The sequence below is a fragment of the Phaenicophaeus curvirostris genome, chromosome 24, assembly GCF_032191515.1.
Source record: "Phaenicophaeus curvirostris isolate KB17595 chromosome 24, BPBGC_Pcur_1.0, whole genome shotgun sequence".
NCBI lineage: Eukaryota > Metazoa > Chordata > Aves > Cuculiformes > Cuculidae > Phaenicophaeus > Phaenicophaeus curvirostris.
The window spans coordinates 7090119-7162207 of NC_091415.1; the positions used below are offsets into that span (position 1 = coordinate 7090119).

The following is a 72089-nucleotide window of genomic DNA, read 5'->3' on the forward strand; positions in this document are numbered from 1 at the left end:
GGCTGGAGCCTCATGGGTCCACAGTGGCAGTCCTGGATGCCCCACTCTCCTGGGAGATGGTTTCTGTAACAAGACTGGGGGGGGGTGGGTTGAGCAGCCCCTAGGGTGGGAGCTCCAACCAGAGGTGCCCACATGTGCGTGAAAAGGAAGATCAGACCGCTGTGCCCCTGATGGAAGAGAAACTTAGAGAGGAGCAGACCTGGACTTCCCTTCCCTCTAACAGATGCAATGTAGTCAGTCTTCATCTGGTGATCCACAAGAGCCTGAGACAGGGGTCACAATGCAGCAGAGGTTATCATGGTGTAAATAAAATGGTCCTTGCTTAAGATTAGCATGAACATAAATATTCCCAGCAGTAGCTGGTATCGATAGCTTCAAGGAAGGAGGTGTGAGATCACTTCCCATGGGCACATCCAGGTCAGTAAGGGGCTGGCTTATGTTGCCATGCATATTATTATATTTTTTTGAACCTAATTTGCATGATTAGAGACTGTACTGCTCTGCCATGCTTGCATGCTCAGGTATTAGTGAGAAATAAACTTAACAAAAGCCTTGTACCTGTTGTTCTTCTGCTTCTCCAAGGTTAAACAAGAACTTCTATACAGTGAGGGGTCTACTTATGCAGCCACGACATGCAAGAACGCTGCTGCAACAGACATGGATTGGCATTCAGCAACTGGCTGGGTTTCCTTCTCCAAAATAAACTCTTATTCACAGTAGATTTTGCTGAATTATGGCTTAATTTAATAATTTACTCCTTCTACATCTATACAACTTCGTACAAAATATAATATAATTTAAAACAGCATTTCAGCCCCACATAAATGTTTCACTGGCTGTCTGAGGATCCAGTGGCTCCAAGTCTTCGATCAGAACTCTCCTGTCTTTGAGACGCCATCATCCAGCCATCTTTGGTGGTTAGGCTTTCCATTCATACAGTCATCATTTCCAGTCTCCTTCTCTGCTTGGTGATGGAATCTGCCAGCCATGGCAGAGGATCTCTGGTGGTACCTCTTATTTCTGGTCAAACACACAAGATTTTTTAACCTCTTTTTGCATTAGGCAAAACCATTGTAGCAATGTCATGAGGTAGGGGCAGCTGTGGTTCAGAGATGATACTGATGTGGTAGTTTACACCCTTTCATACAGCACTTGCTCTGGCAGGCATGTTTAAGTACAGCATGGATCTGCTCATGCTGATTGTAAACTGCCATTCATTCCCATCAATACATTTCCACTGTGAGGAGCGTCACCCTATCTTGATCTAGTCCAACAATTTATCTCTTGCCCAGATGAAACTATCAGGCAGGTACTCTTTTCAACTTAGAGATTAAGGGAAACAATATACTTAGCTGCGACTGGTAGCAGAATACATGCAGAAGTTCTTCTACCAGAAGTAGAAAACCTGCTGAGAATTACATGGGATCTAAAATAATTGCTTCAGATTAGAAAACCACATGCTAAATGGCCAGCTTCATAGATCTCTGGTGTCAACAAATATTCTTGTTGCAGCCTGACAGCGGGTGAGCAGCGTGGCAGAATGATCTCTTGCTCCTGTACTCTCCATCAAAAGTTTCATCTTGGCCAATTATTTTTTCTCTCATCTTCAGTGTTCCTGAAGCTTCTCATCTTTGTTTTAAAGGACTAGTGGAAAGCCATGATCATTACCAAAAGACAGAACTCTCTGAAAGCTTTTTTCCTGATTTTGACTACAATGCAGCATCATGTTTGAAATGCAGCTACTGATTCTGATAAATAAAACACTCAGACTAGAATGCACATCTGAGAATAAATACATAGTAAAGAGCCAGTTCTCAACAAAAGCCTTCTCCTTCACGTGGTAGTGCAGAGATGTTCTCCTGAAGGTCATACTACAGGGTAGAGTCTGAAAATAACAGAGAGATAAGTAGTTCAATATTGTGATGAGGGAAACTGTAAGGTACATTGGAAGAGGAACTGAAATGTTACAGGGCCAAGACGACCAACGTCTGCAGAAGGATTACAGGGATTTAAATTGACTCATTTCTACACTCATAGAATCCCACTGAGGTATTCTGAATTGCATTAAAAGGAAAATATTTAACTCAAAGTAAAGGATATTCCTTAACCAACTGAGTAAAATTGCGAACAATATTTATCCATAAGGATACCCACCACGAGTCTATCCTCAATTACATTGATTCTGTATTCACATCAGGATCCCCAACCACCATTTAACTTACACCATGTCCCTCTCTTCCCTGACTTCTCATTGCCTTTGGCCAGCTAACACCAGCTTTTCCCTCACTGCTTCACCTAGCCCTACGCGTCTAGCAGGATTCGGCAGCTCCTGCACTGTAGAAAAATCCAACCTACATATTCTTTTATTAAACATAGATGTGATGTTTCTTCCTAAAAAGATTTGCTCTAAGTCAACCAAAACCTCTGGCTCATGTCGAAATCAAGCATTTTACTCACATCTGCCTTTTCATTTCTATTTCTATTTCATACATGATCACCCACAGGTTAATTTAAAGTTCAATAAAGCAGTCCAGATATCCACTGCCTTATAGAAGAGTGCTCTTATCAGTAAATACAGCTGCATGGCTACTATTTTTAAGGCATCTTGACAGCAGTGACATCTTGACATCACCCGAAGACGGAAGATAAGTATTAAAGATGGTTACCTTTAATAGTGAGGAAGGCTTTGCTGAACGCACGGCCCATTTCATTGCTGGCTTCTACCATATATTCTCCTTCATCCTGCGCTGTGACACCCAGGATGACCAGGGAGCAGACACCAAAGTCATTTGTGCAAAGATAGGCAGGGTCACTGGAGAGGTCTCTACTGTCCTTGTACCAGGTGATCTTTGGAGACGGATGGCCTGCCACCGCGCAGCTCATATGGCACTCGCTCCCAGTAGTCACGACATGAGGCTTCAACGGGACAAGAATTCTTGGGGGCTGGCTTTGATTAACCCCCCTGTATTGCTGTGGTTTGACTTTAGATTCAGCTGTGAAAAGAGAAAAAAACCAGCAACACACACTTGGATGCTGCTCCACAGTGACAGAGTTCAGGGTTAAAAGGACTGGGTTTCAACCACGACACTCGGCTGTACAGTATGTCTGGCATTGCCACAGAAGCCACACACCCACCGACTGTAACGTGTGTTTCTTCCCAAATGAGCTAGAATTTAACTTTGAAGTCAGAAACTTTGGGGTTTGCAACACTTAAGCCTTAGATTTTGCTGGGAATTAATGTTGTGACAAGTTATATGGCATAACAGCTGGGAAAAAACTCAGTACAGGGACAAGGGAGCAGAACAGAGCTAGCAAATATTCAGAGATGCTTTCTATGAGGCACAAGAGCGCTCAGTCCCCAGATGTAGGAAATCAGTCAGGGAAGGGAAGAGACCAATGTGGCTGAGTTGAGACCTGCTGGTCAAACTCAAGAAGAAGAAGGAACTGCACAGGCAGCGCAAGCAGGGACAGGGAACTGGGAAATGTATAGGGACACTGCCCGATTGTGTAGGGTTGGGGTCAGGAAGGCCAAAGTGCAGCTGGAGTAGAACTTGGCAAGGGACGGGAAGACCAACAAGAAGGGCTTCTGCAGGTATGTCAGTCGGAAGAGGAAGGTCAAAAAGAATGTGCACCCACTGATGGTTGAAAATGGTGACCACGTATCAACAGATGAGGAGAAGGCTGAGGTACTTAACTTTTTTGCCTCAGTTTTCATGCCAATTGCTCTCCTCACTCCTCCTGGGCCATGAGACAACAAGTTGGTCACCAGCGGGTTAAACCTCCCCCCACTGTAGAGGAGGATCAGGTTCGTGAACACCTGAGGAACCTGAATAAGTCTGGGACCTGATGAGATGCATCCCAAAGTCCTGAGGGAACGGATCTATGTGGAGGCCAAGCCACTCTCCATGATGTTCGAAAAGTCACGGCAATCAAGAGAAGTCCCTGGTGACTGGAAGAAGGGTAACGTTGTGCCCATTTTCAAAAAGGGTAGGAAAGACGACCCTGAGAACTACTGACCTGTCAGCCTCAACTCTGTGCCTGGGAAGATCATGGAACAGATCCTCCCAGAAGCTCTGCTAAAGCATGTGGAGGATGGGGAGGTGATTAATGGCAGTCAGCACGGCTTCACCAGGGGCAAGTCCTGTACGGCCAACTTAGTGGCTTTCCACGATGAGGTAATCACAGCAGTGGATACGGGAAAACCAACGGATTTGATCTATCTGGACTTCTGTAAAGCCTTTGACACAGTCCCCCACAACCTTCTCTCTAAATTGGAGAGATATGGATTTGATGGGTGGACTATTTGGTGGATAAGAAACTGGTTGGATGGTCATATTCAGGGACTAGTGGTCAATGGCTCGAAGTCCAGATGGAAATCCATGGGAAGTGGTGTCCCTCAGGGGTCTGTAGTGGGACCAGTGCTGTTTAATATCTTCATCAATGATATTGACAGCAAGACTGAGTGCACCCTCAGCAAGTTTGCAGTTGACACCAAGCTGAGTGGTGCAGCTGCCACACTGGAAGGATGAGATGTCATCCAGAGGGACCTGGACAGGCTGGAGAAGTGGGGCTGTAAGAACCTCATGAGGTTCAACAAGGTGAAGTGCAAGGTCCTACATAAGGGTCAGGACAATCCCCAATTTCAATACAGGATGGGGGATGATGTGATTGAGAGCTGCCCTGCAGAGAAGGACTTGAACATGCTGGTTGATGAGAAGCTCAACATGAGCTGGCAATGTGCGCTCGCAGCCCAGAAGGACAACCGTATCCTGGGCTGCATTGAAAGCAGTGTGGCCAGCAGGACAAGGGAGGTGATTCTGCCCCTTTATTCCTCTCTTGTGAGACCTCATCTGGAGTATTGTGTCCAGTTCTGGAATCCTCAACATAAGAAGGACACGGAACTGTTGGAACGGGTCCAGAGGAGGCTACAAAGATGATCAGTGGGCTGGAGCACCTCCCATATGCAGACAGGCCGAGAGAGATGGTGTTGTTCAGCCTGAAGAAGAGAAGGCTCCAAGGAGGCCTTATAGTGACTTTCCAGTACCTGAAAGGGGCCACAATAAAGCTGGGGAGGGACTGTTCACAAAGGCTTGTAGTGATAGGACGAGGAGCAATGTGTATAAACTGGAAAGGGGCAGATTTAGTCTAGACATAAGGAAGAATTTCTTCATGATGAGAGTGGTGAGGCACTGGAACAGGTTGCCCAGAGCAGTGGTGGCTGCCCCACCCCTGGAGGTGTTCAGGGCCAGGTTGGACGGGCCTTGGGCAGCCTGATGTAGTGGACCGTGTCCCTGCCCACGGCAGGGGCTTAGAACTAGGTGATCTTTAAGGTCCCTTCCAACTCAAACTATTCTATGATTCTATCTGCACTTTTTCCATGCAGAAAGGAGAAGTCCTCCCTGCCAAATAGGAATTTCTTAGGGCATCTCTATACATCCTAGTTCTGGGCGACTAGAAGTTCGCAGGAGGAGAGAACCATTTCAGGGAAAAATGTTAGAAACAAGAAAAGAAACAAAACATGACAACATATGGATAACTATTTGTAAAAATAGTTTTACCTTTTGTCTTTTGAATTCTCCAAGGCTTCACAGTTTCAGATGGACTGCTGGCTCCCAAGCAATTTTTTGCCACAACCTTGAAGTAGTAGTCCCGGCCTGGGATCAGTTGGGTAAATGTGAACTTGTTGTTGTAGATCAGGTCTCCCACCACGTGCCACAAGCCCTTCTCTGATTCACGTTTCAGGACGGTGTAGTAGAGATGACTTTCCCACCTCTCAGATGCCGATGGCTCCCAGGTGACCGTCACTGTATTGGGCACATTCTCTTCCAGATGGATAGGTCCAGGTGGCTGTGGGATATCTGTCAGATGAAGACAAATAACATTAAAGGTGTAGGGAATGTGGCATAGTACAGAACCCTAAAAACTTCGAGTTCATTCAACATCTGGAGGTTGAGTAAACATCCTGGTCATGAGAAGGGATACAATTTGATTCCTTCTCCAGTCACAAACACTCGTTCACTGTTAGCTGAACTTCTGCTGCACTACATCTGCATTGCTGGGTCTCCTTCCCTTCTTACAGGGAGGAGATGAGGGCTGGTACAGCTCAACTCTTTCACCTCTTGAAGAGAGAGCATCTAGAGTTGTAACTATAAGTAAATGTCCTCCAGCCTGCTGCTGACCAACCTTGGGCTGTTCCAGAGTACGAACTGCTCTCCTGGGGTTTGCACTATCCCTCTGTGGGACCTTGTTAAGCAGAGCCACTCTAGAAGCTGGATGTAATTTTAACGAGTAGGTCGCTCTGTACTGCAGACACAGCCAAGTGTAGCACAAAGTGGCCAGACGATCTCATGGGAAATTGTACTCTAGGCGTCCCTGTCCCCGCACACCTTAACTGCATCAGAGCTCACCGTACAGAGCTCGGTTTGATGTCTGCTGCCTATGCACAGGAAATCTGAATGCGAGTTGTGAGTGAGTTACCTGTAACTTGAACTTGGAAGCTGAAAGTTTCTCTTTTCCCTAACCCGTTCTGGAGCTTAATGGTGTAGGTGCCCGTGTCAGTGAACTCAGCTGCTCCGATCAGCAGCTGGGTGGTACCATCTTTGGTGGTTATTGCAGCCTGGTTTGGAAGAAGCTGCCCATCCTTTAACCAGGTCACCACTGGGTCTGGAGATGCCTGTAAATAACAACATGAGTTACAACCCACTTTTTTTTGCCTCTGGATTCCATCTTTATATCTTTAGCTTTGTTATTTTGTTGCAAATATAATTGACACAGGAAAGTAATATTAACAAATATGGATCTGAGATGGTTCTAGGAGCCCTGGATAAAGGGCTGCTTTAAAGTCTCTTTGTAACTTTTCTCTTTCTCTTTGTCTTTTAAGAATGTTATCACAGTAAGATGTTCAGGTTAACTGTGTCAGGTGTGCTAGAACAAGAACAACAGATGGCCTCAGTAGTTAATATTCTCTATGTTTAAAAAGATCTGCTGGTTTTGGAAAGAAAAAACAGCCACAAATTCTTTATTTGCATTGTGGCATCATTGGTCTCTGTTCTCCAAGAGATTAGGAGAAAGGTAAACATATATGTACACTTTGCCTTCATCAAACCTTCTTGATATTCCAGACTGTACCCGCGTTGTTCCAAGCTCACATCAAAGCACACGGGATTCTGGGGAGCCAGAGGGAAATCAACTGGTTTTTAAGCTCTAAGTATGACAGACAAGTACCAGATGATGATAATGTCGTTGTGGTTGGATGGAGACCACTGTGTCATAGAACAATAAAGTAAAGAGTGACAGCTGAGTCCTTGTTCATGTTTTCCTCATGCAGAGGCAGGTTAAAGGATTTACCCAGTGTCTTGTGAACAAAATTCCATGCCAAGGCAACAATAGCTCAGTTTTCACGTCCACTGTTGACCACAACAGAGTCACAGAGGGGGAGTTCATAAACACGTGGGAATACTTACTTCAAAGGGAATATTCACTCGAATGGTATCTCCTGCTTTTACAAGCAGGAAGCTTTTCACCGTGTCATCTATTAGAAACCTGGGGGAAACTGAAAAAGAAAGGGATTACAATAAACAGCTGCCCATTATTACAGCTGGCTGACAAACTTATCTGCGTGTGTTTGATGGCCCTCACGCCTTTCCAGCAGCGACTCTGCTGGCTGTCGATAAATTCACTGATATTGGGAAAAAAAATGCTCCCTGACACACAACCAGAGACCACACCTTTCAAATGTTATTAGTATTTACTTATCACCATGACTAAACAAAGGGAAATGATATAAAAAACCAGTCACAGCCACAGTTTTAGAGATGTGATGTCTCAGTCATAGAGAAGTTGGCTCTTTGACACACTTCACCCCATCACATGGATGACCTTTTGTGTAATCTAATATCTGAGGAAAATGGAATTGCAAATGGAATCATGAAACATGGGTGCAATACAGAGCACAGAACACCCGCAGGAAATCTGAGTTTACTAAAAATCCTATTTTTTTAGTACTTAAAATATTTTTTTCTTTCTTTTCTCTTTTCATCAATACACTATCCTGATGCATTTGGCATTTTCCTAAAAATACCAGACCAAATAGTCCTAAATCGCACTTAGCATTTCCAGTTTGAGACTGAAGAAAATGCTCCCCAGATGGATTATATTTATCTTTTTACTGATTGATTATAAAAGCAGTGTCCAGTGTCCAGGCACAGGCCAGAAGTAGACATTTTCACTTAGGACTCAAGTTAAGGGAGAAGAATCCCTGACAGAACCATCTTTTACTGCTGTATTTCTTCAATGCTCCCTAGCAGCAGGGGGGGAAAAACAGAGCTACAGATTGTAACTAAAGATGAAAAACTGAAAACTGTCAAACTAGAAAATTAGAACAGGTAAGTAAGCGTTACAAAAACCAACATGACGTTTGCAATTTGAAAGAAAGAGAATGAAATAAGATGTTTAATTCCACAAGACCGTATAAAAATAGACTGAAAGGTCTATTTTTCCCTTAAAAGAGCATGGCTAGGAGGAAGGGTTGTGCAGTTTCCAGTTTCTATCTTACCATGACTGTGGTTTAGCTCCACACAGGGGGCAAAATTTAATTCAAGGAGAAAATACAGCTTTGAGGGTTCTTTGATGATGGTAAGTCTTTAACGTGAGCTGAATGCTGTGCATTGTGCTTTTATTACCAGTAAATCTTCAGAATTTCCAGATGTGGTGACCAATAAGACCATACTCTAGAGGAGCAATGCAGCTTGTCTTTCTGCTACAGCCTAGGACTTGAAAGTGGGACTTTATGAGGGAAAGGCTGTGGATGTACCTTCTTGGACTTCAGTAAAGCCTTTGACACAGTTTCTCACAACATTCAGCTTAGGAAACTGTCACCTCTGGCCTGGACAGGCGCACACTCTCCTGGGTGGAAAACTGGTTAAATGGAGGGCCCAGAGAGTGGTGGGAAATGGTGTGAAATCCAGCTGGAGGCCAGTGACAAGTGGCGTCCCCAGGGCTCAGGGCTGGGTCCAGCCCTGTTCAATGTCTTCATCAATGACCTGGATGAAGGCAGCGAGGGCACCCTTAGCAAGTTTGCAGACGACACTAAGCTGGGTGGAAGTGTGGATCTGCTGGAGGGTAGGGAGGCTCCAAAGGGATCTGAACAGGCTGGATCCATGGGCTGAGACCAACAGCATGAGGTTTAACAAGGCCAAATGCCGGGTCCTGCACTTGGGGCACAACAACCCTGAGCAGCTCCAGACTAGGAGAAGTCTGGCTGGAAACTGCCTGGAGGAGAGGGACCTGGGGGTGTTGGTTGACAGTGACTGAACATGGGCCAGCAATGGCATCTTGGCTTGGATCAGAAACGGCGTGACCAGCAGATCCAGGGAGGTTCTTCTCCCTCTGGACTCGGCACTGGTGAGACCGCTCCTCGAATCCTGTGTTCAGTTCTGGGCCCCTCACCACAAGAAGGATGTTGGGGCTCTGGAGCGAGTCCAGAGAAGAGCAACAAAGCTGGTGAGGGGCCTGGAGAACAAGTCTTACGAGATGCAGCTGAGAGAGCTGGGGGTGTTTAGCCTGGAGAAGAGGAAGCTGAGGGGAGGCCTTATTGCTCTCTATAACTCCCTGAAAGGAGGTTGTGGAGAGGAGGGAGCTGGCCTCCTTCTCCCAAGTGACAGGGGACAGGACGAGAGGGAATGGCCTCAAGCTCTGCCAGAGGAGGTTTGGGCTGGACATCAGAAGAAAAATAATTTCATGGAAATGGTCAGTGGGCACTGGAATAGGCTGCCCAGGGAGATGGTTGAGCCACCATCCCTGGAGGTATTTAAAAGATGGATGGATGAGGTGCTGAGGGGCATGGTTTAGTGGTTTATAGGAATGGATAGACTTGATGATCCTGGAGGTCTTCTCCAACCTGGTGATTCTGTGAAAGGAGCTCATCACAGTGACCTACAGACCTTGCCCACATCCTGTTACCTATAGAACCACCTTGTCCCATTTCGAAAGCAGCCCACTTTGGCTCACCTACAGGGGGAGCAGCTTCCATGTGGGCTTCAACCTCTGTGGCTTCTCCTGGGCCGCTGTCATTGAGGGCTCTCACCCGGAGGAAGTACTTCTCCTTGGCTTGGAGGCCTTTAACTGTGTAAGTGGTCATCTCTAGGGGAAGAGTAGTGCATTTGGTCCAGTTAAGGCTGGTAGAAGGTCGCAGCTCCACCTCGTAGCCTTTCACATCACTCCCATTTTTTGTTTCAGGTGTCTTCCAGGTCAAGGTGACACTACTGCTGTCACTGCTGCTCACTTTAAGGTCCTGCACTGGACCTAGAGTTTCTGAAAAGAGAAATTTTATTTATACTATTTTTCTAGGATTTCTGTCCCCTGTTTTCAGGCACTTCCTGAGATTCCCTGACATTCTTGAAGCACACTGGATATCCACCCTGCTGTCTTGCCGCCCCTTTGTCCCAGTTCTTCAAAGCTGGATGCAGGTGCCTTCTCCCGCCAGCCACGCAACACAACCTGCAACACCCCCGAAGGGTCTGCACCCCATCCTGAACACTTCACACTGCACGGAACTCCCACACAGAAAGGCTGCCACGTCTTGGCTTAGACATCACACAGGAAATCCTTCCTTGCCTTCTTCACACTGATAGCAGATTCTCAGCCACAAAACATTCCCAATTATTTGATCTTTGTCTTCACAAAGCTTTACAAAGCATTTGTATACATCACCTCTCCACTCACATCACCAGCTTTACACATCCCTGAGTGAGAAGGATTGTGGCAGTGCTGCACTTACTGGTGCAATCCCGTGCAAAGGCAGGTTGGGAAGGTCCACTGGCATCTCCTATGCCAGCACCATTGACAGCTGCTACACGGAATTCATACTGCAGACCTTTCTTGAGATTGGTAATCTTCAGCTTCTTGTCTGCAGAAAGAAAAGGAGCATGTTGGCTCAGGTGAGCTGTTATCCACATAGCAAAGAGGGAGATGACAATTTTGTACTTCATACAGGACTGCAGACTGAATAATTCTTGGGAGCTGCACCATTTCCCCTGCCCTTCCCTATCCAAGATCACAACTGACAGAATTGGCAGCTACAGTCAAAAAACATTTTGGAGCCCATACACATCACTAGGGGTTTTTTATCTTCCTTGTATTTATAACTTCTTCTCTGCCAGGTTCCTAGCATGAGGACTAAGGACAGCAAACAGTTCTGCATGTGAAGGGAAGACTTTAGTTCCAGAAATCGAACTGTTTCTCTACAAAGGAGCTATGTCCCAGAATGCAGCAGTGAGATTCCCTGCACTCTACTCCGGCCATATGCACACAATCTAGAAAAAAAAAATCAGTCCTCCTTCCATGCACGCAGCTGCGCAATGGCCTGGGTTGCCCAGGAATGTGGTGGTTGCCTCATCCCTGGAGGGGTTCAAGGCCAGGTTGGATGGAGCTTGGAGCCCCTGATCCAGTGGGAGGTGTCCCTGCCCATGGCAGGGGGTGGAACTGGATGGGCTTTGAGGACCCTTCCAACCCCAACCATGATTCCATGATTCCATGATAAAAACAAAGCCTGGCTTGGCTATGGCACAGCTGTGTAAACTTGTGAAAAAAAACCCACGTACACTAGAGCTGTGAAAGATAAGAAAGTAAAACTTCAGACGCAGTTAATGTGGTTGTTACAGGGACAGTCAGCAGCTCAGGAATTTAAGAGGAAAAACACTGACATGAAAAGGTAGAAGATTCTAAGCAGAAAGCAAGGAGTTAGAAGGCAGTAACTCCACCAAGATCAGTGCGTTACCTCCTAAACCCAGATGACCTTCTTGTCTTTTTCAAGCTTTCCAGGATTAAAAATCCTTACCTGATACAGGTGCATTGTTGACTGGCAGCCAGGTCATGGTACCCTTCTTGCGTTTTTGGACAATGTATCCCACAATTCGGGAGCTGCCTGTTTTACGAGGTGCTTTCCAGGATATTGTGATGGAGTCTTTGCTGGTACTGACAATCTCAGGGGCATCTGGGGCACCAGGTGAAGCTAAAAAGAGATCAACATTTCATTATTAGCAGGTATACTTTATTGCAGGATAAAAAGGCATTCTGTGTTTTTCCTTCTTCCACTGTCCCCAAGATATTCATATGGATGTGTTTTGAAAACCTGACTGAGACCTGACGCTGTGTATCCTATTCCCCACACAGACAGGACCCAGCATGTTCCTGAATTTTGTTTTCATGAACGACCTACTGTCAGCCTAGTGAGTGGGACATGTACATTCTTACACACTAGGAACAGTCAGTGTTGTTGCTTTTACTGTCAGAAACTGGAAGCAGGATAGATTTACTTATCCCTCTGCACAAAATACAGGGTTTCTCATCATCGTGAGGAGAATGCAGAAAGAACATCAGAAACAGAGTAGAGTGACTACACATGCTCAGTGCAAAACTGTTCCAGGATTTAAACTCATTGAAGGACAAAGAATATTGTCCTGGTTAATATTCAGAAATCACCTCCTCCAGGCTCAGGAGCGATGCATCCTGACAAAGAGAAAGCCAGGCAAAACCTCCAGATGCCTGCATGGATGAACACTGAGCTCTTGAACAAATTTAAACTCAAAAAGGAAGCCTACAGAGGGTGGAAGTAAGGACAAGCAGCCTGGGAGGAACACAGATATAGTCCAAGCAGCAAGGGATCAGGTTAGGAAAGCTGAAGCCTTGACAGAATTAAATCTTGCCAGGTCAACAAGAAAAGCTTCTCTCAGTACGCTGGGGATAAAAGGAAGACTAGGGAGAATGTAGGCCCACTCCAGAAGGAAATGGGAGACCTGGTTATAGATATGGAGATGACTGATCTTGTCACATATTGCATTTTCCCCATGAAACTTATTTTCCAGTTAAGAATGGAACATAACTGAGAACTTAACACCACCTCACTCTGCTTCATCAAAGACTACAATAAAATTCTAGTCTCAACCTGTAATCTCCACAGATGTGCGAAGATCTCACAGCCATGATTCAAGTTTAGATCTGTAGCAACATCCAAAATCCAGTGAATTTTCTTTGATGCCACATTCGATAATGGATTTCGCAGTCTGCCAAACACAATTATGAAAAGTTCTTCCTTACCTTTCCCAACAGCCTTCACTTCATCGGATTCCAGTGGGTCGCTGGTCCCCTCAGCATTCACAGCTCTCACCCTGAAGTAGTAGCTCATGTCTTGTTCCACTTTGTTAGTAGTGAAGGTAGTGCAGGTCTTGGGGGTTTCTCCCAAAGTCACCCAGTCGCTCTTGCCTACCTGCTGTCTCTCGACAATGTATCTTTGCAGTGGTTTGCCTCCATCATCCTTTGGGGGCTTCCACTGAATAGTGATGTCATTTATAGAGCTTTGTACAATTTTGATGGGCCCTGCAGGTGGCTGTGGCTTGTCTGAAAAGATAAACACAGAGAGACAGTGAGTTGGCTCCTGATCCAGAAAGGCTCTGGGGTTTGAGGCAGACACTGTCTCTTTCTCACCGGCTGAGAGACTCAGTTTCTGATGGAATTCATGCATCGGTGCAGAATGAGGGGTGGGCACTTAAATTGCCTCTTCTCACTTTGCTAAGTGTGGGGGAAGCCAGGCCCTTGCTCCATGAGAGAATTGTGCTCAGCAGCACTGCACCAATTCAGCTTGCTTATAAGGAGGAAATACCATTTCTGGTCTTCCAGAAGAGCACAGACATTCGCAGCAGAGCGGAATTTGGCCTTGATAATCTATTTTAGATTTTGCCTCTTGCACACTGTTCCATCTCCCACGGTCCCCCAACATTCAAAACTCAGCTGCTGAGGCCATGCAAAACCAAACTAGATTTGTGTCACCTTGTACTAAAGAGCAAGAAACGCCAGCAATCTTTGCTTGCATCCTGACTTAGTGGAAAATTATACAGTTTTGTTCATCTTGGAATACGCAGTAGCTCTAAATAAGGTTGTCACCAGCATTAATGGGTTCTCTGGCAAAGCATTACATGAAAGACAGTGGGGATGTTATGGGGCTCTTACCTAATACCAAAAGCTTTAAGTTGATCTCCAGGACCCCACTGTCATTCTTCAACCTGACTTTGTAATCCCCACAGTCCTTTCTCTCACTGCTGGCGATGGACAGCATGGTAAAGGTCTCTGTGTTATCAACACGAATCCTTGTGTCATCTATGAGCTCCATTTTGTCCTTCAACCACATTGCTCGGACTGGCAGCCGGCCCTCAAAAGGGATCTTGATCTGCACTTTCTGCCCTGCCTTGGCCACAGTAGGAACGCTCGTTAAGTTTTTGAGGAGAACTTTGTCAACCTGTGGAGGATCTAAGGAGAAGATACAATGACATCAGAAACTGTAAGTCAAAGAGGATAAGGCTCACCTTGGAGGAAAGGGCTTCCCTCATGCTGCTGCCAATAATGCTTAGAGGGTCACAACATCTAATTCAACTGTACTCATCTAGTACTAAACAATATCCCTAGGCACCTCATCCACACTCAGAGGTATTGTTTAGTACTAGATGAGTACAGTTGAACTTGATGATCTCAAAGGTCTTTTCCAACCAAGCAATTCTATGAAAGTACGTGTATGTATGTGAAGCACTGTGCATGCAACTAAAAGTCATGGTCTAGATGTTGTGTAATAAAGTTGTCTCAATAACCAACAACGGGTCTCTGAGAAAACGTGTTATGTATTTAACGACAGATAGGTATGGTTGGACTCGATTTCAGAGGTCTTTTACAACTTAATGATTCCATGTTTCTATGTTTTGAGCACAGCAAGGCTAAAACGCTGCCCCGGGACTTTGAATAGACTCACCTTCAACAAAAATTGAAGCTTCAGTTTTTATATCTCCACCTTCAAACCTGTACTTCCCAGCATGAATATCTTCCACTTTGTTAATGATTAGTTTGTGCACCAGACCTTCCTTTTCAAAAACCACTCCATCCATGCTCTTTAACTACAGGGGAAAGCACAGAGACCCAGTCTTATAGGAATAGGGGGGGAAAAAAAGGCAATCCAAACTTAAACTGAACAGATTTGAAAAGTAATTGAAAAGACTTACGAAGAACAGGCATGTTTAATTGCAATAATATTCTGGGCACTTATGTGGTAACGTTGCAGGTAAGCACTGTCAACCCACTTCCCCCAAAAAAATCTAATTAAAATCTACTCAAATATGTTCTAGTAAAACCTCCAAGCTCTCTTCTTTCTGTTCTTAACAACAAAAACATTGGCCCATGCTTGAGTGTGACACCTCAGAGCTCCTACAGTGTCATTTGGATCCCACAACTGGAAATACTCTTCAGGGCTGTTTTGGAACACAGAATATTTTGTCTGTGCTTGATCTTATGCACTAATTTAACGGAGTACTCCTCCTGTTACGCCTGCCTGAAGGATACTTTGAAGACTTTTTCTCACTTTTCACATGTATCTTCCATTCACCAAGGAAAAGACAAAGTATGCATCGCAGAGAAGAGACCCACACCACCTCACCCATGAGGAAGGAAAAACACAAAGCCTCCTTTTGTCAGCAAGAATGGAAACATGAACAATGCTGGGTTTCTATCAGGATGTTTATTTATCAACACGTTCCTGCAGCATCCTTCCACAGGCACACTAACTACAGAAAGGTAGGGGGAGCACACCTTGACACGACACTTGAGGAGAGGCAGAGCCAGAGAGCAGAGCATTGCTAACCAAAGAAAAACAGCAGCTAGAGGACACCTACCTTTAATCCATCTTTAAACCAGGTGCCCATCACATCTTCTTTACTGACAGTGCAAGACAGCTCAGCTGGTTCCCCTTTCAGGACTCTGACACCAAGTAACTGTTTGTTGAGGTGACAGCGTGGGGCTGAAGGTCCAGAAAAGAAAAGGTTGAAAAGCCAGTGTTACACTGATAGAAATGCCTGGATGAAAATTCATGTGCACACAAGGAGAGAAGAGAGGTTTTTAAAAAACATATACTGCAGTCACAACAGACTTTTGTTCCACCGTACTGGGACCAGCTGGCAGGACCCCAAGGCATGGAGGGGACAGGCAGCTGCCCTGTGTGCAGTATAGAATCACCAGGTTGGAAAAAAGCTTTGAGATCATCGACTCCAACCATACCTGTCCACTACTAAATCAGATCCCTGAGCACCTCATCCACACATCTTTTAAACACCTCCAGGGATGAGGACTCCACCACCTCCCTGGGCAGCCTCTGCCAGTGCCTGAGAACCCTTTCAGTGAAGACATTTTTCCTGATGTCCAATCTGAACCTGCCCTGGTGCAACTTGAGGCCCTTCCCTCTCTCCTATCACCTCACACTTGGGAGAAGAGACCAACACCCACCTCTCTACAACCTCCTTTCAGGCAGCTGTAGACAGTGATGAGGTCTCCCTTTAGCCTCCTTTTCTCCAGGCTAAACAACCCCAGGTACCTCAGCTGCTCCTCATAAGATTTGTTCTCCAGCCTCTTCACAAATCACATTATCAGTCCACACATTTACTATTTTAAATCTGTGTTAATTGTCTTGGCTCCCACTACAGTCAGTGGGAAAAAATATGAACATATTAATACTGCTCCTATTGTGCTTTTCCTCCATGTTGTCCAGATACAGGGCTGCCCAACCACCTCCCCCTGAACCATCTCAAGTCACACTCTTCCCCATCTCTGTATTTCTTTTTCCAAGTTCTTCTCCATTAACATCCTCATCCTGTCTAGGAAACATCCACCTCCTTCCCCATTAATGCCAAGTTTGATTTTACTTCCTTATTTATAACTTACAAGTTTTGTTTGCCTTAATCATTTCTAACTTGTCAGCATTTCCACCACGAGACTACTCTTCAGGGGTTCTACAGCTGAACTTTGTCAGTTCTACAGTTCCCACATGACCATCTTACTAACGTAGCCCCGGCCTCAGTCAAAAGGCTGCATACATGTTACTCTCCTTTTACTATAGGCAAAACCTTATTAATTCTAGTGTTACAGGGGAAAGGAGCTCTCCATATTAAGCCAAACTTATTTATCCAATAATGCAGGCAAAGATTTGTTCCCAGAACTTGGAATAACACAGATCTTTGCACTAGATGTTAGAACAAATAAGGCAAAAACTGGTGAAGGGTCTGGAGAACAAGTCTTATGAGGAGTGGCTGGGGGAACTGGGGTTGTTTAGTCTGGAGAAGAGGAGGCTGAGGGGAGACCTTATCGCGCTCTGCAGCTGCCGGAAAGGAGGTTGTGGTGAGGTGGGTGCTGGCCTCTTCTCCCAAGTGACAAGGGATGGGATGAGAAGGAATGGCCTCATGTTGTGCCAGAGGAGGTTTAGGCTGGATATTCGGGAAAATTCTTTAATGAAAGAGTGGTGAAGCCCTTGCAGAGGCTGCCCAGGGCAGTGGTGGAATCTCCTTCTCTGGAGTCATTAAGAAACCATGTGGCCGTGGCTCTTTGGGACATGGTTTAGTGGGCACGGTGGGGTTGGGCTGGTGGTTGCACTGGATGAGCTTAGAGGTCTTTTTCAACCTTAATGATTCTATGATTTTAATAAGTTTTAAATTGGAACAATATCAAAGAGCGTGGCCATATTCCTTGAAACTACATCAGAATGAGTGCATTTGGGAACTGAAGTCCATGTGGATCTGAATTGTTGATTTGAATGGACAGATGATGCCTGGTTTAGACAACTGAAGCAAAGCTCATTGAGATTTTTAAGGTGGTTTGATCCAAGCGAATTGTGTCAGGTCAAAGAGCAAATCAGTGGTAGAATACGGAATGGGTCACGGTATGCCTAAACCATCAGATTTGTCTAAACCATCAGCTCCAATTTCTCTCCAGGATTAGGAACGTGAGTATCAAAATGCAAAGACCAGCAATACAGAAGTCACTAATTAAACACGTACCTTTCAGGTCATCCAGGCAATAACGTCGTTTGTTTCCCAAACTTTCTGTATTCTTCAAGAAATCATTTTCTTTAAGATCAAGCTCGAGTTCTGGTTTTCTGTGGTTTATCGAAGGAGGCCCACCATAAAGATCTGCCATCTGACCATAACGCAATGAACCTTGACCGAAAGCACTTGAACTCCCAGTGACAGAGCTGTCATGGGAAGTACTCCCTGCCCCTCCGAGGGCAGAATTTTTGCCATAATGGGAGCCCAACTGTCCTAAATCTCCGCCCTTCCCCCCGGCATCTCTTTGACCTGAAAGTGAATCTCTGTCGTGAGGTGAACCGCTGATCCCTGATCCTCTGAAAGCACTGGCAGTGCCCTTTGCAGTTTCACCTCCCACAGAAGATTTGCCAGGATGTGAATCCAGCCCATATTCCCCACCTCGTCCCACGGCACCCAACACAACCTCTCCACCATGGATTGAAAGCAACTCCCTTCCATCACCATCCACACCAGCCCTGGCTCCAGCTGACCCGCTGTCCTTGCTGTAGGGAGACCTAACACTCCGTGCAGCAGAGCCACCCATGCCACTGACTTCTGAGGAAGAGTCACCTCCTCCTGCCCCGCCTAAATAACCTTGAGCTCTGCTCAGCATAGCATTCCTGCCATGATGAGACCCCATACCTTCTTTACCTACAAAAGGAAATTGAACAGCTCCTGCCACAACCCCAGCAGGGAGGACACCTTCTCCATAGGGAGATGCAGCACCTCCATAACCACCAACTGCAGCCCCACCAACACTTGCTCCAGCTGGGAGACCATCCTTTCCATATGGAGACCGAACTCCTGTACCACCTACACCAGCACCACCAACTCCTGCTCCAGCGGGAAGACCATCCCTTCCACATGGAGACCCAGCTCCCACTAAGCCAGCACCAGCCCCAGCTGGGAGACCATCCTTTCCATATGGAGACCCAAATCCCCCTGCACCACCTACACCAGCAACTACTGTTCCAGTTGGGAGACCATCCTTTCCATAGGGAGATCCAACTCCCCCTGAACCTCCTACACCAGCACCAGCAACTCCTGCTCCAGCTGGGAGACCATCCTTTCCATATGGAGACCCAAATCCCCCTGCACCACCTACACCAGCAACTACTGTTCCAGTTGGGAGACCATCCTTTCCATAGGGAGATCCAACTCCCCCTGAACCTCCTACACCAGCACCAGCAACTCCTGCTCCAGCTGGGAGACCATCCTTTCCATATGGAGACCCAAATCCCCCTGCACCACCTACACCAGCAACTACTGTTCCAGTTGGGAGACCATCCTTTCCATAGGGAGATCCAACTCCCCCTGAACCTCCTACACCAGCACCAGCAACTCCTGCTCCAGCTGGGAGACCATCCTTTCCATATGGAGACCCAAATCCCCCTGCACCACCTACACCAGCAACTACTGTTCCAGCTGGGAGACCATCCTTTCCATAGGGAGATCCAACTCCCCCTGAACCTCCTACACCAGCACCAGCAACTCCTGCTCCAGCTGGGAGACCATCCTTTCCATATGGAGACCCAAATCCCCCTGCACCACCTACACCAGCAACTACTGTTCCAGCTGGGAGACCATCCTTTCCATATGGAGACCCAACTCCCCCTGCACCACCTACACCAGCAGCACCAACTCCTGCGCCAGCAGGGAGACCATCCTTTCCAGAAGGAGACCCAAATCCCCCTGCACCACCTACACCAGCACCAGCAACTCCTGCTCCAGCAGGGAGACCATCCTTTCCATAGGGAGATCCAACTCCCCCTGCACCACCCACACCAGCACCACAAACTCCTGCTCCAGCTGGGAGACCATCCTTTCCATATGGAGACCCAACTCCCCCTGCACCACCTACACCAGCAGCACCAACTCCTGCGCCAGCAGGGAGACCATCCTTTCCAGAAGGAGACCCAAATCCCCCTGCACCACCTACACCAGCACCAGCAACTCCTGCTCCAGCTGGGAGACCATCCTTTCCATAGGGAGATCCAACTCCCCCTGCACCACCCACACCAGCACCACAAACTCCTGCTCCAGCTGGGAGACCATCCTTTCCATAGGGAGATCCAACTCCCCCTGCACCACCCACACCAGCACCACCAACTCCTGCTCTAGCTGGAAGACCATCCCTTCCATATGGAGACCCAACTCCCGCTAAGCCAGCACCGGCCCCAGCTGGGAGACCATCCTTTCCATATGGAGACCCAACTCCCCCTGCACCACCTACACCAGCAACTACTGTTCCAGCTGGGAGACCATCCTTTCCATAAGGAGACCCAACTCCCCCTGCACCACCTACACCAGCACCAGCAACTCCTGCTCCAGCTGGGAGGCCATCCTTTCCATACAGAGACCCAACTCCCCCTGCACCACCTACACCAGCACCACCAACTACTGTTCCAGCTGGGAGACTATCCTTTCCATAGGGAGATCCAACTCCCCCTGCACCACCTACACCAGCACCAACTCCTGCGCCAGCAGGGAGACCATCCTTTCCATACGGAGACCAAACTCCCCCTGCACCACCTACACCAGCACCACCAATGCCTGCTCCGGCTGGAAGACCATCCTTTCCGTAGGGAGATCCAACTCCCCCTGCACCACCTACTCCAGCACCAATTCCTGCTCCAACTGGGAGACCATCCTTTCCATATGGAGACCCAACTCCCCCTGCACCACCTACACCAGCATCAGCAACTACTGTTCCAGCTGGGACACCATCCTTTCCATACGGAGACCAAACTCCCCCTGCACCACCTACACCAGCACCACCAACTCCTGCTCCAGCTGGGAGACCATCCTTTCCATAGGGAGATCCAACTCCCCCTGAACCTCCTACACCAGCATCACCAATGCCTGCTCCAGCTGGGAGACCATCCTTTCCATAGGGAGATCCAACTCCCCTTGCACCTCCTACACCAGCACCACCAATGCCTGCTCCAGCTGAGAGACCATCCTTCCCAAGTTGAAACCCAACTCCCCCTGCACTAGCAACTCCAGCAGCACCAACTCCTGCTCCAGCAGGAAGACCATCCTTTCCATAAAGAGAGTCTAGTGCCCCTGCATGAGCTCCACCAACTCCTGCCCCTGGTGGGAGACCATCCTTTCCATAGAAAGACCCAACTCCCCCTGCACCACCTACACCAGCACCACCAATGCCTGCTCCAGCTGGGATACCACTCTTTCCATAGGGAGATCCAATTCCCCGTGCTCCTCCTACACCAGCACCACCAATGCCTGTTCCAGCAAGAAGGCCATCCTTTCCATATTGAGACCCAACGCCCCCTGCACCACCTACACCAGCACCACCAATGCCTGCTCCAGCAAGGAGGCCATCCTTTCCATATGGAGACCCGACGCCCCCTGCACGTCCTACACCAGTAGCACCAACTCCTGCTCCAAAAGGGAGACCATCCTTTCCATAGGGAGAGCCTAGTGCCCCTGCACCAGCACCACCAATGCCTGCTCCTGCTGGGAGGCCATCCTTCCCACAGGGAGAGCCAACTCCTGCTGCAGCACCTACACCAAAACCAACAACTCCTGCTCCAGCAGGGAGACCATCCTTTCCATACAGAGAACCATCACCCCATGCACCAGCATTGCCAATGCCAGCTCCACCTAGAGGCAGTCCATCCTTCCCATATGGAGACTCAACTCTGCCTTCTCCAGCTACACCAGCACCACCAACTCCTGCTCCAGCTGGGAGACCATCCTTTCCATATGGAGACCCAACTCCCCCTGCACCAGCTACATGAGCCCCACTAATGCCTGCACCAAGAGGGTGTCCATCCTTCCCATATGGAGACCCAACTCCCCCTTCTCCAACTACACCAGCACCACCAACTCCTGCTCTAGCTGGAAGACCATCCTTTCCGTAGGGAGACCCCACTCCCACTATGCCAGGCCCAGCCCTAGCTAGGAGACTATCATTTCCATAAGGAGACCCAACTCCCCCTGCACCAGCTACACCAGCACCACCAGCTGTGGCTCCATCTGGGAGTCCATCCGTTCCATAGGGAGAACCAAGTCCTACTGCATCACCTATACCAGCACCAGCAATGCCTGTTCCAACAGGAAGACCATCCTTTCCAAAGGGAGACCCAACACTCCCTGTATTAGTTGCACCAGCACCGTCAATGTCTGCTCCAGCAGGAAAGCCATCCTTTCTGTATTGGGTCCCAAGACCTTCAAAACTACCAGCTGTAGCACCACCATTGCCTGTCCCAGCTGGCAAGCCATCCTTTCCATAGGGAGTTCCAATGCCTCCAAAGCCACCAAAAGTATCTCCACCAACACCCACACCAGCTGGGATACCATCCTTTCCATATGGAGAACCAACTCCCCCTGCACCAGCCCCAGCAGGGAGGCCATCCTTTCCATAGGGAGATCCAAATCCCCCTGTACCACCAGCACCTGCTCCAGCTAGGAGGCCATCCTTCCCATAGGCAAATCCAGCACCTCCAAAACCAACTGTAGCACCACCAACACCTCCTCCAGCTGGAAGACCATCCTGTCCATAGGAAGACCCAATTCCTCCTGCACCAGCTATGCCAGCGCCACCAAGACCACTCCCAGCTAGGAAACCATCCTTTCCACATGGAGACCCAAATGCTCCTGCACCAGCTACTCCAGTATCATAGATACCTGCTCCAACTGGCTGACCATCTGGACCATACAAAGCTGCCATTTTCCCTATAGAACTGCCACCTTCACCACATATAGCCCCATCTCCAGCTGGAAGATGACCTGGGCCATACAGCAAACCAGATCTTCCTGCCTGGTCTAAATGGCCACTAGCATGAAGTGCCAGGCTATCCTTGCCATAGGGACTCCCCGTTTGTCCTTCTCTGTTTATGCTCGCTCCATTCATATCAACTGCAGTCGGCGGACCATCCTTGCCATGGGGGGACCTCATTCCCCCTGCAGTCTTGGTACCTGCAGCGTTCTTTCTAGTTCCAGTCCCCAGACTATTCCTACTAAACAGATCACCCTTACCACCTCCCACCCTGGTTGAATCAGGATTGAGCCCATCTAACCTAGAACTTCCATCAGTAGCATCTAATCTCCCACCACCCCCAAAGCCAGCTCTGTAACTATCACCCAATCTACCATCCTTGTCAAGCTGACCGCCCACACCTTCTCCACCATCCACAACAGCACCTAGCATGTCATCATCTCTACCATCCACAGGATACCCTTCACCTGCCCGTCCGAATTCATGACCAGTGTCTGCTCTGCCTGCCGGAGAATCCTTGCCTTGGATAGGCCTCAATCTACTTTTGCTTCCTAAGATACTTAATTCAAAGCTACTATCATCATTTGTCATTGAGTCTCCATCTAGGCCTGCTCTGGAAAACTGCCCAGAGCCCATCCTTTCATTTTTGTGGACTTCGCGTAGCCCATCTTTTCCCAGAAATCTATGGTGGCTTCCATCAACATCAACAGAGTGTCCTTGACTGCCGTCTTGACCATTTCTGTACCAGCCATTTTTTTCCATGCCAGTGTCTATCAGGTGATCTTCATTGTCGACATATTCTCTGTGTCGAGGTTTCTTAGCTCTCTCTTTATCTGGCAATGTTTCTTTCAGCTGCTCAGGCTTTTCTCTCTCACCTCCTTCTCCCTGTCTCCTCTTTCCTTTGGCATCTGTAATGAAGATGCAGTTTGATGGGAGGACAGGAAAAATAGGGGAAATAAAAGAATGGACCTTCAATAGGTCATGTACTGCATCAACAACCAAGCAAAACATGTTAGCATTTGTAATTTCATTCTAGGACACAGAAATGTAATATGCAAATAAATTTGACTTCAGCTCAAATCCTGAATGTTTTCAATGTCACATTCAGACATAATTTTACATTTCTCTGTTAAAAAGACAATTGGTTTTCGTGGAAACAGAATTATTAAACAAAGAAACCAAAACAAGCAGAAAAACAAAGTGAATTTCCAGCACTACAGATCTAATTTAGAGGGGCTCAGATTGTGTTTGAGACTCCTTGGTTCATCCTGCCCCCAGCCCTGGCAGAGTTACAGAACATCCCACACACAGAGTGGCCGTCAGTGCCCACCCTTGTGTTAGGATCTCACTGCTCCTGAGGCAGCTTGCACATTTGGCATCCTCGTGTTGGAGATGGCCAACTCAAAGACTATAGAGTCAAGTTCTGTGAGCAGCTTTGCATTGGTCCAAAATCCAGGCTTTTCCAAGCTCAAATCCAGACCTATCAGGGCAGGGGCTGCTTTGATTTCCAGGCTGGACATTATTTCTGTAGAGCGTTATAAGCTCAATGGACTCAGCTGGCAGTTCCTTTGTGCATCACACTCAACCTACACTGTCTCTGAAAGGCCATCAAAGGGTCTTTATGAGAGAGACCTGCTGCTGCTGCTGCAGGAGCCCAAAAGAAATCAAAACAACTGCCTTTCAGAAACAAAAAAAACATAAGGCAGCTAACAATCTGCTTGCACTGAAAGGAGTGTTTCCCATCTCCCCAGCTTCCCTTCAGCTTCTTCTAGCATGTTTAACTTCTCATTTGGAAAGGAAAACACTCCCTAGCAGAACAGCATTGAATAGTTTTGATTACATAGAACCGATAGTTCTGAAAGCACGCGGGACAGGAGTAGGCACAGCTTCATCACACACGGTGAGATATGGAGTATGTTTTGATAACTGATGGAAAACCTGCTGCTTCCAAGTAGCTTTGGAGTAAATAATCCAATAGGATTTGCCAGGACTAATAAAAAGGGAAAATGTCTCACCTGAAGAGGAAATATCTAACCAGATCTCGGCTTTTCAAAAAAATAATTAGGAATTAGAAGCTCTGCAATTCATTTCTCAGCAACGAATCATCTCTGAGCAGTTAGGCAGTGAGAGAGACATTATTTGGTTGACACACCTCAAGCCAACACCATGGCAGTAACACATTGTCACTTACACTCTACAATGAGCCAGGCATTTGAAGAGCAGAGCCCAGTGTCCAGCGTGTACATGCCGTTATCAGAGGGCACAACATTCTTGATCACCAGCCGGTGGGTCAAGCCGTCAGGTGTTACAGAGATCTGGTGCTTCTCGCTTGCCTCAAGGAGGTGGGTTTTGTGCAGCCACACAGCATCGTAGCAGGGTGTGCGTAGGACACACTCAAAGACAGCATTTTCTTCCTCGGGACAACGTATATCACTGAGAGGCTGCTCAAACCTCACAGGGATGGCTGCAATGGAAACATCAAAAGCTATAGGAAGGAAATAGAGCTATTTCTGTCTTCCAAGAAAGACTTACTGCAGCTGAAGGAAGACATACAGGAACTTGCTGTACATGTGAGCATTGGTTTAAGCAGAAAAATGAAAAACTTAGATCATAGAATCTTAGAAAAATTTGAGTTGGAAAGGACTTTAAAGTCCACCCAATTCCAACCCCCTGCCACGGGCAGGGACATCTCCCACTGTGCCAGGCTGCTCAAGGACCATCCAACCTGGCCTTGAACAACTCCAGGAGGACGAGATGTGCTCCTGTGCCCAGTTCTACAGGACAGAAAAGCAGAAAAGTAGATTTTTGTCTTTATTATCTTCCAAGTATTTTCTACTACACATCACTGATGTGCTGATTCTGTAGTCATTAATGTAATTCAGCAGCCTGATACCCGTGTGGAGTTGGTAGTTATTATTCTGAGCTTACAAAAGGCAACTACAGCATGGGGTAGGGTAAGGAATTTGCTCATTGTCTTCTGGAAGTCAGAACCAAACTGGTACTTGAGCACAGTGCTTTGGACTACAAACACAACGCCCGTATCACACCCTCACCCCCCTGCTCTTTTTCACCTGGGTCACATAAGAAGACCATTCTTGGCAACACAAAACCAATATGCTCTGTTTAACGGGTTTTACCGGGGAGCTTTGCATATGATCCCAGATAAAATTTTCCTGCAAAAAATAATTTCATGTTACAATCGCCCGTCACCTGCATCTGTCTCAATTCCTTACATTCAGCTTCCAGTTCAGTTGAGAAAACAGGTACATCCTCCACTCTGACCTGATACACGCCTGCATCTTCCGGCTGCACATCGTTGACAATGAAATTGTACCTTTTCCCAATCCGCCTCAGGCAGTGCTTTCTGTATTCATCCCCTGTTCCATACCTGAGTTTCTCACCATCCTGGGAAGAGAAAGAATATCTCGTTGGGCATTGCAGAATTTCTGCAGCCTGAAAGACACTGTTAGAGGTTCCTCTTGCCAGAAGGTTGTCAGTAGCTGTTTCCTCTGTACTTGAATCCACAAATCCCAAGTGATATCCACCCCCAAAGACTCCCTGAACTCCCACACCAACACTTATCCCTAAACAGTCAAGGATTCTGTGATGGATGGACAACTTTAAGAAACTTCTTTGTTCTCAGCCATGGGCCAGCAGATCATGCATTTTATGTAGAAGACTTCAGTTGTTGCTATGAGCTGAACAACACATCTCACCTCCTCACCTTAAGCAAATAAACTTTGCTTTTACTGTTTTTCAGGTCCATCTCCAGACTGAAGGAAGCTTTTCCATCCTTGTTGACTTTAATGTGTTCAAAATTTTTGATGCTGTGTATTAACTGCAAAGAAAGACACAAGAACTTTGTAAATGATAAGGCTGCCATGACAGAAGTTCTTAAGCTGTTGAACTAGCGTGAAATTTACTTTTTATTTGCATAATAAAGAGCTACTTCTGACTTTACATGTCTAGAAGAGGCACCAGCAAGTTTCCTGTTTCCTCCAGTAGCAAATTATATTTTACGTTCTGCCTCCTGGTCCTTCACGCACTGCACAACCTCTGCCCGCCCAGCTGTCTGCACACCCCTGTGTGTGAACGCCAATTTGACTGTTGAGCATATATAACTTCTCAACTGGGGATCTGAATTTTCATCAGAGACAATTAAATACAGATTTTAGCCTTGTGGCTTAATGAAAGGACTACCCTGCATTCAGTAGTTCCTAAAACGTATAAAGTGAACTTAAAAAACAAATCAATAGCATTTTTACCTGTGCAAGCGGGACTTCTTTAAAACATTGTCATTAATCACGCTCTGTCATACAATAAAATTTTCATCTACAAAGCAATTTGGGAAGGTTTAGCCCATTTTCAGAAGCTCCCGAGGAACTGTCAGACTCTGCAGTGTGTTAAAAATCAGTGCTTTTGGTTTCAGTTTATTTTACCTCTCCTTGTTCACTCTCTGTGTCCTTCTTTATCTCCTGCAGCTTTCTCAGCATCCCACGGAAGTCAACAATTCCATATTTGATACAGATTTTCTCATAATCTCTTCTATCTGCATGCAGCAACAATTGCCAGACAGCTTCCATGTCCAGGGGTTTTGGTTTTTGCACTGGGGCCCTTAGAACCAGGGAGAAGAAAATATTTAAACATTTCGACAAGACAACAAGGTCTCTCAGTTTTCTACACTTAATCCTCTCTCATTTCCCTCTCCACCATTTCTTTAGCTCACTCAACGCTGCAGATGTAAAACAAGAAAGAATGGGAAATCCACGAGAACAGGTTCTCTGCATCTACTCTACAAATTAAATGCTGCCAGGGAACAACTGTGCCCACAGCAGCCACGATTAATGCCATTGTTCACACTGTTAAATTATCGGCAGTCACTGAACCAGTGTGGCCCAGGCCAACTTGAACTTTGCCACATACTTGCTCAGCACAGTTCAGGATTTTGCACAGGCCAGAGATCATTCCCCCCATCTTTGGAGGTTCCTGCCTGGGAAGTGAAGGGATTTCCACGCTGTGCACACGGCAGTCTGGGCAGCTGCCCTGCACGCCAGAGCTCAGCTTCTGAGCACAGAATCATCGAATGACCCGAGTTGGAAGGGACCTCAAGGATCATTGAGTTCAACCCCTGCTCAGGACACCCCAACATTCACACCATGGGGCTGAGGGCATTGGCCAAATGCTTCTGGAATATTGTCACACTCGGCACCATAACTGCTTCCCTGGGAACTGTTCCAGTGCTGCACCACCCTCTGGGAGAAGAACTTTTTCCTCATGTCCAACCTAACCCTCCCCTGGCACATCTTCCTGCCATTCCCTCAAGTCCTGTTGTCGATCACCAGAGAGAAGAGCTCAGCACTTGCTCCTCCTCCTCCCCTTGTGAGGAAGCTGTAAATGGCTATGAGGTCTACCCTCAGTCTCCTCCAGGCTGAAAAAGTGAGTTCAGCAACTCCTCATACAACTTCCCCTCTAGACCCTTCACCAACTTTGTGACCTCCTTTGGACATTCTCCAGTAGCTTTTGATCCTTTTTATATTGCAATGCCCAAAACTGCACCCAGTGCTCAAGGTGAGGTGGCACCAGCATGGAATAGATTAGTCAGAAATGTCACTACATGAAGACTGGTCACTTAGCCAGGAAGGTACTTGTGAGCTAAAAACAGGAAAGCAGAGAATCGAATCTTTCAAGTCAAAATCTTGTGGTGCAAAGGAGCGTACACCTCAAAACGAGGGTGGTACCTTGTGTTTATCTCAGCCTTACAGACAGTGGCCAACTGTTCTGCTACATCTCTCCACACTGAGCCTCATGACTTTGGGTACAAGAAGCGTGGCCTTGAAGATCTATGAAGCTGTTCCGTATTATCAAGAAACACCCATGAAGTGTAACAATGGTCTTTGTCACGGAGCCTTACCGCTTTCTCAGCAGCTTCCTGAAGTCCTGAAGGTTCTTCTTCAACTCTATCAAACAAGGAAGGACACAACAACAAACATTCAGATAATCATCAACACTGCAAAATATATTCCCAAAGAGAACATAACACAAAACAGCCACTGCCAATGGGGCATCCTCTGTGCTGTTTGCCTCTGGTGGATTTTCACACTTTACCAAAAAGCTGTCATGAAAGACAGGGTGAGTTTTCTCTGCCGTATTCGCATCCTTGAGTGCTGGTGAAGTGCATCACTTCCTAGTGCGTTTTCTTCTCTTTCTAGAAAGGGCACTCTAGAAACCCACTGTTTCCCAGCCGTGTTAATGTGTATGATCCAGCTGTATTTGACATCACAAAATGCTTTTCTAGCACTAACTATTCCCGAATTAATTTGAACAGCTCAAAGCCACTTCTAAGAGTGTCACTTTACCCAAAGTTAAACAGCAACCAGAAAGAGATGACAGAAAATTAGAGATTCGTTAACCCTTCTCTTACTTTATTTTTTACATCTTTAGGGTAGTAATAATGTAGTAGACAGAAGAGTACTGACTATTCCCACCCCAAATACACATACAGAACTCTAACTCACCTTCAGCAGGATGAACAGGAACATATTTTGTCTTCCTCTTAAAGCCAACTGATAGTTTATAAGAGAAAACAGATGGAAAACAAGCCATAAGATGACCAAGGTAAGACTAACATCAGCAAACCCACGAAGTATAAAACCTCTCCATCCGTTACCAATGCAAGAGGAAATCCTAGTCTGGGTTTCCTTGTAATCGCCATCTATAAAGGCAACATTTCTACTGCAATTGACTCTGCTTACTGGATACTCCACACAGTGGAGTAGATAGTTTCTGCCCCATGAAGCTCACGGTTTCAGCATTGCTAGGAAACACAAACTTCCTGGTTTAGAGATGGGGAGCGAAGGTGCAAGGGTTACCTGGCCAAATACAGGTAGTTGCCTTCTGAACTTACTTCACAGGCACACGGGTTATATGGATGGTTCGAACACAGTCCACCAACTGCCCAAGTAGATTCCAAGAACAAGTCAGCTCTCTTACACCCAAAAAGGGCCATTTCTCTCCACTGATTATAAGGGGAAGCAGGGGACTGGGTCAGGTGGACACCATAGACATCTGAAATGTTGTGGGATGGATCCCTCCCAAAAGACTGATTCCCTCAACAACATAAAGAAAGGACCAAGCCAATTCAACACTAAACCCAGAGCTCTTGATTGTGCTCTAATGCAGTGACACCACCATCACTTTCTTCTCCTTTGCCTTAAGGCTCATACTATCATGGGGCCACCAAAGTTGGGGGAGTCACAGAACACCTCTGGTCCTCAGTGACTGGGAAAAATAGATCTCCACACCAAGGATACTTAGAAAATAAATACTCTGGGCACCCATCCCCAGAGGATAGCAAAGCCAGCTACTTGGGATCACAGGAACTTTGGAACACAGAACTGGTCAGTCCTACCTTGTATGATCCTGAGGCCAGCAGAGCACGCAGCTTCCCCGTACTCATTCACAGCAAGGCAACGATACAAATCGCTGTCATTCACAGTAGGCTTGTTTATCTTAAAATAAAGAACATCATAAGAGCTCACAGCGATGTACTGTAGTTCAGTTTACACACCTTCAGCTTCTAATAAAATAGCTACTCAAGGACAGCCGAGACCTTTCTTCTGTTCTATGCATTGTTTGCTTATACTTGCTTTATCTCAGATCTAATGATGTCTACATCTACAAAAAAAACAAGACTAACCCTATAGCTCAGAAACCAATAATGGGAAGGCAGAGACAGAAATGGGTATAGAACATGTTCTGACCTGTCATGGTGAGACAAGGCTGTACTCAATCACTTCACTCAGGACAAGTGGATGTGTGATCAAACAAAGACACTGAGTCAGAAAATGTCAGTGGGCAAGAGTGAACAGCAAGTGAACATCAAGATTCTTGTGAAATGAAGAAATTAATAACCAAAAATTTCCAATTATTGACTGAGGGTGATGGTGAAGAGATCGAGAAGACCCAATCAGTGCTCAGAGGGGCCCATTTTTTGTTGGCAGAAGATGTGAAAGCCGAATTGACAGAGATCCTCAACAGCCTTTCAGAAAAGGGTTTGTGGGATTGCTTTGGACATTGGCAGCATCAGGTGCAGCCCTGTGTCAGCTCAGAAGGGAACGGCTGTGAAGGTGATCATAGCTGATTTTCTTAATTTGTTATATAAAAAGAGTTACAGACAAGTCACAGGGGTTTTTGTGCCAGACCTCTACCTGCCCACTGCAGGTTTTTCCTTTCTGTTGCCCTCTCTGTTTAACGATTCATGGCTGAAATATCTGATCTTTACCTGCAGAATGAATTCATTTGTGGCGTTATTGAAGAATGCTTGGTATTTGTCAGGATCATCCATTCCACCTTGTGTTCGTGTCCATTTCACTTCAGGGGTTGGCACACCTTTGACCACAGCTCGGAAAATGGCATTTTTACCTTTGAAAAGAGGCAAGAAATGAGTCATCTAAGACAGGCTGAACACGTGAACTCTCAAGCCAGGCTCACTATGTTATCAGTAGACTTATCCCCAGAGTCAGCCATCTGTTGTAGGCAGAAAAGTTGTTTAATTTTATCCTTTGGTTTTCTCTGTAAGACATGCCTAAATTACCAGTTTAAGTCACAGTAAATCCTCCCATTCCTGCAAGACATTTGCTGTAGTCTCCACTCAAACTCCCTGGCTTTCCAAGAGATTATTTGAAACCTAACTTTACAATTCACCACTGGCACACATGGTCCCCGTATTTTATTGCACAGCTATGCAGACAGAGAAATTACGTACTCAAGAGAACTATTTTTTGGTCTCTTGGTCAGATTTTGAAGTCCTTCAATATGTGGGCAGGGCCAAAGAGCAGATGTGAGCTCTAGTCCAGGCTGGGCTACCTTTCCCCACATCACCAATGTCAGGATATTTAATCAGAAAAGCCCTTTAAAATGTGGTATCACCCAGCCAGACGTCACTGCCAACATCCTCTGATCATCTCCAAAATCAATGGTGCTACAGCAAATTCCACCTAGAATTGCTTCTGGCATCATGAAATGCCCAAATCTATCCTCATCTCACACAATTTCCCACGCTCCTCCATTCTGGGTCCAGTCCTGTTCAACATCTTTATTAACGACTTGGATGAGGGGATCGAATGCACCCTCAGCCAGTTTGTGGATGACACTAAACTGAGGGGAAGGGTCGATCTGTTGGAGAGCAGGGAGGTTCTGCAAAGGGGTCTGGACAGGCTGGATCAATGGGCTGAGGCCAATGTGGTGAGGTTTAACAAGGCCAAGTGCAGACTCCTGCGCTTGGGATACAAAACCCCCATGCAGCTCCAGGCTTGGGGGAAAGCAGCTGGAAAGCTGCCTGGCAGAGAAAGATCTGGGGGTGCTGGTTGACAGTGGCTCAAGATGAGTTAACAATGGCCCAGGTGGCCAAGAAAGCCAACAGTGTCTGAAACAGCATGTCCAGCAGGTCCAGGGAAGTGATTCTCCCCTTGTACTCTGCCCTGGTGAGGCTGCATCTTGAATCCTGTGTTCAGTTTTGGGCCCCTTGCCACAAGAAAGACATTGAGGTCCTGGAGTGTGTCCAGAGAAGAGCAACAAAACTGGCGAAGGGGCTGGAAAACAAGCCTTTCAAGGAGTGGCTGAGGCAACTGGGATTGTTTAGCCTGGAGAAAAGTAGGCTAAAGAGAGACCTGATTGCTCTCTACAACTACCTAAAAGGAAGTTGCAGAGAGGTAAGTGTTGGTCTCATCTCCCAAGTGACAGGCGATAGGACAAGAGGGAATGGCCTCAGGTTGCATCAGGGGAGGTTTAGATTGGATATCAGGAAAAATTTCTTCAGTGAAAGGGTTCTCAGGCACCTGCAGAGACTGCCCAGGGAGGTGGTGGAGTCCCCATCCCTGGAGGGGTTTAAAAGGCTGATAGATGAGGTGCCTGGAGACATGATTTAGTACTAGACAGGTACGGTTGGCGCTGATGATCTCTAAGGTCTTTTCCAATCTAACAAGTCTATGATTCTTACAGATCCCCTTTGTTGTGACCATGCCGGGCAGGTGGTTAAATGACACAAGACTCTGTGCTGGAGCCCACTGTCTCTAGACATTCGTAACGTTCATGTGTGAATAGTTGCAGCTCCTGGTCTCCTTTTCCCTCAGATAAATTTGGATTCATTATGAGGTGGAAACAAGAAGATTCCCCTTCTGCACACTGAAGGCACCACCCTCAGTTTCCCCAGGTACTCCCTACATGTCCTCTTTCTCCAATACCTTCCCTGTCTGCTCTCCTGGCACCACCATGCACTCCAAACTCAGCAGGCTCTGCTTTTCAAAGAGGCAAGGATGGGGTTTACCTGTGACCTTTCTCCTTCATCGCTGCTTCCCTACAAATCTGAGCACACTGCAGCTGACCCCAGAAATCTGCAATAGCTCTACCACTGCCTGGATACAAACCTTCTCTTTTTCTTCCAAAAGGCTTCAAAGACCTTGGAAACACTATGAGACCAACAGACCAAGAAGTGACTCCTGGGTCAGTAAGTGGGACTGTCACAGAGGACTAGAATCATAAAATGGTTTGGGTTGGAAGGGACATCAAAGCCCATCCAGTTCCACTCCGTGCCATGGACAAGGACATCTCCCACTGGATCAGGGGCTCCAACCCCCATCCAACCTGGCCCTGAACACCTCCAGGGATGGAGCAACCACCACTGCTCTGGGCAACTTGGGTCAGGGCCTCCCCACCCTCATCGAAAAGAATTTCTTCCTGATGTCTAATCTAAATTTCCCCCCCCTTCCAATTTAGAGCCTTTCCCCCTCATCCTATCACTTGTGACAGGCCCCTCCCCAGCTTTCCTGGAGCACCTTTCAGTACTGGAAGTCTCTCCAGAGTCTTCTCCAGGCTGAACAACCCCAACTCTTTCAGCCCAGCCTCATAACAGAGGGGTTTCTGCCATCAGATCATCTCTGTGACCTCCTCTGGACTCATTCCAACAGTTCCATGTCCTACTTACGATGCGGGACAATGCTCCAGGTGGGGTCTCATGAGAACAGAGTAGAGGAGAATAGAAATGGAGTGGTGCATGGATGTAGCTCAGGGCAGAAATTATTACAGTTTTTCTTTCCCCACAGTTTTGTCCTCCAGCTTAAAAAATGTTAAAAACTCTCCTCAGAAAGTCTTGCAATATTTCCCACACCCTTCCACAGTCACCACCACCAAACTTTCGTGACAGCAAGCTCCTGCCAACAGATTCTTACCCAAAGGCATCTCCCCCTTTCTCCGAGATGGCAGCACTGAAGGCTGTTTCAAATCAATTTTACCTTTAGTCATTCTGGCTGCAGTTGCCCACGTTAGCTGCCTGTCACAGGACACAACCCCACAGTTAGAAGTACCAGCTGATCCATGCAATGGGACAATGATGATGTAATTAAAGATGTACACACTGTGCATCTGCATGAACACTGAATTCATTTCACACAGTGAGCAGCCTGACTGCCCCAACGTTTTGTATGTGAATGTACTGCAAATGAAATCACTCAGAAAATGTAGACAAGGAGACGAGCACCACCACGGCTCATGCCTGAACCTCGCAGGTGGAAGGGAGGAGGAGGGTGGCTGAACCGCTAGAGGCCACTGTGTTCTTGCACAAAACATCAGTGGTGGGTGAACATCAACAGCCAGATGTGACAGCAAAACCTCCCAGCCTTGGGAGGGAAGAGGAGCTACACCATCTCCTCAGGTGGTCCCACTCCAAAAAAATAGGAATCACAGAATCATAGAATGGTTTTGGTTGGAAGGGACCTCAAAGCCCATGGAGTCTCACCCCCTGCCATGGGCAGGGACACCTCCCCCTGGATCAGGTTGCTCCAAGCCCCCTCCAACCTGGCCTTGAACCCCTCCAGGGATGGGGCAGCCACTCCTGCTCTGGGCAACCTGGGCCAGGGCTTCCCCACCCTCATCGGGAAGAATTTCTTCCTAATGTCTAATTTAAGTGTCCCCCTTTCCAATTTAAAGCCATGCATGACCCTCTGCAAGTGCAGAGAGATGACTGGAAGGCTTCCATTGATTTTAGGTCTCCGTTCATAAGCCGCCTTCTCTGTACACTATGCAAGATTGATATTGCTCCTTGAAGAAGCACAGCCTAAATATTGCCTGCAGTCAGTACATCTTTCTTTAAAAAGCAGTTCATTTTAGTGCTGAACACTCCTAATAAAAGTGAGTTCAACAGGAAAAAAACTTTTTTCTATGTGTTTAACCTTTTGCTGCAAAATACTCACTTAGAGAACTTCCTGCAGAACTCACACGATTTGCTGTACACTTCAGGAGCTAGATTTTGACCTTGCACAGCTGCAAAAATGCAGGAGTATTTCAACAGTACTCATGGAATTTTCATCAGTACGACAAAGATTTTGTCCACGCAACAGTTTTTTCTGGTCTACACAAATCCCTTTAGAAACCAGCTTGATTTAGTTACGATCATTGTTTCACGGTGGTGTGATGTGGAGTCAAGCCTCTAGACTGCTTTTCAATAATCTCACCTTCCTGCAATGTCAGAGTGATAGGTTTCTTCTCAAAGTCAGGTGTACTGCATCCTTTTGGAATTTCATCCACAAACTGGGTGATAACAACTCCTGGGACAGAAGATTTCTTGAAGGATTTCACTAAAAAAGGCAAGGAAAAATACATTCACTTAAAATAAGGTGTTTGTCCTTCAGAAAGGACCTCTCAGTGTGCGTTCCCTCTCTGCAGAACAGTAAAAGTTCCTGCTCAACTCCCCCAGGGCAGTAAAGGACCTGTCCATCCTGCACTGCAGGCTGCAAGCACATCCAAAGGCTGGAGCATTAAGACCTGTGATTTTGTGCTGACTTACAGCAAAGCCAGGGCCAAGTGGGAAAACACACAATCAAGATCATAATCCAGTGCCACAGGTCTAGTGATGATTTGGATGGAGAATACTTTACACTTGCTATTGTTCCAAATAAAAATTCAATCTGGCTTGAGAAAGACACTATTTCAAAGGTCAACAGAGCATGATGGGCCAGTTACTGGTGTCTCTCCTTGTGGTGGTGGCATACAACCTCACTGCTGAACAAGAAAAGCACGTTGGGGTCATTCTCAGGGGCACCCCAAACAGGTTTCATGGCTGTGTCCATTCTCTCACCTGTCTGGTGGCCTGTCATGATGATCTGCTCAGCTGCCTAGGGTCAGCACCAACAGCCTACAGGTTCTCCTGTGAAAAAGACAAATCATTTCATTATTTACAGTCCGCAAGGGAAATGGCAGACCTTAATACTGTTCACTTCGATGATGCAGCTTGCCCTTCCTCACTTGCTGCCAAGCCTAGAAGCCAAGTTGAGAAGGGCCTGACAATCACTGCATCATGATGCATCTTCCCAAAACACATCCTGACACAGGCTTCAACCCATAAACAACAGGTATGAAAATGGCTAGTGGGGTTAAATGCAAAATGTACGCATCTGACAGCATCCCTCTGTCACCTCTTCCTTTTCCATGTCATCTGGCTTTCCTCCAAAGACGTCCTCTCGTGTTTCAGGCAAATATTACACCACATGGCACTCACATGGTGACTTCTGATGGATGGCAAGAGCAGTTGCTGAGAAGAAAGCCACAGAGATGGATGACTAAACTGGGGCATGAAGCAGAAGCACATCCCGATCTAAATCAGCTCGTCTAAATTAGCAACTAGACCGGAGAGTAAAGTATAAGCTAATACTTTAGAAGGAATTGGTGAACTGTGAATTTGGCATTAACAAGTTATTGTTACAGATCTCTCCTGTCACCTTCTGCCAAAGGTGCCTCTTTCCCTGTAGTTATAAATCAGACAACGCGTTATGGAACACATCGCTATCCTGCAAGCAAACTGCAAAGGCAGGCTCCTCGTCATATGAGAGATGCTCAGAAACTATAGAGTTACTAAAGCTCTGAAAGAGCAGTTAGATTAGATTCCCTTGTGGGATTAATGCTGCAGCTCTATTTACCCTCTGCACTCCTTCAGTCAACAGTCACACAACACGCAGCTTTTAGCAGTTTTAAAAGGCAGATGGACTTTCTGAGCACATCTATGATCTTAATTCTGTTCCCTCTATCAGGCATTCATCCAACCAATTGTTGCCACACTCCACCTTTGGGCAGGACCTCAACATCTCCTTGTTACCCATTTAACTCAGAGTCGTGTTATCTGTGCGATACATGGTTACAAGAAGTCTGAAACACAATCAAGCTACCCAAATTTGTGCTTGTCCCATAAACAGAAAATGTAACTCGGTTCTTCTGGGTCAAATCCTGAACCAATCGTATAAGCTTTGTTTGCCATTAATCAGCAGCTGCAAATAGGGACATAGACAACTCCCTACAACAAATCAGTCTCCACTGTATCTGTAACACAAAGTCCCACCCAACCTGGCCTTGAACACCTCCAGGGATGGGGCAGCCACGACCCTTCTTGGCAACCTGAGCCTCCCCACCATCAACAGAAGAATTTCTTCCTAGTGTCTAATCTAAATCTCCCCCTTCCCAATTTAAAGCCATATACATATACAAGTGCAGAGATTACTGGAAAGCTTCCACTGAATTTAGGTCTCAGCTGATTAGCTGCCTTCTCCGTACTCTATGCAAGGTCTCCACAACAAATCACTGGCTCCACCGTGTCTGTAGTGCAACTCTTATTTTAGGGCTCTGCATGCTATACAAACCTCATAAATAATTGGTTACTTGGAAAATCATCCCATGAGCTGCCCTGACTTCAGTAGAAATGCATGTGAAATAATGAGATGTGTCTCCAGACATGGGAAATGACGTACAGGACAGTGTGAGGAACACCTAAGCCCCCTCTTTCTCTCACTGCCCCAGTCTGGTGTGAATGACTTTTTTTTTTACTATCCATCAAAACAATAATTTTTAATTTCAATCTTTTAGCTTTTACATCAATATTTTGGCATATCCCATAGTTACTGCCATGAATCATTGGTAAGCGGTTTAAAAAATGTAGATGAAGGGAATGAACTATGCATGGGAGTGAAAAGACAAAAGATTGAACTGAAAATAAGATGATTCCAGGGTGCAGGGCAAGTTGCAGGAATTTTTCAGACTCCTGATTCCCGTCTTCCGATGGCCTTGGTTTGCCCTCTGAATTACTGAACTGCATCAAGAGCAAACATTCTAATCCGCTTTTGCCTCTTGTGGTCTTGTATCTTCCTAAACATGTCACCACTCCTGGAGCTGAAAGGTTTCATGCTTACAACTTTCAACAACCAAGATTACTTGACATTAGCTTGCAACACTAATCCCCAAGCTCTTTTTCTGTTACGCTCACAGTTATTCTTTGCTACTCCGAACTCCTCCCCTCCACATTTGGCAATATTGACAAGCATCTATACTGGAACATGAACATGGCCAATGTTCTCAGGTCCAAAGCCACCAAGAAAGTTGTTATGTCCTTAAGCTTCCAAAGGTACCCTGTCAGAGTTGTTCACAGTCCAGTCTGACTGTGGACAGACGTTAATGTAATTATAACCTAAAGCTACATTTAAATCTAGTTCTAAAAAATCCAAATACTGACAATATTTGTGTTGTAACAGGCACTGCAAATGCGTCTTCTCGATGTACAATATGCGCTACGTGCACTGTGTGCAAACCACGGAGTTCACAGAGCTTTAAGTATTTCAGAAATTCACTAGATCAGAGATAAGCTGCTGTGAGTCCTTAAACTCCTGCGAATTCTTGCCTTCTGGAGAGTGAGACAGAAGCATGTTAATGTGCCACATTGATTGCACAGTTAAAATAACAGTGCCAGGATATCAAGGGAACATTCCTTCAGTGTAATCAATCCAACCACATCACATTTTCAAGTGGCTTCTGTGCTAAATGAAGCTCAGAAAATAACCTATCAGTTGGGTCAGAATATTCAGCCCCTGTCCTGCTTATTTGTAAGATTCCTACTCATTGTCACATGAAAAAACACGGTTTTGCTTTGACTTCAGTCAGAAAACATAGGATTTTTAAAAGAAATGAAAGACAGTAAAATGCTTCCAAAAATGGTCATAGTGTAATTCTTCTTCTAGGCACGATGGGGTTGGGCTGACGGTTGGACTAGATGAGCTTAGAGTTCTTTTCCAACCTTAACAATTCTCTCTATGATTGTCTTCACTTACAAATGATAGAAATCTCGGTGTCCACACTAAGATATTCATCGAAGTTACTATTTATTCCAAGGAGGCAAATACTTCCAAAGGCAATCCCCACCCCTCTGTAGGTGAGATGATGTTGACCAAGATCCCCAGCACAAGAGGGCAAGCACTGGGAAGCATCTTAACATTCTCACATCAGTGTTATAGAATCATAGAATCACTGGGTGGGAAAAGACCTTTGAGATCGAGTCCAACTGCACCTGTCCACCAATGAACCAGATCCCTAAGCACTTCATCCATCCGTCTTTTATACACCTCCAGGGATGGAGACTCCACCACCTCCCTGGGCAGCGTCTGCCAGTGCACAAGAACCCTTTCGGTGAAGACACTTGTCACTTGGGAGAAGAGATCAGCACCCACCCTACCACAGCCTCTTTTCAGGCAGTTGTAGACAGTGCTGAGGTCTCCTCTCAGCCTCCTCTTCAGGCTGAAATTGTGCATTAAGCCTTGTTCAGGGAGCCAAGACTTGTGTGTTTCTCATCCCAGGCAAAAGCCTGTCTGCCTTTCAGCCACATAGACATCCCCTTTGGAGACAGGGGCAAAGCTTGCACAGCTTTGAATGCAGAGCAGGAATGAGCCCTTGACTACCGACAATATTTTTAATCTACCAAAATAATCCAGACAGCCTGACGGGATGGGAGGTCAGCCCTTCATCTTGTCAATCCATCAATCTGTCTGGATGAGACTGAGCAAGAGCAGTCTGACTGGCCACTACTGAGAGGGCCATAAATCAGCTCAGTTAATAAGCAAAACATTTGGGGGCCACACGATTTGGAGGTGCTAGCGGTGTCACAAGTGGTTATTTATGATGTTCAGACAGCAAAACACAGACAAGATGTGACATAATTGCTGGCAGAGCCTGACAAGCAAAATAAGCCAAACCTGTAGAGAACTGCCAGGTGGCAAGTGGTTCAGACACAGTGATGGGTCCAGAGGCACATGATGTTCCACGGGTGCTGGCACACGCCCAGGAAATGTGGAACACAAAGCCATGAACACAACACAGTGATGACTTGAATTATCATTACAGTAAATTAATCTGCAACAGATGCAGCACTGTATTTCTCTTTGCAATTCATAAAAATCAAGACGCTTCTGACAGCAAAATGCTCTAAACAAACTACCACATCCTGGCTGTACTTTACACCACAGACCCAGAGACTCACTGAGAGAGTGATCTCTCACCTAAAATCTCTCTTTTCGCCTTGAGTAGCCTTTGTTTATTAACTTTAAGTAATATTTTGAGCTTGAGAAGAAGTTCAAAAGATATTTTAAAGAAAAATCTGAAAGATTTTTGTTAGAATCAAGAACTGAAGGCCAGCGACTGCAGAAGAACTGCAACTTCATGAACACTTCTGAGCAGGTCACGGAGGGGAATGTGGCAAGCACTGCAGTGATGAATGGAGGTCTCGCGCAGAGCGGGGAGGAGTACGTGAGGATCAGATTTTGTGTGACTTATCCCTTCGGTAAATCTATACTTGACCTGATCTCTTCTTCTGCCTCAGGGATTATGAATGTAAGATAAGTGATTGCTCATGCTGTCCACAGTCTAGGTTCGCATACACCAGATACTCCACAGCTATTTATTTATGAAAGTGGCATTTATGCAAAATGCCAAAAGGAGAGACACACTGCCAAGCCTGAACAGCAGACAACAAGACAGGGAATTCAGGTCAGTTTGGTGACGCAGGTACAGGAGGACAGGAGAACAGGTCAGTCTGTGCCTTTTGATGCCTACAACCTACCTGTGAATTCTTTCATAACACAGAAAAATTTTCATGCAGCATCACAGAGGAAATACAAGAGTTTTACCTAGAGTCCAGAATAAAACATAACATTGCTACTTACTTTCCCAAGAAACAATGCATCCAAGATAAAAAATGTTAAAAACCATTAGTGCACCTGTGCCTCAAGTCACATGTTAGGTCCTTAGGAAAGTTATGGCCTCAGCCGTCTTCCCAGGGAAATCGGTGTAGGAGACCAAGAATATTTACAACAATTTTCAGACCTACTGCAACACAGAGCAACATCTACCAAGACACTGAAGGTGACACTTCATACTCCCAGCTCTGTGTCGCTCCTGCACAAATCTTGGTGGTAACATGACCAAACTCACCGGCTTACAGGATGAGATTCTGAGATGATCCTGCTTGAAGTCAATCCTGCGTCTCCCAGGACCAGTGGCTGTGTTCGTTGACTCAAACCACGGAGCTCTTCGTAACTGTTCAACAGGTTTCTTTGTCGCAGATATCGGTGACCTGGATGAAAGAAGCCACACCCCTTATTAGTCTGTTGTAGAAGTCCCTGAGTGGCAAAAAAAATGACAAAGTCTTGTCTCCCTCACACCTCTCTGAGAAGCTAAGCCTATGCTCTGTAGCTTCCCCACCAGGACAGCTCTATACTGTGCTGCATGCAGTTGTAGGTGCCTCATTATACCTTCACGCCCCCCCCATGGCACACGGGGAGGGGCAACTGAATCTCGTGCCTTTGGCAAGCCTCAAGCAAGGCAATGGGCCAACTTGGTCAGGTGTGACCATCAGTCAAGGCAACACTGGACTTCCAAGTGCCCGTTGGGACGAGTCTTTGTGCCGCAAAGGACAAACATTTGTGCGGACCAATGGCTTGTCCAAGGAAGGGACAAGTTGTACACCCAAGTTCTGTAGGACACATCAGGTTCTCAAAGGCCACGAGTCCTTAGGAGATCATAATCCCTTAGCAGAGAGGTAAAAAGAGCAGATCACTGCATTTGAGTATGGGGCAACCATGCCTTGGCCTTCATAAGTAGAGTCCTTTAGCCTGTGCTATTCTGAGAGGTCTGAAAGAAATCCAGGTCCTCCTGGAACAGCTTCACTGCTACAGCCAAGAGACCTCTTCATCGGTGGTCTTTACTTCCACAGCTGATCTCTGTTCCCATGAGCAGCAATAAGGCCATGGTTTACTCCAGAAGCACAAGCACAGCACATTGTGCTCCCAAATCTTCTGCTTTCAGTCTACCCTTGCAGCGTGTAAACCTTCCTTCCTCTATCTAGAAAGCTCAAACGGACTGGTCTCACTGGGAAGCAGAGGTACCTCCATCTGATTCCTGACTTTGACAGAGATGGCCAGCCTGGGACTGAATGCTCTCTTCTCCCAGCAGCACAACACGCAAGCAGCCAAGCCTGTGCAGTCTGGGAGTCGACTCCCATTCACTGTTGGCTGAGAGCACACAACCCTTCTTTCCTTTGCATTGTGCACCATATGTTCCTAGTAAATCCTCATTTTCAACTCTGAGATGAAAAGCTGGCTGGCTCCAGAAGCCAACAATGGAGGCATTCTTATCATGGTGACCATTCATTATGTGATATCTGGGTTGACAGAAATGGAACAAGGCTTTGCTTGGTTTTCTATCAGGACACTAGAGTTCTAAAGTCTATGATTAGCCGAGAAGGGAATATGCAGCAAAACCCCTGGTCGTCTTAGACAGGATGAAGACAGAAGAACCATGAGCATCATTCCCACCAGTCTTAGAAAGATGATCTTTCAGTGGAAGAGACAGGTGATAGCAGTATGATCCATCAGCTGGACTGATCCAGATACCAAAACCGTCTGTTTTGCAGGGATGGGGATCAACATTCTAGAAAGATAAATGTGAGAATGAAATTCTGGACTAATTTTCTTGATTTCTTCTTTCTTTTTGACAGTTATTGCTAGGGATGGGATTTACACCTTCCCAGTTCCTAAGGAAACAATGCTAACAGAGGAAGATGCGATTGTTCAAAATGATGCTTGGGCTAAGTTCATTCAGTTCTACGTCCCTCGTTACGTTTGCAGTGATAAAAAAGAAGCAGCAATTCCAAAGTCAAATATAAACAATTTGAAAGTTAGTCAGACAAAAAAAATTTCCATCTGCTGCTGGAAAATCCCATCTCTCAGTAGCAGACACTGTTTTCTAGCAGTGTCCTCATGGGTTTCTCACAGCACCTTCCTCCACCTGTTTTGTCCACTACTTATCCCAAGGAAGCTTCTGTAGACTGTCCTTACTGGCCCAGGGCAGCAGTTGTGTTACTGTGACGACTGGGTGTTGTAGCCTCAACACATGAATAAAACCAGTTGCTACACAAGTCTCTAAAGACAGTGACACTTCACATAAGTCATGAGAATGTTCCCAGAGGAAGACTTGATGGCTTGTACTGGAACCTGAATTCACCTCTCCTGAACTGCACCAAGAGCCTTCCACCGAGCAGAGGAGCAGAGTTAGCTCAACGAAAGGGCCTGAGGTCTCCAGAGACTCAATGCTCACTGCTGTTCCCCTTCTCATCTGCATTCCCTTTCCAGCGATTTGTTCCCCACTGATGACATTTACTCCCAAACCACATTTAGTTGTGGGGGCTCTGCTTCAACAACCAAGGAATTCCTAACTAGACAGACAGTTGGGTCTAGAAGTACCAGAAGAATCACAGTTCTGCCTGCTCCACTGAACCCAGACCTGACAGCACTTTGCCTTATTTTCAGCACTGGTTTTACCCTTTTCTTGGGGGGGAAAAGGAATGGAGACGTCTCCTACAGATGGACTGATAACTTAAAACCATCTGTGGCAGAGCAAACTCCCCCAAGAGACTGACCTTCTTCCATTTCACAGCTTGTTTTCCACCCACCCACCCAAAAGCCCTGTTAACCCTGCATGCTAGTGGATAAGCTACAACGTACCACTAAAAACTTGCAAAATGTCATAACAAAGCCTGGTACACTCAGCAGTCGTCACTGCTTTCCCAGCAAAGGAGGTACGGTTTTCCCTGGAAGCAAGCTCATTCCCCTCAGGAAGGGCAGTGAAGAAGTGTCAAAAGGCAACAGCTGCAGTATAGTTATTTCAGGACTGAATTTAGAAGTACATTTTATCTGGAAATGAGACTCTTCCGACCTTCTGTTTTCCCTGTAGTTCCCGTCTTCAGTGTATCGGTATGACGTCTGCCCATGCTGACCAGGGACAACTGGCTCAACTCTTCCAATAGACTGCTGGTGCCACTGCATGACTCGGAGCAATAAGTGAAGGAATCAAGACGTCGTAGGTCCAAAAAGCTGACTGGATTTTCCAGTTCATGATCAGATGACCAAAGTCAAAAGCTAGACTCATGAGTCACTTGGCGAAGCCACAGCACTACCCTGCAGCATGGGTCAGTCACCACGCTGAAGGTCAAGGTGATATCAGGGAGGCCTTTGGGCACAAATATTCAGAGATAGATAATGGCTCAAGCTATGCAAAGCTCAGTAGTCGGGTTCAAAGCCTACTTTGATACAACAGCAACAAGAACCGCATAAACACGACACGAGAAAAAAAAAAAGTTACATTCATTTCAGGATGGGCAAGGGCACAGAAAACGGAATAAAGGTCTAAATTCAGTGAAGACTACCAGTTCCCTGAAGCCCTACAACCACCCAACGTACCACATTGAACCAGGTGAGTCTGACCGATCCTGCTGTCCATGTATAAGCAAAGACACATCCTTTTTTTCAGATCAGGCCATGGACCAGGCGGGTCACAGAATGGCATTTCACTTTTACCAGAATACCCTGCACCAGGATGAGAAATATACACACTCTGCACGCAGGTGCCCTAAATGAGTCTTCTCAACTCATACTATTCGATTCTAAATAAATGTGCTATACCAAGTATTGAGTACTTGCAGCTCCCTCTGCTTTCTGTGGAAGACACCCATGCTCAGCCCAGTCCCTCAACACTGAATCATCTGTGCTGTACACTGCAGAAGACATTTAGGGGACTATTTTAAGGCTGAAAACCTTGGCTATTTTACCTCCCACACCCAAGACACCAGTCGGCCTCCTTGTCACCGTCAAGCTGAGATCTGCCATTGCTGTTCACACAACCCGCTGTGGTTAGCTGGACTTCCACACACTGAGATGCAACTCAACATAAGGAAAAGATTAGAATCAGGGTAACAAATACAAGAAGCAGCAGTGCTCTGCTTTTACACTGCAGATTAGCGACCCCCTTCCCATGGCATACAGCATTCCTTCTCTTCCCTTGTTCAGGACTGATTTAATTGGTTTGTATCCATGACTGACCAGAGGTGTTTGCTAGCAGCATCTGTGATTTAGATGGAGCCTGGCTGCCTGACATTCCCACTTTTGCCTTGTGGTAGCTGCTTTCATGACTGTCTTCCTTGCCTGCTCTGACGCCGGGACTGCGCAGTGCTGGAATTTACTCACCTGTTTCCATTTGGAAAAATAAAACAGTGGGCAAAAGATGTTTAATATTAGCTCGCCAAAGATGCAATTGGACATCAATGTATTACCAGACATATCACCCCACGAGTACTTTTCACTCCTCCTTGAGACATGGAAGAAAACAACATTTTAACCCATTGTGTGCTTTAATGAATTCAGAGAGTAAGGCACACCTGCACCACTTCCATTTGACCCCGTATGGACATTGAACTTCACCAAACATCTTCTGCTCCAGCTAAAATTAACTATGTATGTCTGAACCACTTTGTATATGCCACTCCTTAGGCATGCAGAGGGTTAATAAAGCTTGCTGCATGCAGGAAAAAAAAATGTGTTATTCATATGCCCCAAGGGATTCAAGTTATAAGGTTTTTCCTCATGCTCCCTCCCCTTCATACTAGAGCACATAACAAATACCCAGTTCTGATTTATTTATTTGTTTCCCAGACCGGCCAGTGGCAACAGATGAAAAGCGCAGCCCTTGCAAGTCGAGCTATTTTAATATTTCATGCCCTGATGTGCCAGGACGTTTGATACTGATACAAACAATAACAAAACCTCTCTGAAACACTGAGAAGCCACAGCACATGCCACCTACCCGCTTTCTTTTTGGGACACCTGAACATTATTTTCAACATTGTTCTGGTGCTTCCTGACCTGTGCCTGCACAAGTTAACATCTGGCATCTACAAAGGTGCCACAGGACTCCCATCACTGGGAATGCCATACCATTCCTTCTGCAGGTTGCCCTCTTTCAAACTCTCTCCTTATCCAGCACTATAATATTGGGACAAAATGTCATCCAGATCGAGAAAATGATGCCAACATCCAATGGAGAAATAACCAAAACAGAAATAATCTTGATGGAAAGAGAGGGCATCACTCCCCTTTTACCTCTACTCACTCTAAGAATCCCACAGTTTCACAAAAGGGTGTCAGCGTTCCTCTTCCTGCAGGGGGGACACCAGGGTCTGTTGCTTCCCATCGGTCACGTTTTCTGCCTTGCAAAGGGCATCTCCAGGAGCTCAGACACACCCTGGCACATGGCACACGTAGCCACTTACCTGAAACAGGTGCAGCGCGCTCACATGCCTGTGCCAGCCCAGCTCCTCTGCTGCCTTGAGTGCTGTCAAAGCTGCAGCACCCGAGCCCTCTCTGCAGTCAGCACTCGGTTGTGGAATCAGGACTGGGACCCTGGGATCCTTCTCAGCTGCTCCCTGTCTCGCTTCTGCCTCCTCGTCTCTCACACTGCCTCTGTCCCTCGCTCTCCCTGGGTCGGTGCAGCCTGTCACAGGGCTCTTACCCACGAGACATCCAGACGACTTTTCTTACGGGAACCCGATGCACCTGCCTCCTACTTGTTATTATTTAAGTCCATCCAGTAACAGTGCAGGACATAGCTGAGGTTACTGTGATTCTTCAGTGTTTCACAGGTCAGCTGGAGTAGTGATTTTCTGCAGATCGGGTTTCCTCCTCACAGCAACTCATTAAAAACTTTGCTACAACTGAATGACTCTGGGTGTTTTAACACAAACAGCAGTTGAATTGGTTTGAAACCAATCTCAAGAAGAACCAACATTACTAACTGGTCAGATAAATCGAACTGCATTTAAAACCGAGCAGCCATGCACATTGAAAGAAGAGGCTTCTCCAAAAATCTCTCCTTTTTTAGAGAACTCTCTGAAGTGTTAGAGTTGGGGATACAAGAGATGGACAGAGCCCTTCCCAGCACCAGCTCTTGGTGAGTTCAGTAACACATCGCAGGAGCTGCACTCCAGTTACACAACCAAGGGCAGCCTGTTACCTACACAGCTTTGTACATCCCTTGGGATAAAAGGTGCCTCAGACACATCAATATAGGATTGTAAACCCATTAGGTCAGGCTGGAAATGGTGATCAGATGCACCTGCAGACTAAGTTCTGTTTATTAGTAAAGGCTTCCTCTGCCAGGAGATTCTTATCCAGAGTCACCTGGAGCTGATTGAGATAAACCTTGAGTGAAACAAGAGAGCGTCTCTAAATAGAAGAGCCCAAGGCAGGGTAAAAAGTCTTACAGACACAGTTGACTCAGCTTGCAGAGAGCAGTGGGTACCTACAGACCACCCAAAGCTCTCCTTGGTCCTAGCCTTCCCCTAGTCTTCAAGCTGCAGACATTCCTGGGTTTTCGTTGCCCACAGGGACAGTAACACCTTGGGTAAGAATGTCAGTTGTATTCTTCAGAGGCAGCCCTATGCAATACTGTGAAGGTGAGCAGCCACCAGCCCATCAATGCTTCTAAAAAGCAGATGGATAAAGTTAAGCAGGTTCTTCTCTTCAAGGAAGAAAATGTGGGATAGGCAGAACAACAAGTACTCCAAGCACTGAAAAGTGGGAAACTCCCCAGTGAGGTGATCTGCCCTGGAATCACACCACCTACTCCAGCATCAGCCAACAGGAGAGGCAAGAACCTAAAGCAAATATCACTATCAAATGCTTGGCTTCTGACCACTTGAAAGGAATCCCCCTCTCAGGCAAGGGGCCTATTGTCCCCCTGACTAAAACTTTTTCTGTAGTGTGCCGAGCCTTGGTAAGTGTTGTAGGGTGGCACAGCAAGAGGTATGAAGATGAACCAGCAGGAGAACAGCAGGTTTGCCTGTACTTGTATGGACTATCCAAGAAATCTGACAACACAAGTGGAGTTATCATTTCCTAACTCTTTTACTTTAGACTAACTAGTTTCTTTGCATTTGGATTCTCAGTCCCTTGACATCACAGTGGCCAACTGAAATCCACTGAGGATTTCCTACTGTGCCTCTCAGTAGCTCAGCACCCTTCCTGTTGATGAGAGAGCTCGAGCTGCTACAAGCTGCTGAGGTCGTGCTGTCACAGATATAAGCCATGAAGCACAGCTGACACGTCCCAAAGAATCGCCTTTACAGTCAGCAAAACACAGAAGGTTCCATCTAATGTTGTAGAAGAGCAAAAACGTCCTCTGCCTCAAAAAGCAGAGAAGCACCAACAATCCAGGAGATGCTAAAATCAGTCTGATAGACTTGAAAATACATTCCAGAGCTCAGAAACCCAAAGTGCAGCCTTCTGCAATGTGCTTTACTTAGCGATCCTCACACATCCCTTTCCAATAACCCACTTCAATGATTTGTAAGCCTGAGTATTCCCTTCCTTTTGACAGCCCTCATAAAGATTACTTCTTATCAGACATGTGAGAGGACTCTACTGGAAACCCACCAAATGCTACATCTGAGCTGACCTGAGGATGTCAGATTCCAATGCTAATTTCATCCCAAATTAGCAAGTGGTTATTGGTTGTCGCAAAATTGCGTTTGTCAGGAATGAAAATTCTTTGCCAAAATAAGCCATTAAGAATTATTTATGACACAGACAGATTTTGTTACTCTCCCACAGAGCATTAACCTACAACTCTGTCAGCTCTGCCAGCCCTGTCTCTTCTCTTTCCTGATGCAAACCAGTCATTAAACTGTACGTCAGGAGTTGTACTGATGGCACAGAAACCTTCTCACTTCTGCATCAAATGAGTATAAAACACCAACCCAAACCACTAGTGCAGGAAGTCCAAGAACCCTGAACCTTTGTTGTGACAGACTAAGCACACAATTCACTTTGTGCCCTTCTCCAGCACTGTATGCTAAGAAGCATGGATTCTCAAAGCAGCAGACATGGACTCTAGAGACAGTTGTACAAATTGTCACATCTCAGCCAGCTTTCAGCATGTAGCCTTGACAAGTGTCCTACGATGAAGCACAACGTTACTTTCTACCCGAAGCACGGGCTCCATTTCAAACCAGGATGCAGCCTGGTGGCAGAGAATCTCTCTGAGGGGCCAAAGATCTATTTTGATCATGTCTGCCATCTCTCAAGCACCCAGCCAGAATGAGATATCACATCCCTTTGGGCACCTCAGCTTGTACAATTCACTACCACCAACAAAGCCTTACGGCTTCAGCACTTGCTGGAAGTCTTACCTGTGGTGAGGTTGATGCCAGGTGGCTCGCTTCCATGGACAACCAACTCATTAGCTGAAGGACCCACCCAGTAGCCAGGAGCTCAGTGTATGGACATGAAGCGGAAAGAAACTCTGCCAAGGAGGACATCCCCTCCATTACCCAAATCCTGGGAGCTACGCTGAACTCCCCTTTTAGTTGTCTTACAGCCTTCTGCCAAAGGGGCTGCGAGTACCTGCAGGGCAGAGGAGACAAGTTACTGAAGCATCCCAGAGCACTCTGAGACTTCCAAGGGGTTTTGCCTTTCCCCCGCCCCTCAGCCACACACATCCAGCAGATCAATCACTGCATCTTCAGGACAGCAGCAGGAGAATGCGAGCATGCTCCAGGCAGGCAGTCACAGAAAAAAAGATGCGCAAAAACCTAAACAGCAGGGATAACCAAATGGGGTTTCTGATCCACCTCTCCCAGCCCCCTCCAAATGGAACTAGTATGTGCAGAAGGAGACTCAGTGAAGCTCACGGGACTCAGCACTGCTAACAGAGAAGTCTGGGGTAGACGCAGGCGTTTGCTGCTCACTGCCAGTCACAAGACCTGGCGGGGAACCTTAGCAGGGAAATGCCTGGAAGAGCTGGGCTGTTGCCTTGTGGAAGGGGCAGCCCCAGAAAGGTGATGGCCACCAGCTCCATCAACAGTCCCACGACTGTCAAAGGTCAGGTACAGTGTCAGGTCCATAGCCAGCCTTGGAAATCCAAACAACAGTTCAAGAACCAGCCTGAAAAGAGATGTACCTGCAGCAAGGTGCAGGAAGGGGAGGGAGGGAACCTCCAGCCTAAGTCTAAGTAGAGCTTCTGGGCCATGGGCAGAGGATGTGGGAAGGAGTCCCATGTGAGGCTGATCAGTGTAATTAAGGCCTATTAGTGCCCTCAAAGCCCTGCCCTGGGATTACAGAACTTCCTTTCTGTGATACACAAGCCTTGCACCCAATAGGGGCTCTAAGCACCATGCTTCAAATTCAGCTTCCCCCTCTCACCCACCTCCCCTTGTCCTGCAGGTTGCTCTGCTCTCCCACTGATTTCCAGACCTAGATCATCTCTAGCCCCTCTGCATGTCCGTGCCCTCCGTAGCACTTGCTCAGCGTTAGCCACAGTGGTGCTACTCCATGCATCTTCCCATCTTCCCTGTTTGTGACTGAAGGGATGGTAGAAGCAGAGCCATGGGGAGAGGGAGGAGCCAGCAGAAAAGGCACCAAGAAGGGCAGGTGGACAGGCAAGGGTGGAGCTGCTGCCCTCTCCTCACACTGCCCAGCACACAGCAGGAAAAACTGTATCATTCCATGGATGCACCATTCATGGCTTTGGAACTAAAGAGGAAAGCTCATTTTGTGTTGGGATCTTCTATTGTTGTGAGATTTCCAAATGGGGATGTTGCTCCCTTCCACGCTCCGTTTCTAGAATGAATCTATGCAATCCCAGGGTCTTAACCTTAACCTTAACTTTAACCAGTGGGAGAACTGGCAAAAAGAGACCCCTGTGCCTGGGTTCCCTGCTGGCACAGCTTCCCAGCACAATGGACTAAGCATTGCAAGACTTCCCACAAGGAATTTAATTTGATTCTTGTGCCATTTCTTTCCTCGAGCATACGCAGTGGATCAATCAATGCTGTCTAGCACAACAGCCTTCATCCAGGTTCATCCCTGGAGGTACAACTACTGCTCTGCTTTTTACGCTAACATTGAGTTCCTGGAAAGCACCACAGACAGTAATCTTTCTGTTCAGGATCAAAGCTACAACTAGCTCTTGCAGGAGGATCTCAGCAGTCTTCAGCAAAGCAGTTCCTTGCTAGAGCATGCTTGGTCCACTGTGTTGGGAAGCCGTGCCAGCTGGGAGCCTAAGCACAGGGGTCTCCTTCTGCCAGTTATCCCACCAGTCCATGGATTGTACAAGAACTGGAGATGCCCAGTAGGGAGCACCAAAGAATGATGGTTGGACTGCCGTGTGGCCTTGCCCCAGCAGAGGTACAGATGAAGTCACTGCTAGTACTTCAAGGCTCCTGAAGATGCAAAAATTCATTGAATCGTAGAATGATTTGGGTGGGAAGGGACCCTAAGGATCATCTGGTTCCAATTCCCCTGCCACAGGCAGGGACACCTCTCACTGGAACAGCTGCTGAAGGCCCCAAGGCCTCATTTTTCAGGACATCTCAGCTTGAAGTGTCCAGACCTGCCTAATCAGTACTGAGCATCAGAGGCCTTCCCTGATATCACTGGGATCACTTGGATGCACATGTCTCAGTGCTCACATGCTGGATGTACTACTGGGATCTTGGTCTTTCTGCGTCCGTGCATGTGAGTCTGAGTGAACAAAAACATTTTGTTTTAAAACAAAACCACTTTCTTTTCTCTCACACTGAGCTCCAACACCTCGTTGCGACATTACTCCTTACAGCACAGCCTGGGAAAGGCAGCTTGAATAGGAACTGGGTGACGATGCTGCATCTTGCAGCCCAGTTTACAATTCAGTCTCCACAGTCTCCCAGTGCTTTATGCGTTGCCTTTGGTGGCACACAGTCACACACACTCTGGATTTTCCACCAACAAGCACGTTCTGCCTGCTCAGGGTCAGGCGGAGAAGCAGGCTCCCAGCTGACTGAAGGGTGGAGGGACATAGTGAGCAGGTCACTTCTCCAGGCAGATGGATGGATGGATGGATGGATGGATGCCTCATTGAAATGGGCAGGATAATGTCAGCGGGGCTGATACGTCACAGCCAGACTAGGGGAAGGGAGGAAAGGGGTAGTGGGTGTCAGACACGGATCCTGTGTCAGAATGGATGATGGATGAGGGAAGACTGACTTCTGGGAAGGGTGGCTGGGGCAGACGAGACCAGTGCCAGGAGCTGAACAGGAGGAAACCAGACCCACACGAAGGTCCTGATTAACTCCACATTTAGACAGAGCTGGGCTGCTGCTCTGAGGCAAATCTGAACAGAAAATTGCTTGCAGTTTGGGACTTTACAAAGCCCAGAAGGTCCTTGTCAGCCTCTCTGATTGACAAACTGTGGGTCCCAGACGTTTTGGGGCTGCCCTGTATTCCCACACTGTCACTACAACCTGGGACACCCGCTGGTTCCTCAGGGCCAGCTGGGTCACACTGACAGTTTCCCAACCCTTGCTGGGAGGAGGAATGCACAATGCTCCCCTTGGCCATCCGTACCGTTCCTTTCATGGCAATATCAAGGAACTTGGGTCCCACCCTGAACTGGCAGCAGGAGCCGAGTGGGTGTCTGCTGGTGCAGCAGGGCAAGCTAGCACAGAGAACAAGACTTCAAGCAGCCCAGAAAGATACAGAGAAAAGCTCTAAAGAGCTCTATAAAGCAGAAAGCAACCAAATAAACTTTTAACTGCTGCTGCTCACCGTCTGCAAGAAGATGAAGACAAAATTTCTGGGCTTTGTGTTTATTAAGATTCCAAGCCTGTCTTTCAAAGTATGATTTTTGTTCTCTGTCCCACACATCTGCACTAAAATTTCAGCTTTTTCTTTCTGGTGTAGCATTTTTTATCTGTCCATCATATCCTAAGTGGCTATCTCATGTTCCAGGTACCTTTCTTTCCCCTGTCCTCTCTCTTTATTTATCCTGTTGTACAATTTGTATCCTCTTTGTAGCTCATGAACCTACATCTCATTGATAAGAACATTGAGATCTGCAGTTTGTCTTCTCTGGAAGGGTTTTGGCCTCCTTCCTAACTCTCTAGGTATGCCTGCAGAAACAGAACACACACATTACTGACTTATGACCATATCCTTGAGAAATAAACTGCCTTCAACAACAAGCCACAGCCATTTGAGGCAGAAGCCAAGATGCGCTGGCCTTGCCACATGCCACAAAGGTCAAGAGACCCAAACTGCCAGATCAGACAGGAGGACAGACTGCCAGAAGCAAAGGGCATATAAATCTAATGACTGTCAGCTTAACTATGTCAGCTGATTGCTGATCTCAACCAGAGGGTGAAAGGAGCAGGATGGTCCCAGTTTACTTTTACAAGCTTCAATGAACTGAAGCCTCTTTCAAACACCAGTAGTTGCAGCAGTTCCTTAACTGTTTAACCCATGAAATGTTTTCTAATGATCAGCAATAAAGTGTACCAGGCAAAGCCATCAAGGGTCCCAGTCATGCTGACCTGGTCAGGAGGTGGCAGGAAAGCTGCGAGAGTCTACAGAGCAGCCGAGGCCTGTAGTGCTCTCTGTTGTATTCATTAAAAAGGATTTATTATCTGCCACATCACATTGTCCTAAGCATTGTTGCTAGAGATGCAAGGTCACAGCACTCACACAAGTCTTAGGCACAAGCAAAGCCCTGGTGAACCAAAAAGCCACCAGACCCAGCAGTTGAAAAAGCTTCAGCTGGGTCACTGGTGGCCACTGAATCGCAGAGGTGTCAGTGCAAGGTGGCTTTGGATCCTCAGCCCTGCCTCTCACTCAAGGCAGGACTATCTGGAACATCAGATTATAGCAGCTGTGGCTCTTCCACTGAGTCTGAACAACCACCCCATCCTCCTCCAAGAACAGCTGTCTCCCCTCTCTGATGACCTCTCCCACACCTGCACCAGTTTCCTGGAGAAGTATTTTCCTAGTGTCCAACCTGAATGTCCAGAGCTGCAGCATGTGGCTATTGCCCATTATAATCTGGCACCACCAAGAAGCATTTGAGGCTGCCAACTTTGTGACCACCCCTGCTCCGCTGGCCACACACCTTCCAACTTAGCCCAGGATGCAGTTAGCACACATCACTGGTTCATATTCAACTTGGTACCCACCATAACATCTGGGTCCTTTCCCACAGGATCCCAGGTCATTTTCCAGGCTGCTCATGTTGTCTCTGCAGACACTAAATTACATAATACGAAACAGGTCTGAGTGACTGGAGAGCAAAGCCACTCACATGGGAGGACAGTGCCACAGCCCTGTCCCCTTGGAGACATGAGGGTTTTTGCCTTGCAGAACCACCCACAGAAGTCAGGATCCAAGGTATTTGGGATGGAAGCGGAGGCTGGGGGCTGCAGTCATCAACCCACACTGGAAGGGAGTTGGGATGGTCCTACCAAATGGCAGCTAAGACAGAAAGGAGCAATACAACATTGTAGAGGATGTGAAAACTGTAAAAGGTCTTCATGAAAAGCCTCAGAGAGAAAGACTCATAGGTCTCCTTGGGACAGAGTCTTTGGGATCCAAAACCAATAAAAAGAAAGGCATAAGTAAAGGACCTGGCTTTTCAGCCAAACCTAGATGGCAACTTGAGACCCTGAGCTCAGATCTTGACAGCAGCTGTTAGAAGTGCAAGTTGAGTGCAGTGATACAAAGCTGCATGGGGACGTTCTTATGTCCTCCCTTCTCATATCCAAAACTCAAAATCCAGAAAGGGTGCAGTCAAAATGGTGAAGAGCAGGGTATCCTATGCAGAGGAATCTGGACAAGCAGAAGAAACGGGCTCACAGAAACATTGAATGTCACTGAAGGCAAATACAAACTCCTGAATCTGGTCCAGAAGACACCCATGGAGCAGGACAGGCTGGTGGCATCTTTGAAGAAAAGCACTTGATGGACAACAGACTGAATGGGAGCCAGCAGTGAGCCCTTGCAGCACCCTGGGTGGCATCAGCAAGAGCAGAGCCAGCAGGTCAAAGGAGGTGACACTGCCCCTCCTTTTAAGAGGACACATCTGAAATAGAACATACAGTTTTGGGCTCCCCACTTACAAGGAAAGCCTGAGCATACTCGATCGAGTCCAGTGGAGAGCCAAGAAAAAGGAGGTTCTGTAGGGGGTTAGAGCCCGTGAGGTAGAGGAGAGGCTGAAGGAGCTGGATTTGTTCAGCTTGGAGAAGAAAGGATGCAGGGGGACTGAATTTCAATCACCTGCTGCCTAGGGTGACTTCTAGAGAAGGCGGAGCTAAAGTCCTCTCGGCAGTGCACAGCGATACGACAAGAAACAACGGACACGAGGGACAACAAGAGCAGTTCCAATTAGATGTTAAGGAAAAAAATATCCTGTGACAGTGATCAAACACTGGAACAATGGCCAGGGAGTTCACGTCTCCATCCTTGGAGACATTTGTACTGGATAATGGCCCTAATGGGCCTGGTTGAATTTTGAACAGGAGCCTCCTCTAAAAAATGGTCCTTCCGAGTGTGAGATTTGACTCAGAATATGGGAAGTCTAGCAGTAAAAAGGACAAATGAAAGATAAAGGCATTAGGGGGTAAAAGGATGGGGGAGAAGGAAAAACTAAAAATGAAGTTAGTGAAACTTGTCAAAGCTGTAATTAGAACAAGTAGAATGGTTGTGCTAATTTTAATCAGTAAATGTGAGACGGCCAAATGCCGTTTGTGTGTACAAGTCCTAGGGCAAAACTGAAGGAACTTGCTTTGTTATGAAAATGGAAACGGATAAATGGCTAAAAGGAGGCAGCAGTCATGAGTACAACGGAGAACAAGAAGAAGGTAGAGCGACGGTGCATATCGGCAAAGGCGTGACCATAAAGAGTGAAGGGAATGCACTGCAGAACAGAGAACTTCTGAGAGTCAAAAACCATCTTGACAAACCACTCTCCATAAGGCAGGTGGGGGAAAAGCCTCCAAACCTGGGCATGCCAGAGTCACGGACTTAGGACTCCTGGCAACATTTCTCTTCTAATGGATTTGCTCGCCATGAAGCCAGCCATTAAGGCTCTGTGAATAATTGCTGTCATGCTGCAGCCTGATAGGAGTTATTATTAACTGGGAAGTCCTAGCTTGTTAAAGGAGTAAATTTGTGTGTGTCCACAGAGCATATGAGATGCTTTCATCTACCTTCAGTGGGCAAGAGTCCTCAAGCGGTCAGGTTCCTTTAACCTTGCATAGGTGGTATGAAAACACCCCTCCTGCCAGGCCTGTTATGACCTGTTATAACACCACACTCACCCTCAAGTCAATTTTATAGAGTCATAGGATAGAACAGAATCACAGAATGATTTGGGTTGGAAGGGACCTCAAAGCTCATCCAGTTCCACACCCTGCAATGGGCAGGGACACCTCCCACTGGATCCGGTTGCTCAAAGCTTCATCCAACCTGCCCTTGAACCCCTACAGGGATGGGGATTTTAAGTGTAATACATTGGGGCAGATTTTTATCTACCTGCTCCTTCAAATCTGTGGGTTTAATTTCATGTCTATGTTCCATAACTTTCTAGGATTCCAGTCTGAGCCAGAGTCCAGTGGAGACAGTCCAGAAAGAGAGACCCAAGTATGGGGACCTCCACACTGAACACAGATGGAAACCAAATACTGTGGGGGATCTGCTATGACCTTCATTTCCTGGTGAGCTCCTTTCACGCCTTCTTCACACCCACGGATTCCATCAGGTTTCTTGTCCCGATGAGGCTGTTTTATGAGGTTTTATGCCTTTTCCAACCTGGTTTGTTTTTAAAATCAGGATGTGCTCTGATCAAGTAAGAACTGACAACTATCAGCCTGGATAGGATAACAGAGATTCTTTAAAACAAACAGTGACAAAATATAGACTAAATAAGATGAAAGGGGTTCACTCTACAGTGCTGAGAGGGTGAGAATGTGTGAAGTGTCTCTTTTAAATAATAATGATGACAACAAAGCTGACTTGAGAACAAAAGACACAGAAAGGGAAATTACTCTCAGAGCAAGACTCCAAGTGCAATTCCAGCACAAGCTGATAAAGTATCTCTGTGAGAAAATTACCAATGCCAGCTTTCAACCTCAATTTTTGAGGCTTTCAGCAGAATACAGGAAACATCGCTGCTTGTCCATATTCCAGAACAGTTTGCTCTACAGGAAGATGTATGGAGAAGGCATTATGGACTGCTCATGGTGATGGAAGGCAAGCTGTATTAAAACAAGAGTGAATAAGGTTTGTTTGTTCAGCCCAGCAAAAGAAAGACGGGGGAAAATATTAAACACCTTATAAAGGTAAATGCCAAAAGAGAGGACAAGGTGACAGAAGGACTAATGGAAATAACTGTCCATAAAGGGGAACAGCATGAGATTTTTAACTATCAGATGTGGCTGACACAGACTCCTAGTTGGACTTATAAGGCAGAGTGTCTGACAGTTAAATCAGTTTATTTATTTTATAACAAGGACTCTGCGACATAGCTCTCTGCCACTCAAAGCGAGAGGTCTTTGCTAAGGTCAGCAACAGTCTGGGAGGACAAATAGCCAAGACACTGAACTGAGAAGCTCTGAGAAGCTACAGTAAATGTCAGTTGGGAGTGACTCGCTGTACAGATATTCTGGCAATTTGTTGTCCCAACCCTTGGGCATTCTCTTTCAGTAGCCAACCTATAGTGAACTTTGTGCGCAGCGTGACAGGGCACCCATGTATCAGGCAAGCAGCAGGGCCATGAAGAAAGCCTGAAGTAGGACGGTGCACTCATGTGAACTCAGAAGGCAGCATTACACACGCTTGCTACCAACATCCCTGCCAGTGAAGCCCTTAGAACAGGACGTCCCAGTTCCTACTGACTAGCATGGCTTCCACATCCTTTAGGTAGAAATCACAGGTTGGTGTTCCATCCAGACAGAAATACCACTTTGGTGGGCCTGTCTTCTCCTCTGTCCATCACGGTGATGAGTCTTTCATCATTTGGTACTTACATGTGTACATACTTGTGTTCATGTCAGTGAGAGCATTTCATCAGGACCTGCTGAGTGCTTCAGGGCCTGAGAACCACAACAGTTGTCTTAGGGTTCATGACTCTGCTGACTTGCCATCAGGAATGTGGAAAGCTGTGACCCAATGAATATCCACTCCACTTCCTTCGGCATCCAGCTGACAATTGAGCTGACAGCAGAGCTAATGCTCCACCACGCTGTGCCTAGTGGGTTGTGGCCCCTGCAACAGACTATAAATTACACACGGCCAGTTTTAACACCTCTTGATATAGTTATGGATAGAAGCTTTCATTCCGAGTAGCTCTGTAAGCGGTTGAAGCATCTGCCTGTCCAAACAGGTGTCAATAAGAAGGAAATGACCCCTCTGGGGAAAGGAATTTTAGAAACTGTGAGGAGAGGCTGTCGTTGCAGGGAGGATAGTGTGAAAGTGGCTGTAGACACCTACTGACACCCCTGGGCACTTGGCTTCAAGGACAGAAGGGCTCTGTAAGTAGATCTCACTGGCAGAGGCCTGGGCCAAACACAATGGCTATGATATCAGCACTCATATCGTGACTTTTGGTTAAGGAAATTTTCATAGAATCATGGAATCACTAAGGTTGGTAAAGACCTCTAAGCTCATCCAGTCCAAAGGTCAGCCCAATCCCACCGTGCCCATTAAACCATGTCCCAAAGTGCCACGGCGACACAGTTTTTGAACCCCTCCAGGGATGGAGACTCCACCACGGCCCTGACAGAGTGGTGAAGCCCTGGTGGAGGCTGCCCGCCTCCACCAGGGCTTCACCACTCTGTCAGGGAAGGAATTTTTCCCAATATCCAATCTAAACCTGCCCTGGCACAACTTGAGGCCATTTACTCTCATCCTAACACTTCTTCTTTGAGAGAAGAGATCACACAACCTCCTTTCTGGGAGCTGCAGAGAGTAATGAGGTCTCCCTTCAGCCTCCTCTTCTCTGGGCTAAACAGCCCCACGGCAGGTCCCTCAACCACCCCCAGAACCCCTGGACTCCAACCCTTCCCCAGCGCCGTTCCCTTCTCCAGATGCGCTCCAGCCCCTCAATGCCCTTCTTGGAGTGAGGGGCCCAAACTGAACCCAGGATTCAAGGTGTTGCCTCTCCAGCACCGAGTCCAGGGGGACAATCCCTTCCCTGCTCCTGCTGGCCACACCATGACTGATACAAGCCCTTGAGCAGATCAACACTCCTGCCCAGTTTTCCTCAGGAGGTGGAAAACACAGAGCTATTGCACGGTTTGTTTAACATGAGAAGTGAGCTAGAAAAATCTTACCCCACACTTTAGGTAACTGCTGCCTGGAAAACATTATATTTCATAGAGGATTTCAGTCCTCTATGAAACATGACTGAAGTCCACCCATGACCTGACATGACCATTCTACAGCCCATTGTCCCTTTCAGAGCTACAGAGAGCATCCGGAGGCTCTCTGATCCATTTCTCCATGTTCGCTGAGAAGAGCTGACTAATTGGCTGTGAAACAAAGGAAGCTCAGCGCCACCATTCAGATAGGAAATTCATGTGGAAAGAGCAGCCAGGAAACAAAACCAAATAAAAGCCTCTCCACACTCCTAAACCAACCTTCATATTCCAGCATCCCCCTGAGGTGAAGAATTGCCTTGCTTTGACTCATTCAGGTGAAATGGGAGAAGCAGACTCAGGGTGGGACACCGAGAGCAGCGTCCTGCTGTGCGGCTCGACCAGCAGCCACATGGCCAGCACGCTGCTGGATTTGGCAAAATGCCGCTGATTCCCTGCGAGCATGAGCTGGGCCAGCCCCATGCTGCCCCGTGTCTTCCCAGCAGACACATTCCTAATGCAATGATCCACCAGAGCATCTCCTCCAGCCACTGCCAGAACCCACCTCCCTTTCACGCCGACTGTTGTTCTGGGCGCACTGTACACTGCAGGAAGGTGAACTGGCGTGTGACCAGGGCTGCTGGGTAGCACATGGCCTTCAGTGTGACCACTGGTAGTCCTGAGATGTTATTTCTGCTCTAGGCTTTTTGTCTCTGCTGTAGCACACTTCCCAGATCCCCTATTACAATGGTGCATAACAGCACAACCCTGACAAAGCCATTTACCTGGCACTGTAGAGGAAGAACTGGATGTGAGAAGCTGTGACCCTATCACAGCTTCTCAGAACAGACCACCAAAAGAATCACAGAATCATAGAATGGTTTCGGTTGGAAGGGACCTTAAAGATGATCTAGTTTCAATCACCCTGCCATGAACAGGGATTCCTCCCACTCAGGCTGGCCTTGAACACCTCCAGGGATGGGGCAGCCACCACTTCTCTGGGCAACCTGGGCCAGGGCCTGCCCACCATCATTGTGAAGAATTTCTTCCTAATGTCTATTATAAATCTTCCTGCTTCCACTTTAAAGCCATTTCCCCCCATCCTGTCACTACACACCTGTCATGCCCAAAAAACATGAGCTACACACTTGTGTCCGAACCTTCTTTCGACTTGCACAGTCAAAAGAAGTTGGTTCGTTTATCTGTGCAGCGATCCTTAGCCCGGCAAGGTCACTCTTAGGGCAAAAATCAAAAGCAAAATTTATTCTGGCTTCAACCAAATAAAGAGATCAAAATACTTGGGTGCACAGCCAAGCTATGGGGGTGCAACTTCCCAAAGTTGCAGAAAATCAGATTTCAATCTGTTCAGATCATAATGTGATCTCTGAATGCAGCCAAGGTCACCTGGATTCAGTCCAACACAAACAGTGATACCAGTCAAGAAACAGTAAGGTATACGAGAGAGAGAGAGTGGGGAGAGAAAGAGAGAGGGAAGAGAAAAAGAAAGAATCACCACATCAATGGGCAACAGCAGTTCCTTGGGAACACGTGGTTGCTGCAGCAGCAGTTTCTTCCAAGCCTCGTGGTCCAGTCTGGTCTGACTGGAGTGATAGGCACTAGCCACGTGGCTCCTTGTGAGTTCTTTTATCAGGCCAGTCTGTGCCCATCAGCACATGGTGGGGGGGTTCTTTCCACATGTGTGCAGAAGCTCCTTCGGGAGGGTCTGGCCAGGGCAGTCAAGGGGATGTGAGGAGCAGGGTTGGGGAGAGCTGAGCAGGGTGAGGGGGGAGCAGTGCTCCTGCACCTCCCCTCCCATTGAACCCGGTGCCACAGATGAGGCCCTCAGACCATACAAATGTTTAAGGCGTGCAAAACAGTAAAGTCAGTCTTTACCATACCCTTATAAAAAGTTCCTCTCAACTTTCTTGTAGACCCTCTTCAGGTATCCCCAGAGCCTTCTCTTCTCCAGGCTGAACAACCTCAGCTCTGTCAGCCTGTGCTCATAGCAGAGGGGTTCCATAGCTCTGATCATCTTCTGAGCTACACTGCCCTACGGTCTGTGGGGTGAACAGCTCCCCTGAACCAGCAATCACAACACTCAATTAGACCCACTGAGCAAGAGTGTCACAACACAGCCCTGGCAAACTGCCCTTCCTCCCACTTCTTCATTAGGCTGCTCCTCTCTTGCTGGATCTTTAATTAGCCTGTCACCTGCAACTTGGCCTGGATCGGATACCCTGCATTCTCCCAAATGAAACCATATAAGACAGATGAGACACGAAAAGCAGCAAGACAGTAGGGTGAGGAGACATGCAAAGCAATTAGTACATGTCTGTGCCTTCAGGGACAAGCTTGCCAGGGGCAGTAGTAAGATTTCAGCCATTTTCAACAAACTAGGGCTGTTCAAAATGTAGGCAGGGCTGAGATGCAGCAACCCCATTTCAGCAAACCCACCACGGGGCCAGCAGAAATGAGAGGCAAAACTGACAAAACCCAGCAACCTTGAGAAATAAAGCTATTTGTTGTGCCATAAAAGTGAAGAACCAAGCCATGGTCAACCCACTCCTGCCAACTCAGCTTGGAGCAGTTTGACCGGAAAGCTTTGTTTACACCTCACCCAACTCCTTTGCCTTCACTAATGCCGGAGTCAACACCCAGCCTCAAATCACCTTTTCCCTGAACCCTGCAGCCAGGCTGTATTCCCCATCTCTGCACCCACCGAGCTCAGCAGACGCTCCACGGCGCCACTGCAAAACATCGAGCCAACAAGGGCAGAAGAGAGGGCAGCAGAGACGCTGGATGGGGAAGGCATCCTATAAAATCCACACCTGTTGCCAACCAGTAGCCAAGGCTTATGTCAGCCTGCCACAAATATTTTCCCTTTCACCTCAGTGACCTTTTCAATCCCACTTCATGAGGGAGGCTGCTCCCATTAAGCGCTACTTGATCCTCTGCTAATGCAGCAGTTATGAAAGGCCCACAGCACTTGTCATTAGGATAAACACCTTTGCAGCGGAGTCGGCTGCAGAGAAGGGGCACACAGCTGCTGTTCCCTCTGCCCCCTCAGGTCCCGCTCCCTGTCTGCCCATCACCACCACTACAGCCTCTCATTCAGACCAGGAAAGCTGAGCCTGGCTGCAGCACTGACCACTGCCTCTTCATCTGCACTGCAACAAGCACCCGGAGAGGGTCTGCTTTCCTGATCAATGACTTGTTCCTCTGCCAGAGAGCAATTTCATAGAATCATAGAATAGAATCACAGAATAGTTTGGGTTGGAAGGGACCTTAAAGATCTTCTAATTACAACTCTCCTGCCATGGGCAGTGTCACCTCCTGCTGGATCAGAGGCTCCAAGCCCCATCCAACCTGGCCCTGAACCCCTCTAGGGATGGGGCAGCCACCACTGCTCTGGGCAACCTGGGCCAGGGCCTCCCCACCTTCATTGTGAAGAATTTCTACCTTACAGCTAGTCTAAATCTTTCTCTCTCCAATTTAAAGCCATTCCCTCTAGTCCTATCACTCCATGCCTTTATAAAAAGTCCCTCCCCAGCTTTCCTGTAGCCCCCTTCAGGTACTAGAAGGTTGCTATAAGATCTCTTCGGAGCCTTCTCTTCTCCAGGCAGAACAAGCCCAACTCTCTCAGCCTGTCCTCATATGGGAGGTGCTCCAGCCCTCTGATCATCCTTGTAGCCTCCTCTGGATTCGTCCCAACAGCTCCCTCTTAACTCCTTCTTATGTTGAGGATTCCAGAACTGGACACAATACTCCAGGTGAGGTCTCACAAAAGAGGAACAGAGGAGCAGAATCACCTCCCTCCCCTACTGGCCATGCTGCTTTGGATCCAGCCCAGGACATGGTTGACCTTCTAGGCTGCGAGTATGCATTGCCGGCTCCTGTTGAGCTTCTCATCAATCAGCACCCCAAGTCCTTCTCTGCAGAGATGTTCTCTATCACATCATCCCCCAGCCTGTATTGAAACTGCAATTGACATCTCATCCTCCTGGGACAGCTCTGGGTAATGGGAGAGATTCTGGAGGACATGGATCCCTGGTTTGATCTCCAGCCCCTTCAAAGTACAAACGAGTGCTGCCATTAACATCCTGCCAGCGGGCTCCTTCCAGCTCCTGGCCATGCTCAGAGGAGTGAGCAGCACTGAGGTATTTCACCAGTGCTTTGTGGAGGGTGAATAAATCCATTTCCCTGCCCCACAACGGGACTGTACACACACAGAACCTGGCTCTTCAGTCCTGTGGAGTGATCTAAGGACCCACAAAAAGGGACTGACTTTGGAAGAAATGGCACACATAAGCCAATTAAAGTGAATTAAAGGGTACTCAGCATCTGCACTGAAATATTTGCCAAAGGAGAAAAGCAATGAAATGAGCTCCCTTTCTTTTCCAGCTGCTTTGTTGCTCCAGCCCTGGCTCTCTCAAATTGTGTTAGGTGCCTCCTGGGCCTTGGGAGCAAGAGAACAACCTCATCCAGCAGAAGCAGATAGGCTGTCAGCAGTGGTGATGGAGGTGGCCAGGGAAGCAGGCATAGTACTGTTTGGGGCCACTTGGGCTATGGGTGGCCAGGGTCACGAGTGCTCAAGGTGTGCACACCCTCATTACCACCGTCCATCTGGCACGAGTGGTGTGAGACTGCTTTGGGGCAGACAGGAGGCGAGGCTGCAGAGACACTGAAGCATTGGCTGCCTTGGGTCTGAAATGAAACCCTTCTGGAAAAGATATCTACAGAGCGGTGCTATGCTGGTCACTGCTCCCTGTGCAATGCCTGGGTCATAGAACACAGAATCGCAGAAGAGAGGCACTTGGGAATCCTCTTGTCAAAGCCCAACCTTTTCTAGAGCTGAGTTATTTTGGCAGGCTAGAGCTCTGTCACAGAGCAAGCAGAAAAAACAGCAGGGGTTTTACAGGATTGCAGCCCTGCACCAGCACGAGCTGGTTATTGTGAAGGTCCCGCCACTGGGATACCCTGCAAACCTGGCCACCACTCCCATGGACTTCCTGGCCATCCCACCAGTCAGGAGTATTCAGCAATAAGGAAAGGGCCACTGAGTCTGGGAAGGGACTGATAGTCCTATTACACAAAGTGGAATATTCTGATTTAAGCTAAAGTAGAGTTAAATTTCATCTAAGTAATTTTGTTCTTTGAAAGGTAGATAGAATGTCCTTGTGAGAGCATGGTTTCTTCCTCTGATGGCATGTTTTCTTTTAGACAGTGTTTTTCCAGACACTGTTCATTCTGTGAAGATGATAATATATTGTGTTTGGCGTGACCTGTGCTGAACAGAGGTGTCTTCTTCTGTAATGCTCTTTGTTTGCAGTTTTCGCTATCTTAAATGCAAGGTCAGGCAGAGCTGAAGCCAGCTCCAAATCTGCAAGAGTTTCACCAGTTATGAAGTTCATAATAACATTAAAATTAGACCATAGAAAGTAATAGAAAATGCATAAGATTTCTGGGAAAATTTATACATACCATGTAAGTAGGAAATACATTCTGTCCCCAGCTTTTGTCTCATGTCACACAAACGATGGAGATCACTCCTGTACATTGGCCAGGCCTGATAAAGGATGTCTTCTTTCTAAAACTCCAAAACAAGTCTTAGAGAGTTGATTTGCCAGTGTGTTCAGTATCAGGACTGCAAAATCTGTCCATCACAGGAAGGTCCATTTTCAGAAGAATTGTCCCTATTCCTGTTGCTCTTGTGGTAGGAGACATAGCGATCTAAGAGAGGCTCAGAGCACACCGAGGGCCTCTGCAAGAGTCTGGGTGAACCAAGCACTGAACAGCAAGCAGCAAAGGTTCCTGCTGAGCACCTGCACATCACCAGCAGTAACTCTCTGCAGGTAAAACAAAAGAAGAAATGGACCCAATAAGAGAGACACGCACTCTCCACTGGCTTTAAGTCACCAAGACTTCATCCATCTCAGAAGCAGCTGAGCAGACTTTCCCCCAGCTTGTGCTGCGTGCACAGAAAAGACAAAGGAACCTGCTCTGGGAGATCCACCTGTTGAAACATAAAGGGAGAGACACTATCTTAGCTCCCAGGAGAAATTTCCTGGTGTGTGATTGTGTCACGATTTAGCCCCAGCCTTGCCAAATTCAGCAGCTGAAACAGAGCAGCTGGGCTCACAATTCCCTTCCCCCCAGTCCCCAGGGAAAGGGAAATGAGAGGAAAAGACTTGCAAGCTGGAAACTAAAACTACATTTTTAAATAACAATAATAACAATAATAATAATAAAGTGATAAAATATACATTAAAATCTATGAGAATGTGCCCTCCCCCCTCAGTGACTGCATCCCCACAGACGCTGCAGAGCAGACACAAGGGAAAGGATCCAAGGCTGGGTAGGAGCTGAGCTCAGGAGCTGCGTTTAGGAACGTACAGATCTGGGGTTGGGGGCAAACAGAGAGACAAGGTCCTCACTGGACATCAGCCATCAAAGAGACAGCGAGACCCTTGTGATCTCTCAGTTTTAGTAAAACTGGCATAGAATCATAGAATAACCAGGTTGGAAGAGACCCACCGGATCATTGAGTCCAACCATTCCTATCAGAATGTATGGCATGTATGGGATGGAATCCTCTGTTGGTCAGTTTGGGATCACCTCTCCTGTCTGCCCCTCCCTGCAGGTTTCACCTTCTTCGCCTCTTTGACTCACGGCTCTGCCAGCTTGAGGATGGCCTTGGTTACTGTAGGAATAAGTGTAAGCATTGGCCTTTCTGCATCCCGGTGCCCCGTGTGACTGCTGCTAGAGAGAAAAACTGTCTGAAAAACCTGCAGTTAACTTCCAGAAAATGGAGTTACTTAGATGAGACTGAGCTAAAGTCAGAAAACTGATTCTACTTTAGCTCAAACCACAACAGACTGCCATCCAGGTGGTGATAACAGGGTATAATTTATTTAGGTAGAAATCCATCTTCCCACTCTAACAATGTTTTGTTTGCTCTGTCCTGAATAACCAGCCTACCAATGGCCTGGGAAAGATAATCCACAGCACGTGTGCAGAGTCCATAATACTGTTCAATGACAAGAAGCTTCATCAGCTCAGATAAATATCCCCGCCTTCTCAGTGACAGTCCTTCATTCTTCAGATGCCTCACTTCCCCTACCTGCCAACACTTGAAATCTATAAATAGGGCCAGCAGGGAGAGGAACACGGACCATAAGCTGCCACCCACTGATGTCTGTTGGGCTAGGGCATAGCTGTGGGGGAGTCGGGGGTTGGTAAACAGCTCAGCACTAGGCAGTAAGGCCTGCCCCTGCAAGGCTGGGCATTTCTCCAGCTCTCCTGTCGCACTGGAGCACAGGGTCCCGCTGCCCTGGTGGCCACAGCAAGGCTCCAGCAGAGACCCCACATCCCTGCAGCAGTCTATGCTGAGCTGATGGTGAGGTTCAGGAGATGACTGGAATACCCATAGCCACGCTCACTGACCTCAGTGTCAGCCTTCCCATCACTGCCAGTGCGTTCTGAAGGAGGACACCCCTAGTTACCTACCATCACCTTCCAGTAACCTACCAGTATCCTCCCATGTTGCACCAAACACTTTTGACACAAAAGCCCCCACCCCAGTCTCTCTGCGCAAAGGCTGCTCCAGTGGTTTATAGGTCTCAGCAGCACAGATCACATGTGTCTCCACGGAAAGCACTGGTGCCTCCCTACACAGACATTCTGTACTGCTACAGCCAGAGGCTGAATCTTCCTCTGCATTCCACACCCCTTTTTCACTGAGTCCAGAAGAGCAATGGAGGGAAATGTGATTTTTGGCTCACTCCTCCTGCTCAGGGGACCATTTGTTCTACAGAATCTGAAACGATCTGGCACAAGTCTCAGTGGTGTGGGAGCATTCAGCGGTGATGTGTCACATCAGCACAGGCCACTCGTGACAACATCTACCACTTGGAAAGATCCTGACCAAGCAGAAAGCCACTGCAGCCATCGTGCAGAGCAGATTCTTTGCCCAGGCCCTCCTTTGTCTTCCCATCCCAGCAGAAGGTTCTTGACCAGTCCGCAGTGTTTCCTTGACAAGTGCCGAACAACCCACCTCCCAATCAGTGCCTACTTGATGGTAAGAGCTGTTAATTGCCTCGTACAGTCTTCTGTCAGCAACATTACCCCTGCTGTCCTGCTGAGACTGGGACGCAGGATTGTCCTCTTCAGTAGCTGCAGTGGGACAAGGAGAGGGAGAAGGTGAAATATAATACGAGACATAATATCTACGGCAGCAGGCGAGGCTAACCAAAAAGGTGTAAGGGAAGCGGCATTCCAAGGAGAGAGGAATGCAGGGGGGGGAAAAGCATGAAGCTCTCCTGACAAACGTCCAGGATCATTTTAAAATGGTCCAGGAAATTATTTTTTAAAGTCTATTTTTAATACAACCTGAATGTGTGATGAGAGCCCAGCCCGCCATGCCGCTATCTCCTTACCTCCAAGATTAGCAACAAAACGATTAATTTAGACAGGACGGAATATTTTCTAACAAAGGTGTCACTGCCTTCTGGGGAGCAAGTCTGACCCGAAAAGATCACGTAGAGGGAAATCCCACACCACAAGCATTCCCTCACGAACAGGAGTCCCCCGCTGGATACAGCAATTTGGGTTGATTTCAGCACAGCTGGGGTGGCTGCTGATGATATCGTGTGTCTGCAATATGTCACTATAATTGATCATAAATATATTTACTCGACTAGAGCTGAAAATAAAAACTGCAAAGACAACAGTGATTAGGCCTACGCTCCTGTCCTCTGAGGCAAGTCCATCAAGCAGCTATTAAATACCAAAATGAGACCGTGGTCTTTGTTCAGGAACTTCCTCAGATGCAAATGGACCCACAAGGCAAACCAGGGCGTGAATCCTTGCACGCCAGCACAGCTCTTGTACCCTGCCCTACACGTGGCTGTTCCAGAGACAGAAGCAGGCTCTGGCCAGCGGCTCTGGTAGATCATACAGATAGATGTACGGATGCACCTGGATCCATGATCGGTGTGACACAGGCAGCCTTCGGGAGCTCCCCACCCACAGGTCAGTGCTTGCTTTTCTGGCTTATATTTTAATTCCTCCAAGTAATACAGAAATAAAAGGCTTACAATCTCTCCTTGTCCCTTGTCTGAGGAGACGGTCTTCTCTAGTGCTGGTCCGCACAGTCCATGACCAGCTCCTGCAGCCGGAGCCTCTCTTGCTCTCCTCCTGGAACCTCTGCCCTGAAGTAAGAGGCAAGACTCCCATCCATGTAGGATGGAGGCCAGCATGGATGGATACGTAGGAATGCCCCATCTGAGGACTCCCAAGTTAAAAACTCATGGCACAGCTGACAAGGCACAACATTTGGGTTGTACTGAGGGAACTTGCCCACTTATAAACTTTTTTGCATTTCTCTTTTGCAGAGAAACTAAGCCCACACTTTATTACACTGAAAATTACCTCCTCCAAATGCAACTGAATCATTTCTCCAAGTTGCTATTAACATTTCTGGAGAGCACTCTGCTCCAACAAAGCCAAATACAGATGGGATCCTATAATCACAGCACCCTCCAAGTCCCACCAGCCCTTTCACACGTTGGCAGTTCATCCTGCCTAGGGCTCTCTACAGAAAACCCTTCACCCTTTCCAAACCCAAGGAGCGGTTTTGCAGAGGCTCAGCATGGCAAATCCCACATCCAGTTCAGACTTGGGAATTTTTAGGGAAACAAAACACCAATTGCATAAGCTGAAAAAGAGCTGGGACATCTCATCCAATACCGCTGCTCCAAAACCAGCACCAAGCAGCCCTTCCAAACCATGCGGACTTGGCACTAAACCACCTCCAAAGCAGTGATTGCTGGCAGGAAAGAGTTGCTTGGTCTCACGTGAAGTATCTTCCCCCATTCTGAACCTGAAGAAACCTATTTTTGGCTGAACCAGGTATCACAGAAAAGACTGCCAACTTCAGTGTTTCTATGCCAAGTCAGGAGGAGACTTTCAGGGAAGCCCGTGCAGTGCAGAGATGGGTGCAAAGCAACTGACAGCAGAGGACTGTCACTGGAGGCTGCAGCCACTCGGTCATACAAACAGGATCTATCACACCCAGCCTGATTTTATTCCTTCCCCTCCTGCCCCATATTGCACTCACGTTAGTAGGAGGCTAGCAGGAGGCGTGTCACTGATGCTTCACAGACATCTCCACACCCAAATGTGTGGTAAGCGCTGCCTCTGTCAGCAGTGCTTCACACTGGTGTCCTAGAAGATGAAGAAACAGTTCTGTCTCTGGCTCTGCAAGGTGTCTGTCTGCCACAACTCCACAAGAGCATGTTCCCCTACCCCCTGAGATGGCAGCTCCAGCAAATGAGGCTACTTCTCAGTCTTCTGTGTGGTTCCTGCGCATCACCACAGGGGCTCACAGACTCCAGGACAGAGCATCAGAGCATCAGCTCTTGAAAAATACTTCTGGCCACAGAAAATTCCCTCTTGCCTGTGACAAGACCTCTGTTCTTCACTTGGGAAAGCACACTAGAGCACTGCCCTGGGTTACAACAGCTCTCTCCTAGTTGTAGCACTGCAAGAGGCTTGGGTGAACTTGGACAAGGCTGTCCTGTTTGTAAATTGAGAATATTTCAACTGGAATTGGTTCCCAATCCAGAGGCCGAAGCAGCCAGTGAAACAGTTAAATGCAGCTAAGGTGGAAAAGTGCGAGTCAAGCCTGTTGGGACACAAGCCATGTCTGGGTTGCTACCCCTCACCCAGAGACACCCACCATCAACACTTCAACATGTGAGTGAGCAATTTCTGCACAGCTGCGAGCCATGAGACCCAACACCAAATTCCATGGTCCAGATTTATCCTTTCATGGCTGTTAGGTTAATGGTTGTTCTCCAGCCCATTCATCCCATGGGAAGTCATGCCTGACAGAGGGTCCTTCTCAATGCCAGCCGGTCCATGCATGACCAAAGGAGACCCAGTGACACCATATCTCCTGGGTGATCAGCATCCAGCTTGGTGGGAAAGCCACATCCTCAACACATACACACATACCCCTCCACATCCCCTCCTCCTGCCTGTGACTGACCGTGTTTGTTCATTAACAGACACACAGAAATCTCTATGAGGTTTCTTAAGACAGTCAGGACTTTCATGCTGAGATCTTAACACACCCTCACAAGCAGTTCTTGTGATCCTCACAAGCTCTTCTGTCACCCTCACAGAAACCCTACAGCGCCGTTGCGTGCCATTTGATTGAGGAGACTGAGGTATGACACCAGATGCTGCTTCCTGGCCGTTGTAAGGGAGCTGACAGCAAAAGAGATAAGAATTGCTCTTCCTTGCTCTAACCAACCATCCTGTGCAAGGAAGAGAGCTCCAGGGGGCTGGCCAAATGCCCAAGCACCTTGGCATCCTCTCTTGCCAGTTTTCAATTCTGAAAGCATTTTGCGAGCAAATTTCATTTTGTGCTTAATACAAAGATCAGATCATTTTGTTGCAGGTGAAGAATGAAATGTCTTCTCCCTGAATGACAGGATGCCTTTCGTAACGGTAGGGTACATCTCCAGGGTATTTACAAGTGAATCTGTTTACAATTTAAAATAAACTGCCCTTCAAGTTTCTGGCAGCTGATGTGACTCCATCCTTGTCCCGGAAGGTTTACAGTGCAGTCACTAACACCCGTTTCCAGAAAGAACAAGAACAAGGACAAGCTGATTCCATGTTCCCTTAGCTGCTGGTCACATTAACAAAAATGCCACCTGTCCTTCAAGAGTTGACACCACCAGTACCAGTAAGGACTGATTACACAGGTAAGGGGAGAGTTCAGAGCATTAGAGGCCACTCCCAATGCATTTCTCCTTTTACATAGTGGTGTGTCGTTGTTTCCCATGCCGACCTCCGATTCCCTGGCTCTCAATGACAGACAAAATGTGTTAGGACTCTGTTCCCAGGACACTGCCTACGGGAGGCTCCTCTGAAGCACCTCTCCTACCTGTCTGCTGCCAAAAGAGGGAGAGGCAGCAGTCAGGAATGAACAGCCCTATGAAGCCATGGCTCATCCTGCCATCTCCAGTATTATAAAATAAAGCTTCTTGCCAGACATTGTGCAAGTCATGGATGTCCCACTCAGATAACTTGGAATTCAGGGCAAGATCTCTAAGGGTTCAGGACTAGCAGAGCGAGGTTTTTGAAACGATCTGCTCTCAGCACGCCAAGAAATTCAGGGACCATCACCACGTCAGTTGGATCTGTTGGTGGTGCACTCACAAGTGAGGACAAGGCTGAGCAACAGGTAACAAGTCCTGCTCCCTCCCGGGAAACTCACTCCTTTTCCACTGATGCAAAAGGGGATGACACCCAACAGATCATAGAATCATGGAATGGTTTAGGTTGGAAGGGATCTCAAAGTCCATCCAGTTCCACCCTCCACCATGGGCAGGGACACCTCCCACTGGATCAGAGGCTCCAAGCCCCATCCAGCCTGGCCTGGAACCCCTCCAGGGATGGGGCAGCCACCACTGCTCTGGGCAACCTGGGCCAGGGCCTCCCGACTCCCTCATTGCGAAGAATTTCTATCTAATGTCTAACCTAAATCTTCCCCACTCCAGTTTAAAGCCATTTCCTCTAGTCCTTTCACTCCATGCCCTTGGAAAAAGCCCCTCCCCAGCTTTCCCGGAGCCCCTTTCTGTACTGGAAGCTGCTCTAAGGCTTCCCCGGAGCCTTCTCCAGGCTGAACAACTCTCTCAGCCTGCTCTCCCACGGGAGTCACTCCAACCCTCGAATCATCTTTGTAGCCTCCTCTACCAGTAGTTCCATTTCCTTCTTACACTGAGTATTCCAGCACATGGCTCTTCCCACTGCACCTCAGACAGACAAAAAGCCTGATGGGCAGGGGGAAAGCCAAGCAAGAAAGGGAACAGAAGATGGTGTCCTGGGGCTGCTGTGGGTGGAAACCTCACATCATTTTAGGTACAAATTCTTCACAATGAGGGTGCGGAGGCCCTGGCCCAGGTTGCCCAGAGCAGTGGTGGCTGCCCCATCCCTGGAGGGGTTCAAGGCCAGGTTGGATGGGGCTGGGAGCCCCTGATCCAGTGGGAGGTGTCCCTGCCCATGGCACAGGTGGGACTGTAATGAGTAACAGAAAGTAATTTGC

At 47.3% G+C, this 72089-nt stretch overlaps 1 protein-coding gene across 34 annotated transcripts; it reads right to left on the bottom strand.

The window, feature by feature from the left end:
- Positions 1-721: 721 nt before the first annotated feature.
- IGFN1 (immunoglobulin like and fibronectin type III domain containing 1) lies at positions 722-41059 on the bottom strand. 34 transcript variants are annotated; one of them, XM_069875710.1, is made up of 29 exons: positions 40918-41059; positions 35756-35824; positions 35133-35255; positions 30908-31047; positions 30035-30134; positions 29142-29189; positions 28538-28583; positions 27066-27240; positions 26351-26464; positions 25860-26031; positions 24818-25090; positions 22350-23534; positions 21666-22154; positions 21030-21059; positions 20508-20570; positions 19587-20357; positions 17859-18836; positions 15708-15832; positions 14795-14936; positions 14005-14301; positions 13096-13395; positions 11837-12010; positions 10778-10906; positions 10009-10311; positions 7464-7552; positions 6478-6673; positions 5559-5858; positions 2667-2993; positions 722-1885 (listed from the first exon to the last, which is right to left on the bottom strand). In XM_069875710.1, exons 2-29 carry the CDS (start codon positions 35772-35774, stop codon positions 1872-1874), a joined length of 7122 nt encoding a protein of 2373 aa, XP_069731811.1. In that variant the 5' UTR covers positions 35775-35824; positions 40918-41059; the 3' UTR covers positions 722-1871. The 34 variants fall into 34 exon arrangements, with proteins under 34 accessions (XP_069731811.1, XP_069731809.1, XP_069731808.1 ...); XM_069875708.1 differs by having other exon boundaries at positions 20508-20801; positions 21027-21059; XM_069875707.1 differs by having other exon boundaries at positions 20508-20801; positions 21027-21059; positions 21510-22154.
- Positions 41060-72089: the final 31030 nt, after the last annotated feature.

Excerpts from the sequence above, each read along its gene's own strand:
- IGFN1 (XM_069875682.1), bottom strand. Across the intron at positions 7,553-10,008 it reads GGAAGCTGCTCCCCCTGTAG|TTTCCCCCAGGTTTCTAATA; the intron begins GTGAGCCAAAGT and ends TTTCTTTTTCAG. Across the intron at positions 2,994-5,558 it reads GAGAATTCAAAAGACAAAAG|CTGAATCTAAAGTCAAACCA; the intron begins GTAAAACTATTT and ends CTCTTTTCACAG.